Genomic DNA, 72,089 nt, shown 5'->3' on the forward strand with positions numbered 1-72,089 from the left:
TCAGGGGCAACAATACATTCCTAATTTTACAACCCTCTTGGCCAAAATATAAATGTTTAGATTTTAGATTTCATGAATACTTTATAAAGTAAATGTTTGCAGTTGAAAGTATACTTAATTTTAACCTTTTCGAATCCGTTATGCATACAAGTTTGTAACAACAATTTTACAAATTCCAATAAATACAAATACTTTAAAATATATTTTTAATAAAATATTTCAAAATATACATTAAACTGGTATTTAATGTATATATTTGAAAATATATAATTTTTGCCGTATGTTTCCATTACCATGATTTTATGCATATTTTGAAGTATCACATTAAAAACGAGTAATGGAAATGCAAATTTTCAAATAAAAATCCATTTATTCGCAAAATTTGAGGTGGTTTTTGACGTATGCAAATGAAACGCATTTTCCAAATAAATTCTGAAGTAGGGAGCATTAAACCCACGTGACTGAACGTCTAGCTTGCTGTCGTTGTCTTTACCATATATAGAGCTCGACGTCATCGCAATGCCCTTGCTGCTATTCACCTTATTCCGCCACGCCCCTTTTTAATTCTTCGCTCTTCCGCATTTTGTCAACCGACTTCCGCTGCTAATATGGCACAGTGCATTCGGTGGTTAGTTTGGTGGTTAGAAGATTGTTTGTAGTTCACTATAACTTTAACGAAATGACAAATATCACTACTGCTGTAAATGTTTTAAATTAGGAGCACGGTTAAAACTTCATATGACGCTCGGATAGTCTTTTATTGTCCCATCAATCGTCTCGTGGTTAGACGATATGAAGCGGCCGCGGCAAGTAACCTGGCATATTTAATTACCTCGTCCTGTCAGGAGTTGATGGAGCAGCATTGAAAATTATTAAAAGTATGTCCACCAATATTTACACAGTGATTTCGTCTTTTTTAAAGCAAATGTGCACCTTAGCCAGTCCAATAACTATTTCGTTTTTATGTGGAACCATGATATAATTCATTTGCAAACTTGCCAACACTTATTCCTTTAAATCAGGAGACTTAAATCCTTTTAAGTGGAATCTACAAAGCTCACATATGGTTTAAGAAATTCCTTACAGATAATATCTGATCACACTGTAAAGGTTTATATAACTGCATGGCAGGTTACATCTGATCACATAGTAAATGTTTAATATAACTGCATGACAGGTAACAGCTGATCACATAGTAAAGGTTTAATATAACTGCACAACATCTGATCACATTGTAAAGGTTTAATATAAATGCACAACATCTGATCACACTGTAAATGTTTAATATCACTGCATGACATCTGATCACATATGAAGGTTTAATGTAACTTTACAACAGGTAAAGCAAGACCACCCTGCAATAAATTAAGACACAGCTTTATCGGAGTCATCAGGAGCTGATCCCAAGTGTTTATCTGGAAGCTGTTGGTGTATGTACTGGTAAAGTGCTTGGCGACTGTGTAATGGATGCAATATCAACCCTCTGTAAAGCTGAACCAAAGATGGTTGTTTCTCAGCAGAGATATGTACATTTGTGCCAGCTCAACACATTGAAGCAGTTTCTCGGACAGGGTTTACAGGACTAGGATTTAATTATATTAGGACATTTTAGTTTTTACAAACAAACCCTACAAAAAAACAAGACTGGTGCGCATCTTGTGACAAAACAATGGCACTTATATATGTTGAGGTATGTCAAAGGTGTTTTTATATTATTGTAGCTCAAATATGCATTTTAGCCTGGGACCAGGATAAGCCCTGTCCGGGAAACCGCACCATTGTTTTCCCATATCAGATGTAGGTTGCTTCAGGTTGAGTTGTGATTTTAAAGTGTAGTTGTGGTCAGAGACGGATGGATCCTCCCATTGTGTTTCTGCATCACAGTTTAGGAACATGTTGATTGTATCATCCTCACAGTTGTCCACTGCATCACTACACATCAATGCATCTGTGAAAATAATATAACCATAAACATTTTTATGTTAGTATTTAAAATAAACTTGCATCATGAGAATTAATAAATAAATGGTACCCATACAGAACAGTGTGTAAGAGAGAGATGCATTAAAAAGAGACAGTAACATTATACACACAACCTTTAACTTCAGTGTTAAATAATACATTGTTTAATAGGTCATTATCAATATCTGAATGAGAAATGAACTGACATTCTAGCATCTGAAATCTCAGTAACTTGTAGGAATCACGTGGGCTACTGTAAGAATGCAATGTACTATAATATCTCGTTGTACTATCGTAAATATAAAAATATAGGTGGACAATTAAAACCATTCAAATAGTTGCATTTTATAAACTAACGTTACTGATCTTAATTGTATTTGTAGAACGTACTTCACAAATCTAACTTTAGGCGAACGAGCACAAAGTTAGCTAAGATAGCTTACCTGAAACTGGCCACCTTTTCAACACCCGGCGTGGTTTAAAGTTACCGGAACATCGTAGTCGAACCATTACTTGGGGTAAGGGTGTTCCTCAGTTGGCTTAAAATTGGTAAGAAAGAACCATAAAGGCGCTCGAGTGAGCTTTTTAAGCTTAACGCGTCGCCTTCAGTCACTGCTTCAGCTGCTCATCGTCTATGCGGCCGGAAGAACGTTGACAAAATGAGCGAAATGGCGCCGCCCTTGTTGTCGTGAAAAATAAGGTGAATAGTGCATTCATCAACATCAGCATTTTTTGTCTGTGCACAGCATTCAGTTTGCCAATTTCAAACTGCACTGCTTATAAATTAATAACTTGCCTCATTGTGTCTACATGCAGTCCTGTCTCCATTTTCCAAGTGTGTCTTGTTTTGTTTACTGTTGGTTACTAAGTTACCAGTACCACATCATTCGCTCAAACAACTTGATGGAAACGCAGCTAATTCGCTTTTGTTTGGTTTTCTTTTTGCGAATTTTGAAAAGATTTCCTTCACATTGGAATGGAAACACAGTTAATTTCACTCAAAACAACTGCAATACCTTATGCATTCTACTCCTGATTATATAAAAGCTATAAGCAGAAATGTTGTCTGTTCCTTTAAGAGCCAAAAGAGACACATCTGAAGGCCATGTGTATCACGCACACAAACATGCAACAAGGATTTTATGGCTTTTGGATTATTGTTGTTATGAAGACTTCTCTGGGTTCGAAGCATTGGGATGGGTGTGTGAATGTGTTGAAAAGTTTTCAAACAAACTCGTACTGTAATCATTAGTGCTGTGCCAATGATGCCTCCCCTGCCTCTAGTGTTAACTACTGGTACTGCATAAAACGCACAACCCCATAATGTTTCAACATTTGATATATTAAACATGATCATTATTTATCATAAGTCAAGGTACAAACATTTAACCTAATGATAAACTTTTCCTATTGAAATTTCTCTTTGTCACTGAATGAAGTTTGTTTTCGCAGTCTGTCCTGACTGAACTGAGACCAGCAGTACAGTCATCTAATAAGTTCATCTTTGTGGTTCTCAGAGAAACATGTAATAAAGAGAAAGAATTTATAGTTATTTTATCATAATTAAAGTGATGTGTCATGGTTATTAATATGTCATCAGCTTATACATTAACAATATGCAACACACTAGTCGTATTATACTGTAACATCCTTTTATTTGTACGTTCTACAATCTTAATTATTCTTTGTTTATTCAAGTTCAAGATTTCATATAGAAAATTTTTATTTAGTTTAGATCAAGTGTTGACGTACATAAATGACTATTTTGTATATCGTTTAAATACTCTACAGATCACTCAGTGAACTTACTGAAGACTTTATAAGTCATTCATTTGAGGTGAATCACTGTGTGTGTGTGTGTGTGTGTGTGTGTGTGTGTGTGTGTGTGTGTGTGTGTGTATGTGTGTGTGTGTGTGTGTGTGTGTGTTTTAGACGTGGAAACAGAACGAGTGCAGATGTGGATGGCTGTAGTCCAGTGCTTGAGACGCAGCCAAAAGACCAAACCATCTGAGTGGAAAAACAACACAAAGACTTTAGTAGGTCAAACACACATTAGACAACCGACACAATCACTGCACAGAAAGAGAGAGACAGAGACAAAGAGACAGACAGATGGGAAGGTGATGTGATCCTCTCTGTCCTCTGCTCTCATTTAAGGCAAGAAAATTTACAGCAATCTGTGGGGTCGGCAGTCTCTCCTTTCCTATCTCAAAATTCCCCAGGACACTCCACAGGAGGCCGGACAAACATCTGGGATTTGCATTTCGGTTTCTAATGGGGAGAGAGAGAGAGAGAGAGAGCGAGAGAGAGAGGGATAAAAAAAGGGATAGGTAGATAGAGATGATAGAGAGAGAGAAAGAGAGAGCAAAAGAGCGAGATCCATGAAGACTCAGGTGTCACAGGTTATTCACAGACATACAGTTCAAATATCAGACCACCCACAACTTCTGACCTCTTGCAGAAAAAAAATCATGTTTAAAGAAAAAAAAAAAAAAGGTTGTTAAATTATTGTGTAAACACCGTAAATAGCGGTGAAAAAAACTGTAAAGAATAATGTATAATTTATTCAAATATAAAAGCTGGTGTTATTTTTTCACCCTCAAAGAGTGATTATTGAAAAAGAGACACATACAAGAGATCTTCATCTTACTAAGTATATTTAACATGTTAGGGGTTATAGGGACGGTTGACAGGACTTAAAGGAACAGTATGTAAGAAATGTATATCAATTAATCATAAAATGGCCCTGGCATGTCACTAGACCAGTGGTTCTCAAACTGGGGGCCCTGAGATTGTGCCAGGGAGGCCCCAGTTTAATGACATTTTATATAATACATTAATTTATCACAAATTCTGTGCAATTAAACTTTAGAAAAATAAGGTTACTAACCCACAGCACTACATTGTATCATCTAATGTTTTGTTTAATTCAGATTTTAAGTTTTGGAATATTTTATGTCATAAATTTTCTTTGGGGGGCCATGAAGGGATGAACCGTATACAAGGTGGGCCGCATACCAAAAACGTTTGAGAACCACTGCACTAGACATAAGTATTTGAAATGAACATGATTCCTTAATATCACTGACAACAGTGGTCCGGCCAGGATATTGTCATTTAAAAAGTGGAGTTGCAGCCCTCAACTGATGTTTATGTTGTCATGTTGTGTATTGGCCACCAGTTGTGTGATTGCAGTACCAGTTTTAGCCACAATCCTACATACTGTTCCTTTAAAGGTGCAGTGTGTACATTTTAGAAGGATTTTTTGACAGCAATGCAATATAATAAAGATAACTATTATCAGTGGTGTATAAAGACCTTATATAATGAACTGTATTGTTTTTATTACCTTAGATTGAGTCGTTTTATCTACATACCCTGCGGGTCCCCCTACATGTAAGCCGCCATTTTGCGCCGCCATGTTTCTACAGTGGCCCTAAACCAGGAGTGGGGAACCCTGGGTCCTGCAGAGTTTAGTTCCAACCCTAATCAAACACACCAGAATTTTATTTCCAAGTAATTCTGAAGATTTTAATTAGATTTTTCAGGTGTTGTTTAATAAGGGTTGGAACTAAACTCTGCAGGGCAGTGACCTTCCAGGACCAGGGTTCCCCACCCCTGCCCTAAATGGACCAACTGCTCTACAGAGAGCATTTGTCACTATGTTGTCTCAGATGATGCCATGTCTGTCCTGTGACGGCTATCGTAGCTTCTCTATGTGCTTCGAAAGGAGAGGTGCAATTCGCAACCTCACCACTAGATGCCACTAAAATCCACACACTGAACACTTTGCACCAAGCAAAGTCCCAGACTAAAATGCATGCCCGGGCAGTCTTAACTGATAACATCTTAAAGCAACACTAAAGAGTTTTTGCTCTTTGCTCCCCCTACAGGTTAGAAGCGGAATTGTCCATTACCACTGACATAAATACTGCAGCATAGCTGGCTCTGATTGGCCGATAGAGGGCTGCAAAGCGGATGTGAAAGTGCCGTTCACCCTGTTTCCTGGTTCAAACTTTTTTGGAAACGTTATTTTAATGTAAAAAAAACTCTTTGGTGTTGCTTTAAAATATATCACTGACCTTGTTTTGTCTGAAGATGCAAACCTGTAATGATTTTTTGTAATGTATGTTTGTAAAAACTGTCCTGATTTAACCAAGGCCTAGTCCTGGCTTAATTTAAACCCTGCCTGGGAAACTGTCCCAAAGTAGAAAGTAACGCTCTTTGGCTTTATAAAATTAAAAAATATATATTTAAGTTAGATTAATCTTTATTTTATACAATCATCAACACACACATCTCTGCTACAAAGGAACACTTAAAGTTTGTTTGTGGGATCTACCGTTATTGTACAAATACACAGAAAGTGACAGGAGTGCAAATGTTACAACTTATCCCATAGGTGGGGTTCATGATAACAAACAGAGGGTTTGTTGTAACACTTGCTAAAAATTGAGTTTAAACACAACTATTTAATACAATTCTGTCTATATACTAAAGGTGGATATTATTTATATATCTGCACACATTCATCCATCCATGATCCTTCATCTAACTCAGATTGTAATTCTGTAAAGCTCCATTGTCTCGGCTTACAGTGAATGTATTACACAAACACGTCTCTCTTATAGTTCAGTCAGTGTGAGCATTATATACATATATATGAAAGTAAATTGATTATTAAGTATGGTAACCCATATTTAAACCATACCTCTATATGGCATTGCAATTCATAAACACACACACACACACGGAGCATTGGGCAGCTATTCAATGGAGCTAAGGTGCTTTGCTAAATTGGACCAGAGTTGTTTCCTAACAGTCTTGGTAATCGAACGAGTGACCTTCAGGTTACGACTCTCTAACCACTCGGCCACGACTGCCCCCCCAATATATGTGGCCCAAGCTTTCTGTCACGTGTCCAAGTAGGCTACACAAGACAAGAATGATCACATAACAATATTTCATTTCTGATGCACAGCCCTTAAAGAGAGACAGACGTGAAATATATATCCAACACATTTTAAACATAAACCATGTGTGACAACTTAACATCTATGCAACCATTAAATACGAACCCTGAGAGCTGTCATGTGTTAACGGTCACGTTCATTAAATAGTCATGCATGATACTGAACTACAAGTAGATTATTATTTAATAAACCGAACTGGTCAACTTTAGAAATAAAGTTTTCTGAGTTTTCATTCCTTACACTCAAGATGAGCAATCCTGTAAGTTTTCTGTATGAAGTCAGTCTAGTTGAGCATCCAGTAGCAGAAGGTCAGAGGGCTTCTGTTCATCTGGCTGATGAGAATCTGACACGACACAATGAAGAGGCTGAAACCCTAATGAGATTCACAGATCGATGAATCTGAACACACACACACACACGAGAAAGATTATTGATTGTGTTCTTCATGCTGGTGACAGGAATCTTAAGATCTTAGCCTTCGTGTGAGGAAAACCCCCGGAGGGTCACAAACACAAACTGTGAGACGATCAGCGTCCTGAAATCTCTCATTCATAAGAGAAAATCAGCTGGACAGAGATGAAATGCAGCTGATGCTTGAACACGTGACAAATGTGTTTCTATACAGATAAACAAAGAATGAAGACAACTACAAACACATCAAAAAGATTAATGTTGACAATGAATACTGATGACAAAAGATGTAAAGCCCTTTTCACACAGAGATTACGAAAATACATGGAAAATGCGTCCGGGAATTGTCTGGGATCGTTTGACTTTTGGTTCATTCACATTGAGGGTGGGATTTCTGTTGCCATATTAAACGTTGCATTGTCCCCTATTCACAGTAACAGTAGTGCTCAATCCTGTCTAGTTCTTCCAAAAAAGCTAATTTTATCAAACTGGTGCCATTGTTTCCAGTCAGACATATTAAAGGGGCGCAGATGCTATGTATGGCCAGTCAGACTGGAACTGGATATTTCCAACACAATCTCTTGGCAAGTCGTGTTATAGTCACAAAATATTTGATTAATTTATTCGTGTTCATGGACACGATTTTCTTTTTCGTGTCATTTTATGTATTGATTTTCCTCATTTCCTCATTTAAATCATTGTCGCTTGGGGTTAGATTTGGAGTTGGGGTTAGCATGTAATTTTATGTATTGGTTTCTACATGTTTTTCTTTCGATTTTAAAACTATTTTCACTTGGGGTTGGGGTTAGAGTTGGGATTGGGTTAGGATGTTTGAAATATAGCAAAAAGTAATTCTAACCCCAACCCCAAGCGACAATGGTAAAAAAAATGTAAAAAACAATGAGAAAACAATACATAAAATAACACGAAAGAGAAAGTCGTGCCACAAACACGAAAACTATTTATAGAAATTTGTGTTGACTGACACAAAAAAGACATTCGTGCTCAATGGCACAAAAAAAGCGGAAAATCGTGTCCATGAACGAATAAATTAATCAAATATTTAGTGACTATAACACAACTTATTTCAGTCAATATATATTTCAGTCAATATATAAGTGGGCCATCCAAGACTAAAGATGATGGGCCTAATTTTTAAAATGCTGCATAGAAAATGTCTTTAATTTAATCTTACGATCATTTCCAAAAAGTGCGCAATGTGATTCCAGCGTTATCTCATGAGAATTTGTACGAGTTGGATAATTCGTATTAATTCATACAACCACATTTGTAAGTTTTGGTACGATGTGGCTTGACCCCTGTGACGTTGGGGTTAGGGGTTCGGTTTCGTTGTTGTATTTTCTTAAGAATCGTAAGATTTTGCACGATTAACTTCGTATGAATTGATATGAATTAGCCAACTCATAAAATATATATGATTTCTTGTGAGATCAGGCTGGTGATTGATAAAACGAATGTACGTATAAAAAACGCGTGTACGCTAGGGTGGCCATTCGTGCCAGTTCCGCCGGACACCTCCCGAACATGTTTTCGGGTTCGTTCTCGAGAAGTCGCGTTGGTCGACCGCATACGTCATCAAGGTTTAATATTTCGGGTTTAATTTCAGAAAAGCAACCGTTACATTTTAAGGTAAGAATGAAACTACAATGATTGGATGTCTTAAAATAAATAAATTTTAATTTTCTAATGTATTTAACTGAAATGTGAGAACCTCGATGATGACGTATGCGGTCGAGCAACACGACTTCCGGAGAACGAACCCGAAAACATGTTCGGGAGGTGTCCGGCGGAACTGGCACGAATGGCCACCCTAGTGTACGCTTCACTTTCAGATGTGACATCTATAAATCGCAAATGACCTCATAAGATTTGCAGATTTCCGCCTTTAAACATTGCTTGATTAATGTCATTGACACATAAAATAGCACCTGTCAATGTTTACATTTTTTTCAAGCAGCAAGAATGGCCAAAAACCTGCAGCAATCGGACAAGCAAAAGTGCGTACATCTGCTCAGACCCTGACGTGGAGCTAAGCACTTTCCCACGTCAAAGACAACTTTATAAATATGAACTTTGGTGTCGACTTTTGCATTATAAATGAGGCCCTATGTGTCCTGTGAGAAAAGTATAAAATAACAAACATAATAACTCATCATTGCCTCTCTGCTTATGCAAAATATGACGCAGAGTTACACACAGAGCTGTAAGATGGTATCAGGAGGTACAGTAGGCGGCTTTGAAATGACCTGCAGTGAAAACAGCGTGACAGTTTATTCTGTCTCGAACAGAGAAACTTCAGGTCTAAAACAGATGAAAGTAAAATCGTAAACGAAAAGAGAGACTGATTTAAAAGTAGCATCCATCTATCCATCCATCCTCTTCTTTTATGAACGAGTCCACACTAGCCGTGTAATCACATCTCTCTTTGACTGATATCTGGCTCTTTGAGAGATCTTTTGAAGACACGTCGTCTTTGAGAGGGTGTTTTGTCTTCGGGGCGAGTTTAGACCAGCACACAATCGCACACCTGACAGCTTCATCACAGGTAAACAGGGCGAGGTGCGGCGGTGGGGTCCATTCAGAATAAATCACTTTCTCTCAGTGAGTTAGACACGCAGGTGCTCAAAACATCTAGAAAAGGAGATAATTTAAAGTACAAAGTCAACAAGCAATCCAAAATAAACGCATTTTTCTTATTCCATGCTGGAATAAAAAGGATATGTTGTGTTTTGGTGCTGGTATCACCAGCAAGACCATGCTGGTTGACCAACATACACATTGTCTTGCTGGCCACTAGCTATAAACCAGCATGGGAATTATGCTGGTCTATGCTGGTTTTTCCAGCAAGGTTGTGAAGTTTCTAACATTTCTTTTCAAATAGAAAGAAGTTATTGTAACAACTTACTCATGGAAAAATATGGTATACTTGAATGTACTACAATATACTTAAATACCAGCATTTGCCGACATTTTTGTGTTAAATGATAGTGTATAAGTTATACAGGTTTATACAACATTTCTTTCTGGTTCTCGAATCTGATTGGCTAAGAGCTATACGATATTGTGCTGATAACGGCACTGTAACCGCTTCACCTTTCGTATTATTTCGCCACCTAGTGAATGGAGGTCCTAAGCAGGCTCATCTCTGAATGGAAAAACACAGACGCGCTGTTTGAATCACTCTCCGTGTGTCTCATTAGTTTACTAGCGCTCTTGTATGTTACGTTAAAGTTAATGGGAGAAATGTCTTGTCACATCGTGTGGACGATTAACACTTGGAAAGAGGAATATAAACACTCGTTTTTTTCTGGAGCTATATCTTTTATCAGAACGCGAAAACACAGTGGAACTGCAGGTAAGCCCCGCAGCTTTTAAATGTGGACATTGATCATTTACTTTATCGTGACGTGACTATTAAAACATGTTATGAGATATCGCCACTGGTATATTTATAAGCAGCATGCAAAAACATATCTCTGACACTTATAAAAAACCGTTTTATATAGTACTGACAAGAACAAAGTTTAATAATAATAATCGAGTGCTCGTATCGCGTTAAGAATAAATGAGAAAGCAATAGTAACGTTACACAAGTATAGTTTTATTAACTTTTACCTCGCGCCAAAACAATAACAACACAAAAGACACTAAATATGAATAAAAAACAAGTACTAGTTTGATCATGACACCAAATACTGCTGATTTGATCTCATTTTGACGATCATAAACAAACAAGGCCAACATGAGAGCCAGGGTATCTCTTTCAGAGATGTAGCCCAGAGAGGGCGGTGGTCAGCGGGGCGAGTGAACACTGATGTCCGCTCATGCTTTGGTTCTCATTTGTACCGAATCTCACTAAGCAAACGTTCAAACAGGCGCTATCTTTACTAATCGACTGCAGATTTAAATATAATACAAATACATTCTCGACTGAACTAATCTTAAAACTACACTTTGTGACCAAGAAACGGTAATATAAAGTAACGGCTTTTCTGTCCATTGAGTTGTTATGAGCTTCAAAGCAGCCGAAAGTTTTACCTGTCATTCTGGCCGCCCTCAAATCCGTGGCGGAAGAAGTAGTTCTCAAACAAAGAGGCTTTTAAAATAACTCCGTTGTTGTTTTCTAGTTTTCGTTTTTTAAACGTGTGCCGTCGAACTGTTGTATAAAAGCAATATCGCTCTCGGATTCGTGTGATATAGCTCTATAGAGCTATATCACACTCCTACTCGAGCGATATTGCTTAAGTAGCCTTGTGGTTGGGAAGTCGAGGTTGTAATCCAAGAGTTGCTGGTTCGAGTCTTACAGCCGGCGGGTTATGACTGTGGTGACCTTGAGCAAGTCACCTTAGCTGCCCACTGGTCTGGGTGTTTGTGTGTTCACGACTTGCAGTGTGTTTGTTCACTACTCTCTGGGATGGGTTGAATGCAGAGTTCACATTTCGACTATGCATTGCATACTTGAAAGCTTGTCACTTTCACACTACAAATTAAAAGTATAGTTCTACTAAAGTAGTGTATAATACTTCAATTGGATAAAATAAATGGTCTCATAAAATAGCACTTATTTATCTTAATTTATTCCCCGCCAGCCATTTTTTGAAAAGTTGCCTGCCAGCATTTTTTTGTGATTTTCACAAAAGTTTCACAAAATGCCTTCCATGAAAATTTTCTTCAAAAAATATATAAACATACAAATATATCAAATGAAAGAACAGACCCTCTGCTTTCAAACAAACAAACTAAACGAAAAAAAAAAAACCTTTCCTCCTATCTATATTTTTTCTCTGCTTATAAACTTTTAAATATGGGTATTTTTCTTAAAAAATATTTTTTTAGCAAAAAGCTGAAATAATTGCATTTTTGTGAAGGAATCAGATTCGGAACGATTATCAAAACATACACAGAGTTTAAAATAAGTACATAACGTTTTCGCTTCACTTTTTTATAAATTGGGTAAGTGCTTTCTAGTGGACAATCTCGGTATTGCAGATTAACATAAAAAATCACAGGAACATGTTTTTTATGGAAAGTTGTCTATTAATTGACGAGATAACTCCTCAATGGCGGGGATAGAGTTAATATACAAAAACGGTCAAAAATTAGTGCATAAAAGTAGTATATTTTTAAGTATATTTATAGTTGTATTAGTATTAGTACTGGGCAAAGATAAATCGCAATTAATCGTATAAAAAATAAAAGTGCATTTTTAATATATGTGTGTGTACTGTGTATAATTATTATGTATTTTTAAACACACACACACACACACACACATACATATATACATTTCAGAAATTTTTTATTTATATATCCATTTTTATTGTTAATATAGAATATATAAAAATATAAATAAATATATATATACACATGTAAATGTTTCTTAAGTACATACACACATATATTTTGGCAAAAATGCACTTTTATTTTTTATGTGATTAATCGCGATTAATCTTTGCCCAGCACTAATTTGTATATATTAAATGTGCTTAAAGTGTATTTTAGTACTTTTTAACATTGGTTTTATATATTTATTGCAATATTCTGAACATAAAAGGGCAACAGAGTATCTATTAAATATATAAAATATGTCAACTATAATGATAAACAAATACGAAAAAAAAACATTGAAATAATTTACACAGTATTACAATTGTAGTCAAACGACAGATTTAAGGCTTTACCCTTGGTTTACTTTATGTAGCACATTTTATATTCATGTTATTTCGTAGTAATCCCCCTCATCTATCAAAGGCAACTGTGGAAAGAATTTCCATAAAAGTTAAGATGCTCATGCAGTAAAGGAAAAACAATGAGCTGGTAAAGCCTGTTTGTTCTTAACGCATACATGCATATGTTAAATATTAGGCCTAGTTGTGTGATATGCAATATAAATCTTCTGTGAAAAACTGTGAAAATATTAAATAACCATCTTAAGACAAATGCTTAGTGAAACATTCAACACTGTGCACTGTCAGAAAACATGGTTAAAATGGTCCTAACCCTTTAAAAAGGTCCTAATATGTATCATTTAGGTACAGATATATACATTTGATACCAATATGAGGTACTAATACTCTTTAGGTGCACAGGTGTACTTTTTGAAAGGGTACAAACACATTGACGGCTTATTTTTTTACCATTTTTCTAACAGTGTACATCACTGTAAATTGTATTATTGTTGCTTATTGTGACTATAAAGAAGCATCAAGAGAATAACACTGAAGACATGATTTCACAAAAAGCTGTTGATGAGCAGAACGAAGACGGTCAGTTAAATCCACACCTGCTTTCTATCATCACCTCCGCTGTACATTCATTTTCAATAATTCAACAGTCTGTCATCAAGTATTCGTAACAAAATCTTTTATTCTGGAGTAGCAAACACTGATGCTAATGTGATCGGTTTTAACACCTGCTGCTGTTTCTTCTCCCATAATGCCCTGCTGCGTGACAACAGCTGACACCGAGATCTTCCTGTGCTCTCACAGACCCATTTATATGCTAATAGACAAACATGCACGCACACCCCCGTCCTTAAATGAACCCGATCATTAGTCACAATGTGCATGCACATCTGACTAAACACAAACACATATACAATTTATTTTAGGGTTTAAATACAGCTGAAACATTTACAAATATTAACACAGTACAGATGCAGAAAACAAACACAACAGGATTCAGTCCACTTGCACAAAATAATCAGTCTTTCTCATTGATTATGCATGCACACGCAGACACACACATGTGCACATGACACGTTCATGCTGTGACCCCGCTTGACCTCTGAACCCTGTGTTTGACAGGGTGAGGGGTTGAAAAGCTTTGTTCGCTTATAAGCGTCTGCATGCTTCACTCAAGTTGATTTTGAAAAATGAAAAGATTGTATCTGTTGTTCATAGTTTTTGACATACAAATGCATCATCACTACAAGTCTGCACATGCTTCCTATGTCGGTATCACAGACTGATGATAATACCACAATAATTTGACATAAATATTACTGAATAACTGCATGTTCCCTTTAAATCCTACTACCACAGTACCATGTTTAACAAATACGACCCTGTCTGTGAAATTCAGGCTAATGTCTTGTAAACAAATGAGATGAGGAGCGTTTGATTTCATTCATTTTCATGAACTTAGTCAATAATGGGGTGGTTTCCAAGACAGTGAATAGACTAGTCCTAGACTAAAATATAAGAACTGTCCAAACTGAAAACCACTTGCACTGACATCTTAAAATACATCAGTGCATGTTTGTTTTACATCAAATGCACACCAGTAATGTATTTAGTAAGGCATGTTTGTTAAAAATAGTTATATTTTCCTAATTAAACTAGTCTTGGTTAAAGATAATCCCTGTCCGGAAAACCACCACAATATGTTACTTACGTTATGTATCATATGTATCATTTTAGGTTGAAAACAGTAAATCACCAAAAATAATATTGACCAATATATTTTTTGGCCATTTTTTATATTTTGAAAGCATTTATATTCACGTTGCATTGGAATAAAAACGTTATACATTTTATACAAACGTTTATACTTTTTTATTTACAGATTTTTTGCCGTATGGGTTGTAAAATTAGAAATGTATTTGTTGCCCCTGAAAAACATTTTGAAATATACAGTAGGTTAATATATGAAGGTTAAAAATAAATATATTTTCAAATTCAAAAATATATTTAATTAAGCTTTACTTTCCTACAAAATGTATTTTGCATATATTTAAAACATATTTTTGGTAACACTTTACAATAAGGTTTATAAGTTAACATTAATGTATTAACTTACATTGACAAACCATGAGCAATACATTTGTTACATTCTTTATTAATCTTTGTTAATGTTAGTTAATAGAAATAAAGCTGTTCATTGTTTGTTCTTGTTAGTTCACAGTGCATTAACTAACGTTAACAAGATTTTAATAAAGTATTACTAATTGTTGGAATTAACATTAACAAAGATTAATGTATTAATGTATATGTAATTTATGTAGTTAACTAATGAACCGTTTTGTAAAGTGTTACCATATTTTTTGCCAAAAAATATTTTTATATTCCATATGGGTTGCATGTGTGAACGGCACATTTTTGTATTTACTGGGAAATTCATGGTATTCCCCGAAATTACTGTGTGAAAGATGCTGAAAGTTTTTATGTTTTGTAATAGATGTTTAAAAATCCTCCAGGTCATGAATCATCTTGGCTTTTAGCATCTTCTGCATATTTTAGACCCTGTTCACCAGTGACTGTATGATGTTGAGATTTATATTTAAGGATTATTAGGAACACCCGTTCAATTTCTCATTAATGCAATTATCGCACAACTTTGAGGCTGATGGGCTACAACAGCAGAAGACCCCACCGGGTACCACTCATCTCCAATACAAATAGAAAAAAGAGGCTACAATTTGCACAAGCTCAGTAAAATTGGACAGTTGAAGACTGGAAAAACATTGCCTGGTCTGATAAGTCTCGATTTCTGTTGAGACATTCAGATGGTAGAGTGAGAATTTGGCGTAACCAGAATGAGAACATGGATCCATCACACCTTACCACTGTGCAGGCTGGTGGTGGTGGTGTAATGGTGCTGGGGATGTTTTCTTGGCACACTTAAGGCCCCTTAGTGCCAATTGAGCATCGTTTAAATGCCACAGCCTACCTGAGCATTGTTTCTGACCATGTCCATCCCTTTATGATCACCATGTACTGATCCACTGATGGCTACATGTCACAAAGCTTGAATCATTTTAAATTGGTTTCTTGAACATGACAATGAGTTCACTGTACTAAAATGGCCCCTATCAATATGGGCCAACATTTCTAAAGAATGCTTTCAGCACCTTATTGAATCAATGCCACGTAGAATTAAGGCAGTTCTGAAGGCGAAAAGGGGTAAACACAGTATTAGTATCTTACAGTTAATACTTTATCCGGTTTTTGACCTTCTCACCTAAACACAAACAAACATCTGCCCAGTTCTCACCTAACCCAACCTTTCAATGTCAGACGTTTCACAAATTGTGTGTGTGTGTGTCTTGACTACAGGATGTTCCAGCTGTCTGGAAGTTCACGCTATAATTCCATGAAAAAAGGAAAAGAGCAGAACCGTGTCCTCAGTTCACCTCTGAACACATGCACACAGCTGTTCAGATATTAGGATTTTGAAAAGGACCAAACACACACAGATATCATCACACACATTATAATCTATTCAGATATTTACTCATCTACATCTCTCTATAAAGAATTCAGTGACAGTACTAAACTCTCTCTCTCTCTCTCTCTCTCTCTCTCTCTTCATATGGAAACATCAACACAGTGTCAAAAGAAGAAGATTTGGTAGATACCGAAAGCCATTTATTATTTTTGATATGAAACCTGATATAGAAAACATTGAAACCTCTAAAATGACATATCATGTAAAGTGCTGGTATTTCTCTGCAGTCTGCTACATGGGTCAGTGTCACATAAGCAGTAAATCAGTGTGAAGAAGGAAAAATCTAGACATGACGGGCAAAAGTTTGAGGTTTGAGCAGAACCCCCCCCCCCCTTCACCCTCACCCGCTGCCACGTGCAGCACAAGACACTGGTGTGTAATTATTACCCTCACCACAGGATTGTGGAAAAGTGCAGTAATACCAGCATGACACGCTCCGGTCCTTCATCTTATCCTCTTTGCTTCTCTCGGAGCTTAAGGGAGATGAGAAAAGAGTGAGATGAGACCTTCAGAGAAAACATAGTGACACTAATATAAACATGAAATAAACACCAATCAATTATACACCACATTATTGACATGATAGAAAAAAATAAACAAACTTAAAGGAACGGTATGTAGGATTGTGGCCAAAACTGGTATTGCAATCACAAAACTTGTGGCTAAAACTGGTACTGCAATCACACAACTGGTGCCCAATACACAAAATGACAACATAAACATCAGTTGAGGGCTGCAAATCCACTTTTTAAATGACAATATCCTGGCTGGACCACTGTTGCGAGTGATATAAGTATTTGAAATGAACATGATTTCTTAATGTCTAGTGACATATCAGGGCCATTTTATGATTAATTGATATAAATTTCTTACATACTGTTCCTTTAACAATAAAGAAGTATCTTTCATCATCACTGATTCACCCTCATGTTGTTCAAAACCTTTGTGACTTTAATCTGTGGAACACAACAGGACATTTAGCAAAAAGCTCGTATATGAATTAGCATTAAACTTGTTCTTGTGTTACACGTTTAATCAAACATCTTGCATTACACAGATTCAGATCTTTGTTCACCGAAAGAAAAGTCAAGTGGTTTGGGAAAAACATGAGGATGACGAATTCGGAATGACAGACTTCTTATTTCCAGGTGAACTTGTACCTTTGAAGGCATGCACACAGTCACACAGTCAGCCTTTGTTATCGTCTTCATGTCTGTAGGTGAAGCATGACCTGTGGATGCAGACTTGAGGGGTTTTGAATGTTACTCAAATCTGTTATCAGACATTTCGTGTGTGCAAATTCTTAAAGATAACAGTGACTCTGTCCTGTGAAAGATCCAGCCAAAACATAACACAACACATTACATGTTGTATTGTATTTTCAAATACTGCATGGCATACATTGAAAGAAATAGATGATTTTAAAATACCCAGAAAAGAATGAAAGACATCGCCAAAAAGGTCCACGTTCCATCAGTTGTTCACAGAATACGCTGGCAAGTAATTTGGCATTTATACGGGCTGTTTAAAGGTACAATTTGTAAAATATTTGCAGTAAAATATCCAAAAAACCACTAGGCCAGTGTTACTGTATATATATTTATCCAGTTGATTACTAACAATCACTCTAATGTTTTCAACTACTTGTACATTATGAGAATATTGCCATTCAAAACAGTGATACGGGACAATGTAGTCGCCCGTCAATGATGTTAATATCCACATTAGCCCTTGTTAACGCCTTTACTGATGTAGTAACCACATGACAAGAGTGTCGTGGACAAATGTCGAAGTATGCGTCTGTCGGGCTTTACTCGCTTAAACCTTACATAATGAAATAAAATGATGTCATCAAACGCAGCATTTATAAAACTTGATTACCTCATTCGTTAACATGATTTCTCATTTCCGTTTGATTGATGGCCATCAGCGGTTAAAAGACAACAAATTCCATAATTCCACGCAGTTTCAGAGCATCATTAATTTACATCGTTATTGTTTTGATCCTGCGCTCTCTAGTGGCGGATTCTTGTTGAATAAAATAGTTTGTTTTGTTTTCACAAAAGTGTTCTTGTCGCGTCATATTATTATTATTATTATTATTATAACTACTGATGGCACATGGACTTTTTTGCCGAGAACGGGATTATGGGTATTCCTTACAACATGTACTGATAATTTTGAGGTTATTTAACTTCAATGTTTTAGTTTAATGAATTTTATATGCTTAAAAGTTAAATAAACTAAGATTTTTAAGTATATGAATAAAACTCAAAGTTTTAGGTGATGTTTACGTCATTGTTAAAGTAAAGACAGTAATGGGACATAAACACCAAACGCGAGTTCAACGTGAGTAGATTACATACAAAGGCAATGCAAAGACGAAATCAGACACATCGTCGCGCATTGTGATACAAATGACTCGAAATGGGCAGCACGTTTGCAGCAAAAACGTGCACTATGATCACCTAAAACGGGTCTTCGCCCAAGTTAAAAATATTCAAAAATTTGCATGATATGAAGTTAAATCACGCGAATAATGTAGAGGAAGTAACGCGATGCCCCGCGTTTAGTGTGTACGTAGCATAACAGTGTACACAGACAAGACTTAAGGCTAATCCTAGACTAAAACACATTGCAATAACAGATCTTAAAGGGGCGGTTTCCCGGACAGGGATTAGACTAGTCCTAGACTAAAATAAAAGTAAGAACTGTTCAAACTGAAAACAACTTGCACTGACATATGAAGTGTTTCGTTGCAAAACGAGATAACTCAGTTTTTAACAATTTTGTCAAAACATTTTTATTATGATGTTATCAGGTTTAAATCGAAACAAACATACTGCAGTTGAACTGATGTTAATTGGAATGCACAACCAAAAAACGAGATTTCTGAACAATTAAGTTTTGCAACGAAACTCTTCATATCTTAAAATACATCAGTGCCCTTTGTTTTGCCTCAAAATGCACACAAGTACACTGAAAAAAAATTCATTCAATTTACCCAATTTTTTAAGGTAAGTGGTCGCAATGAATTTATTCAAGCTACATTTAAACAAAAAAAATTAAAACAAAAAACTTTTGTTTAAATGTAGCTTAAATAAATTCATTGCAACCACTTACCTTAAAAAATTGAGTAAATTGAATAATTTTTTTCAGTGTAATGTTTTTAGTAATATTTCCTAATTAACCCGTTAATTGGCGCTGTCCCGTGAGCGGGACACCTATGTTTACTTCAATATTTTTTATGTAAATGTTAATCTATCACGACAAACTATATATTGTTGGAAAGGTCTAAGAATGTAGTTTTCATATTTCAAAACCTTTTAGCAGTAATAATAATGCAGTAACTGTAATTTATTCATTTGTGACAGCAAACCTCAAAGCAAACCAGCACAAACCTCAGTTTTTTTTACAATTTGATGTATTAAAAATAATACTATATTGCATTTTTATTTATTACAAATAAATTTAAACTGCTTTAAAAAAATGAATATTTTCACCTCCAGACACTTCCCTAAAAAACGTTGAAGTGTCTTCTTTAAAACATAAAATTACCAAAATTAAAACCAAAATTAGGCTTCTAGACAAAAAAAATGCCAGTTATATTCATTTAAAGGTGTATATCACCTTTTCACCAACCCCTCACTCAAAAAGGGCTGCGCCAGTTAAAGGGTTAAACTAAGGTCTAGTCCTGGTTTAAGCTAATCCCTGTCCGGGAAACCACCCCAAAATGTGCCAGTGCCATTGATTTGTCTCAAGATACATACAAGTAACATCTGGCATATTTATGCTTAAACATTTTAATTTAACTATTAAGCTAAGGCCTAGTCCTGGCTTTACTTCAGTAACCCAACTAAACAAGAAGAAATATCGCAGTGAGCAATGAAATGCTTTGGCAGAAAAGCAGATAGCTTTATTAAGCACTTTAATATGTCAGAAAATCGAGCTCAATATAATACAGGAAATTCCATTTCGAAATGCAAAAGTTTGGTCAGGTATTCGTGACCATTTTTTAAATCAACTCCAGGCTCAGACAAAAACAGCTGAAGACAAAAGAAATAAAGGCAGTCAAACAAATGGCTTGAGATTACTGAATACTGTCCAGGGTTCATCTTCATATTTTAAGTCTTTGTCTGTCTGTCCTTGCAGAGACGTCTCGGGCTTTCTAAAGTGCCTTTCTGAAAGACAACACAGAATGTGGCCTCGCTGGTCCGAGCACACAGATGTCTGAAATCCACCCGACTGACCTTCCCCCAGTCAGATCTATGGCTCGGGGACATCAGATCCAGCTTCAGTAGATGGTGGGCTTTTCTGTGTGTTCTCACTGTTTTAACTTTGGCTTGAGGAGTATACATTTCAAACTGCGTCCTGTAACTCAAATTTTACTGCGGTTCGCTGCTTGGCATGAGTAAAAAGCATTGATGAACTTTTGCTGACCTTAAAAATCCCTGACGATGTCCGCCACTTTCTCATCGTGAAAACAACTACTGTGGACCGGTGCATTTCCTTCTGTCACTGAGAACTTTGCATTTAGCACCAAACTTAATGATACACCGTTTAAATATGTAAAAAGAAAAAACAAAACGGGTCCCACAGGGACTAAATAATGAAGTAAAGGCAGAGTATCTTCTTAGTAAGGACATCGATAATTCAACAAACACAATACAGAGTTACAAATGATACAATGCATAGGCGACACGAAACATAGCACCATGATTTTAGCATACGGCACACGCAATACTTTTCCCCAAAGTAAATGTGTAAGTAAACAAAACCTTATATGTGTGTATCTTGCATGAAGACATGTAAGCCTAGATCCATCAAGATTGTTTGAATTGTGACATTTTCATAGCCAATATTTGCTGTACCGCCTTGTGCATTTCAATGAAAAATGTATTACAGTATTTTTTTCAAATAAGAATAGTGGCAATAATATGAATGTAATCAGAATCATCATTATAAAAAACAAATACAAACAACAAAAGTATCCAGACATTACAGTAGCGATAATGGTATTTTTGTGTGTTATCAGGATTTGTTAAAATTGAAAACGTCTCAATGCAAAACATCTTAATGGTCCAAATATATAAAAAATATACGAAGAGCTCAGATGCAAAACCCTCCAAGTGCATCTAACGTGTTTTTGTAAATTAGCATTTTTTATTACTCTTAATGGATTCCAACAAACCTGAGGCCGAGATTAAGTTAATTTAAAGTTGAAGTATTTGCTGCATGTATAATATGCCGAGAGCATTTGGTTAATACCATTATCTTGTTTTTAACGTCAATGGCGTTTAGCGGTTTTTGCATCTGAACTCTTCATATATTCCTGAGGGTCATTCAAGTCAACCCGGGACTCCTTTAATAAGATGTGACCATGGTCCACAAAACCAGTCATAAGTGTCAATTAGCATAGGACAATATTTGGCTGATACACAACTATTTGAAAATCTGAAATTTGAGGGTGTAAAAAATCTAAATATTAAGAAAATCGTCATTAAAGTTTTCCAAAGAAATTCCTTCGCAACACAAATTACTAATGATAAATAATTTTTAAAAATATATATTTATTGGTAGGAAATTTACAAAATATCGACTTAATATACGATTTTTGGCATATAATTTTCACCCACACAATGTATTGTTGGCTAATGCTACAAATATACCTGTGCGACTTATGACTGGTTTTGTAGTCCAGGGTCACATATTGTCTTTATACTCATGACTTGAACAACCATACATATGCATGTGTTTGTGTGCATATATATACCATGAGATTTACATACATATGACAGAAAGTTTGAAATGTTTATCAGAGGAAACAACGTACTCCAGTGGCACATTGCTGTCAGTTTGCATGTCTACAGGCCAGGACAAAACAACAAAAATGCACATGACTTTCAAACAAACAAAGCATCAATAGGCAAAAAGAAATACATTTTAAAATCTTTCAAAAAAAAGAAGAAAATATAAAAAGTAAGAAAGTGCATCCACTGCCAATTAAATATTAATGCATTAAATTAAAAGCGTCTGTGTGCATCATGGTCACCACAAGAAGGCTGGAGCATCGACAGGCACAAGTATAAATTTTCATCACCCTTGGGCAACATTTCCCCCCTTTGGTTCTCTCACGTTCCTTTCTTCTTGAGATGTTCCACAGTGAAGTTTAAGTTCTTTTGCAGATGAAAGCATTTGCTTTGGCACAGTCTCTTTCTGAACATCTGAAACAGCAACAAAACCACTTGGATCAGAATTTGGTTAAATTCAAAGTAGACAAGCAATCTTAAATGTTTCAGTGTTGGTGACAGTGCAGAGAATAAAACACTCAGAACTGCATTATTATAAATCCACATGGCAGTGTATATATAGAAACATTACATACCAGTTATAATGGTGTCTCTTTTTTGCAGTTCATCCCAGGGTCTGATCCTTCAATCTGCAGCTGTAGGGCTTGTTTCAAGGTTATTTCAGTCTCCCCTACTGGGTAATTGTCTAAAAGGTCCTGGTGTCCCCTGCCGGGAACAGTTCTGGGTACTGAAACCCTCCCAAAAAATACCTGGTTTCCCTGCAGGTGGTAATTGGGATTGGTCATAATCCCATTCCTCTTCTTCTCAGCACAACTCTGTGGCTGAATGTAAAACTGCTCCTGTGATTGGCCACAATCCAGGCCACTGGACTTGCCTACCAAAATCTTACACTGAGGATCCTTCACTGCAATGCCGGACACAAGCCTTTTATCAAACTGAGTCAACTCGTACTCCAGTACCTGACCCTGTGGATGAGAGCTGCTCTTGGACTTTTTCTTCTCATTAGACATTCCTTTGTTTGAGCAGTTGTTGCCATTTTTAGACACTTTAGTGGACTTGAGACCTGGCTTCACCTGGCTCCAGTCAAACTCACTGGTAGGTGAACCAGGCTGAGTGCTGACGGACCTGGTGGTGGAGGAAGGAGAAACAATGGATTGCCGACTGCGGCTGCGAGGCAGCGAATGCTGTTGAATCTGCTCAACGAAGGAAAGAGCATGAACGCTGTCAATGGGAACAGTCTGGGCTGTTGCAGTGGATGAAGTGGTCCTCAGTGAAGAGTTCTTGGAACTTTTGAGCGAGTTGTTGGAGAGAGAGGACTTTTGTCTGTCCACTGTTGAGTCCGGTGACTCTGACGGTGAGCTGAAAGCATGAATGGGTCCGTTGGATTGTCCACGGCCTGTAGGATGAACATCTCCAGCTCCTGTGCTTCCAGAGCTGCTGGACTTTATAGTGAGAGATTGAACTTTAGTATTAACTGACATTGGTGTTTGTTGCTCCATTGTGTGTATGGGAGATGGGTTGCAGCCATTAAGACTTGTGGCACCGTATTTCTCCAAGAGTTTAATAATGGATGAGTGACCACCTTTGGATGCAACTCTCATGGCAGTTCGGCCAAATTGATCAGCGTGATTAGGATCTGCACCGTGCTCAAGAAGTATCTGAACCACATCGATGTGTCCCTCCTGGGCAGCAATGCCGAGAGCGGTAGCCCCCTGGTTGCATGTGTGGTCTACAACAGTGCCATTGTCAATCAAAATTTGAACAACTTTAACGTTACCCTGCCAGGCCGCCGACTGGAGAGCAGATCGCTTCTCATTATCACATGAGTTTATGTCCGCATGGTAGTTAATAAGCAACCTGACCATCTCTACGTGACCCTGCCAACATGACACATGTAGTGCTGTTCTTCCTTCTGTGTCACTGGCCTCTACATTGGCTCCATTTTCAAGGAAGTACTCTGCCATGCCCAGCTGATTTTCAAGCGCCAGGATGTAAAGCGTGGGGCGACCATCTGCGTCCTTGTAGTCGATATCTGCCCCTTGACTTAGCAACAACTCCACAATATCTCTGTGCCCCTCCAGTGCTGCAACTCTAAGAGCATTTCTCCCATCGTACCCTCTCTGGTCCGTACACGACTTGTTCTCCATCAAGATGTACACACAGTCGTAATGGCCCTCCTGTGCAGCCAGAACCAAAGGGATACGTCCATCGTTGTCAACTTCTGAGCAGCGGGCACCCTGTTCAATGAGTGCATCGCATACTTGTCTGTGCCCCTCAAAAGATGCCATGTGCAATGGCGTCCAGCCTGCATCATCACGGTGGTTTTCATCCAGTCCTCTGTCCAGCAAAGTTCTGACCACCTCCACATTCCCCTGTGCAGATGCAATGCTCAGCACGGTTCTGCCTTCACTGTCGATACTGTCCACAGCTGCACCCCAGAAAAGCAGGGTATTAACAACACAGGCATGTCCCATGGAGGCTGCAGCGAGCAGAGGCGTTCTCCCGTTATTATCAGTGTGATCGACATCAGCTCCTCCTTCTAAAAGCAGATCTACCACATCCACATGACCTTCATAGGCAGCTACCAGAAGGGGGGTCATGCAATCTTTGTCACAATGGTCCACCTCCGCTCCACGGTCGATTAGTAGGCTTACGACTGCAGCATGGCCCTTGCTGGCTGGCACGCAGAGAGCAGCTACGGAGAGCGCCGTTCTGCCATCGACATCCTCGTGATTCACCTCGGCCCCGTGATCTAACAGATGCTCCACAATTTCTCTGTGGCCCATGTAGGCAGCAGCAATTAATGCAGTTCGTCCTTCATTATCTGCCTTATTGACTTCAGCTCCATGCTGAAGAAGATTAAGGACAATATCTTCATGACCTCCCCAAGCGGCAGCTCTCAGGGCAGTCCTACTGTCTGCGTCTGCGCAGTCCACCTTTGCGCCTGCGTACAGTAGGGCAGACACTACTTCCGAGTGACCTCCCCAGGCTGCCGACCTAAGGGCGGTCCAGCCGTCGTGGTCTGTGTGGTTGATATTAGCATCGCACCCAATGAGACAGTTGACCACCTTGGTGTGACCCTGTCTAGCTGCTAGGGTAAGTGCCGTTTGTCCGTGGCTGTCAACCAACTCCATGTTGGCTTTTCTGGAGATGAGAAGGTTTACAACGTCCAGATTTCCACTGTATGCGGCATTGGCTAATAGAGTTCTCCCACTGGAGTCAGCCTGATTAACAGAAGCCCCGTTATCTAACAGAGTCCGAATAGAGTCCTCACGTTCCAGGGCCTGTTGCACAATGCATGAAGACTGATCGTCTTCATTGCTGACATGGGCACCAGCTTTAACAAGTAGCTGGAGAACTTCCTGTTCCTTTGGTATGGAGGTGGACAGGGAGTCTTTAGCAGGTGTGCCATTCCACACCATCCACAGGGCAAGATTAAAGGGCTCAATCTGCAGGTTAGAGTTGATCAGGTGGTAGGCAAACTCCTGCACCTCTAATGGTTTAAGCTGCTTCGCTTTGCACGTGTAACTCATGGCCATCATCCGATGTCCTTCGGCTGCATTGCAAAGATATTTTTGTGTGCAGTGTTTAACATCCAGCAGCCATTCAGCAAAACTGTAGTGAAACAACATCTTAGTGTTCCCCAGACCATCAATAAGCAGCTTGGAGAGAATGTCCATCTTTTTCTGAAAATCTTCCATTGTCAGAGTCATGTTTTTAGTCCAGACGGCATGATAGAGCTCTCTGACCGTCAGCGGCCTGCAAGCAGATAGAATTACATTTAGGATGGGCTGGACTTTGGCAAACTGCTTTCTGACAAACAGTCTCTGGCAAAGCCAAAGGTAGAGTCCATTCAGTGTCCCAGGAATGTCTCGAATTTCCCGAAGCATGATAAAGTTTTCAACCACTCCATCGAGAACGCACTCAAGATACAGAAAGCAGCCGCTGCTTTTAATGTGAAGCTGATTCAGCATCTCCGCTGTCTCCTTGGTGAGGTGTTGCCGCAGTGCCTCCTCCTGGTCCAGCCGATGTAAAATGTACTGTTGCACATCTTTAACGATGTAGGCCTTCCTCAGGTCGTCTAGGCTGATCTTTCGAAATCCTAAGAGAAAGTACAGAGAGATAACAACAGGTTATTAGTTTGGTATCACACTTTAGAAGTTTACACATACAAAATCTTAAAATAAAGAAATACATTAAAGAAATAAGTTGTTTTCACCAAGTGAAAAGTCCCTTATAATAAAGAATATTAAGGATTAAGGCAACCAATCAGAGGGAGAAACCAAAAGAAGTCCTCTGCGGCTTGCCATATAAGCTTGCGACAACACTTTAAATATAACCCGAAGATATCAAGCAGCTATTACAATAATACATGCATCTTTATAAAAACTAGCCAAACTACACTTAAAATAAAAATTTGAGTGCAAATAATTCTTTATTCAGGAGTGAGGATTTTCCACAGCAAACTAAACCAACATGCACAACAACTGTGGTGCAGCTGCGACAGGTAAAGTAGGAAACACGAATGGAATGTGTTTAATTTTGTCTAGGAAACAAACAATACATGTAATGTTTCCTGTAGCAGAACTAGGTCACATCTGCAACTTCATGCGCTATGAGGCATATTCAGAGGTCTCATGTAAACTGTGATATTTACAGAAGACAGCGAGGCAGAACCCAGGGTTTTACAAACACACACTTTTGCCAACAGATGTCAACAGCTTTACTGTTCTGCTTCAGATAACTGCAAATTCCATAGTTTTATTTGGTACAACATTGCCTGTATAACAGCATGCCAAAGGACAAAAACAAGCATTTTATGCTCAGATTTTTTACAGTTCCCATGGACTCAAACCCCCGGAGGTCAAGGAAAAAGGAAATACCATGAACTTCTCTAATGCTGTTCACATACATCTTCAACGTTTTGCAGACCCCATTGGTGGCGGAGAAGAACAATTTTTTCCATTTAATTTAACTGGCCAATTACCTAAACAACCTCTTTCCCAAAGTCAATTTTCTATGGGAAAGAAGTTAAAAATAGCCCACGTCCTGTATTTACAATAAACGTAAATTTCCAAAGTGTGGAAAAGTGATAAAGCGGTGACACAAAACAGAACACTGATTACATCTTTCCTGTATGAAAGGTCACAAAACCCCTTTGTATGAGATTATATTGCGTCTGTCTTTCTAAGAGGGCCCAGGAGTTATTTTCTTTGTCTCTTGTGCCCCAGGCAAAAAGCTGCCATCAACAGCTGAGGTTTCCCAAATAAAACCTGTGTGAAATTTAAACCTGAGCGCGAAAGACAACAGAAGCACACCTGTGGAAAATCATCCCACCTTCTGTAATGTCTTTCTGCATTCTTCTCTTTTATGCCATTGGCCTTAATTATCCGGTTAATGGGTAACATTTTACTTTAGTTTAACTCTTACAATAACAATCTTTAAATGTTGCTGACTAGTGGATATCATCTACACTGGCCGCAGGTTACAGCCATTTCTATCTTCGGGCAGTGGTCCGGCTGAAGGTTGTTTTTGTCATCAGTAGGGTATTTTCCATGACTTGTCCCATAGGATACAATTGATTTGTGGCCAGACTGACCTGGCCCTTCACCCCAGCTATACAAAACACGCACAGTCTCAATGCATCAGTTTGTGCGTCTCCACAGAGGAAGAGGCCATAAGAGGGGACTAAAAGTGGGGCAGTGGAACAGATGACCCACATGAGTTATTTAGCCAGCGCGCCTGCGCATAACTAACTCATCTGTTTAAAACTAAGCTAAAGGGATGTTTGCTTTGAATCGCTGCCACCAGTTAAAACATACATTGGTTTAAAATACATTATAACTGTAACACTGTATCAATTATTTGTCAGGGTAGTTTGAATCTCAAAGTTATGTGCGAGTCAAACATCATCTGAAGCAAGGCTTTTTTGGCAGACGAACCCCCTTGACCTAAATAATTAACTTTTTAAGTAAATATTTCAATAATGTAATAGCTAATTTGCATGTTTAACTCCAAAAACGTCATGTTTTGAAGCTTATATCAGTAGTACAGTTAGTTTAGGGTTGCGCTGATAGACGATAGTATCGTGTATTGACGGTCGTCAAATATATCGCTTATAGAAGGCTTTCATGATGATAGCTGGCATTATTATTATTATTATTATCAGCACAGGACCTGAATGCGCATGTCATGGACTAATGTGCATGATTCTGACTCTTCCTCGCACGTGAGCTTGTAATACGCATGGCTCTGACATTTCCGTGTCATGGAGAGGTTGTTAGCGCTCCAAGGGTTCCCGCTCCCTGGCACGCAGGAAATTTTAGAGCGGCTGAGCTTTGCCATGCTCGGATTAATGGCATCAGTTTTACGAAGGTTGCGGTCATGACAGTGTTGCCCTTGCTTCTTGTTTGTCCATCAATCAAGTGACTTATCATAGTGAGTAAAAATTGAACAAATAAATAAAGATTTATTTTCGGCGATCTCACAGGCTGACAATAGGACGATCTCAAAATAGGGCATATCGCCCAACACTAATTCAGTTGGCATAGTTTTTGTTATGATAACCAGTTTTCTTTCTTTTATTGAAACATAAAACGCATCTCTCCATTTTGCATGATTTCTCTTTTTTGATATATTGTAGTGTTGTGTAATGGTCACATATCATGCAGATTAAACCAAAAAAAATATATATTTTTGTTAGCGAGTGTTTAATTTAGAATTGTATTTTATTTTATGATTTAATTGTAATTAATTAATTGTTTTTATTAACTCACAAACCCTCTGCAATTCCATTAGGGGATTGCAAATCCGTTTTTAAAAACTCTGATCTAAAGGGTTTAAGCTCATTTTAAGATCCTCCTCTTGCAAATTTATCGGGTCATAGACCTACACTTCAGTACCAATGAGTAGCCAACACATCCACAGCTTTTTCTTCTTCAATCACTGGAATGCATATCCAGGAAAATGTTAGGGCTTTTCCAGTAAAACGAGTTAGTGATGCCCAATCTGTCCCTGTTCTGCATGTTTCCACAGATGACACGTTTCTTAAACATCCTGGTCCCACACCAGGAACCACTAAAGTGGCTGAAGTCCAGGATCATGTTCTCATCTGTCAGGTTTTTAAAATAACTCAATCTGGCTGGACAGACGCTGCAATTGTAACTTAAACTGGAATCACTCCATAAGTGATGGAAGAAACTAAGCTTTTCAAAGCTTCGAATCAATTTAACGAATTGATTCAGTTTTTCGAAGCATTTGAAACACCACACACTGGTAACACCTTTACAAAAAAGTGTAAAAGCAGTTCTGTCAGTTCAAGCAATTCAAACATTTTACACTTTTTTACAACTCCCCCCCCCCCGTTTCGAAGCGTAATGAAGCCGCGTTTTTGCTAAAATCACGTGACTTGGCCAGTTTGAAAAATGCCCCGAACACTAATTCGTAACAAAAGATTTGTAAAAGTTTCGAAGCCTCATGAAGCAGTGCTTCGAAAGCGACCATCACTAGACTCAACACAGGTTTTTCTCTTTTGTCTTAATAAATGTTTTGCTAACTAATTTACATGAATTCAATTTTGTGTATATTTTGCTTTAGCCTATTACAATAAAGCCAGTTTGTGACTGCTTAGAGATGCTAAGTTACATAATTTAAATTCAGTTATGATAGGGTTGGCGGCATAAAGCCCAATTTATACTTCAACGTTGAGTTAACGTCAATTCTACAAGGAGCGCAAGTGCTGTGATTGGTCAAACAAAATTGGCAATATATATAGTGTCGGATTTTCTCATAAGCATTTCCTTGATGCGCACCGTATTGTGAAGTTGTTGGCGATACACAGCCCTAGTCTTTCTGCCGCCATCACTGCTGATGCTTCTCCAACAACATACATGACAAGCAGCTGCTGCTCCAGCTTTTGCATTGATACTGTGGGTTACACCAGTAATATGCCTGTCAACACTGCCTAATCGCGGTCTGCATGTCAACACAGAAGCTTAAATGAAAACTGATGTGTATGGTGTAGAGGATATGGCATGGGTCCGAAACAGAAGTATAAATCCGGCTTTAGTTCTCAATACTCTTCCCAAACCTCCACTGCAACCAGAAAACAGACATGCTGGTGTTATATTCACACTCAAGTTCATGAGATGATGGGGGCTGTTTGGGGGAAACAGGATCTTCAACCTTTAATGAATTTATCATATGACCAAACCACAGATGTGTGTTTTTATAAGCAGGGGTCATGTGAACAGCACTAAGTGTGCTAAATGCTAGGGATGCACCAATACAAAATTTCTGTGCTGATATCGATACTCCTTACCTTAAATTATATTAGTTTACTAGAATAACATCTACCGAAACAGATAGATAAAGATTTTTATTTTATGTACAAACTGGATTTCTGTTGTCATCGTCACCCAATTCAAAATAATCACGTGAATATGAGTTTTTCCACCCCTTTTGATTGCCAGGACATACTTTGTCCTGATCAGCGGCTGTTTTTAAACAACCAGTCGATGTCCGATAGTGGTAAAAAAGTCAGCCATCTCAAACATTTCTCATCGAATTATCTGAGCTATGCTATCGACATGAGTTTTACAGCTTTGCACTTTTTTCGCCTCTACGATCATCTGGAGTTGATTTAGCTTCTTCAGTCCAGAGATGTGACCATGAGAATCTTTGAACTCTTGACGATGGGCTATTTTAAGTCTCCGCACGTGTGGTGATGGTCTCGCATGAATGGAACGCCGCTCGTCCTCCACCAGCCTACATATTCAAACATGTTTATAATTATGAGTTGAGCTCCTACCAAAGAGAGCAAAGCTTCTGAAAATATACTTGAATCAGCCCAAGCTGCCCAATTCAAAGCTCAAGTGTGTGTGTTCAGATTACACACAAAAGCTTTAGCAGTGAGTGCATGTGTTTGAGTCAGAGGGCTGGGTCCCTCTCATAGACAGACACATACTCAAAATCATCAAATACAAAGAGAAAATCAGGTACAGACATGTATCACTGCACCAGAACAACGGCTATTCAAGTTTTTATTCATCTGATTTTTTTTTACATTTGACGCTGTAAACAAAGTCACAGTAGATTAGTACAACAAAAACACTTTCCAGATAACCACTGTGGTGTAAAATGAATGCACAATAATAGTTTCTCTTATTCTGTCCGTTTGGTGCTGCTCTATTGGTGCTTTTCCATTGCATAGTATTCCATGGTTTGGGTTACTTTAGGGGGCTTTTCCACTGGGTACAGTACGTAGTATCCAATACTTTTTTTAGTACCACCTCGGTTGGGGTTCCAAGCGAGTCGAGCTGATACCAAAACACTGTAGAACGCTGATTGGTCTCAGTGAATCGTTTCTACCAGCATCATCACTATAACGTAAAAGATTCGCTTTACCTTCGTGCTAGCTTGCGCTGTCTCGAGTAAACATGTTGTCTTCTGTGCTTTGCTATAAGTTCCTAAACTGCCTTTTAGCGTGAAAAACATCCACAGGTTGAGAATCAGCAACACCATATACGTTTTTTCCAGACTTGCAGTTTGTGGCGGCACATTTGCAACACGACTGACGCCACAGGTGTTTGTACAGAAACTGTCATGTGAGACAGAGGTGGTGATAAACGCGATGGGTAAACATCTATTTGTGATGGTCAAGCGCAAATATAAAGACACGCCTATAATCCCTCCCACTCCAAAGTGATACCAAACTCGATGGAAAAGCTAACCAAGCCAAAGTGAGGTGAGCTGACCCAACCTAAACCATGGGGTACTATGCAATGGAAAAGCGCCATATTATTACAGGGGTCCGTGTAAAGTCTGATATTAAATGTGTTTTCAGTTTGTTACACCACAGAAAAATGGCAAGTAAATAAAATAAGTTTACAAAATATTGGAAAATATGCAGGATTCTCTGCTTTCAAACGCTGGGGGCGTGTCCTCTGTCTAGGCTGAAACCCCGCCCACTCGCTGAAAATCTGCCAAAATCTCTCAAATTTCAAATACAGCTACAACATGAATGGATGCTTGCCATTGTGTTAGGGGCGGGGTCATGCTTGGTAGCTCAAGTGCATCATCGAGCCACCATTTTGGCTCGCCCAAATAATCCTGAACACTAAAATGTGGAAAAACTGTTTAACAGTCCCTCCAGAAAAACGCGATTATGCGATCGCATGATTCAACGCATAATCAGCCTAAGTCCGTATATTTATGAGGGGGACACATTTTTTCAAATACGCCATACTTTTGCAGCATAAATTGCAGATTTCCGTGGGCAAAATACTTTCCGTAGTAAAAATTACATATAACAATTCTCTAAAATGACTTTACACAAACTTTAACACATTTTTTATAAAAATGACACATAGATATAATACTTTGATACTGAGCCTCTGCATATGACAATGTGCAACTCACACAACATCGCAATCCAGACATTCTCTGCACTAATTCTGCTTCACATTTTACACGCTACACAAACGGCGACCCATGACTGAATCTAATGTTAATGATGTACATGAAGGCTCTGTTGATCTTCTGGACTGTGCACCGTGGTCACAGGTCACCGATGTTTACCGTGTGTCTCACATGCAGCAGGTTTGGTTTTTACATCAAGTGCAAGTGAAGCTTAAAGCTGCATTCAAACTATCAGCGACTTTCTTGCTGTGTGTCGCTCGTCTCTTTCAATGAGGCATTTCTAAATCTGGTTGTCATAAACAAATGAATACCGTCAACTTCAGTGATTGACAAGAGAAGGATGACGTAAACTCAATTGTTTGGCTCATTATTTGCATAAAGTTAAACTTTTCTCAGAACGTATTTATGGCAGTGGCAGGCACCTTTTTTGAATTACTTTTTTATGGGCAGTGAGCTTTATATCTTTTTAGTGCGTGTCAATCAAAGTGGCGGGGTGTACGCGTCATGATGAAGATGAATTAATTTTTTTTAAAACACTCAAATAAAACTTAATTTTGAAGAACCTATGGCAGAAAATGAACATGTATTAGATAATTAATGAATTAAATGGTTTTTAACAGAAACCTCTAACGAAAATAGCTGCGTGATGAAGTGAAACTAAAGGGTTAATAAACACAAACTGAAGAAGATTTGTAGAACGTCTGGCGAACGATGATGCAAGTCCGCGCTATTCTCCAAGATGCACTTGACGGCCTTTTGTGCAGCAATTTTGTATTTTTTTTGGACGACCTAGTTAAGGCGGTAGGGTTTTTCCCAGCTTAGGCGGGCTGCCCGTACTGCAAAGTGCTGCGGGAAACCCTGCTCATTTATTTAACTAAATTATATCGAAAAGCTGAAGTGAGAGGAGTTGCATAATTTGATATGTTTTATTGTTGTGTGTGCATCTAGGCAGCAACAGTCATGTCCATTATACCTTAATAAGATCCAGTACTTGCATACTCTGCAAACTTGATTGCATATACTAGGTAGGTATAGTATTGGTGATTTCTCAGTCCAGCACTGTAGCTAAGCAACAGAACCATAAATGAAATGAATGAACACTAACACAACGCTGAAATCAACACAAAACGCTGACACAAATATACATCAGCACATATACGCAACAACACCACCTATTACACAGGCAGTGTGTTTCAACACAGCAAGTGTGTGTGTTTCTGTGTAGTACAGAAATATTTCTATGGTTTGCAGAAAGCCCACCACCCACACAATGCAGATGAGATGATCAGACAACGAATCATTTATTAATTTATATAACAAAAGCATTCAGTTTGCTGTGCTGCAAAAAAGTGTCCACTTCAGTCCAGAAGAGAAACTGCAACAGAAGCCACTGAACTTTCACAAAGGCCTGACGTCAGGCTTATAAACACATCAACCCGAACTTGACACTAGGATTCAAGTCTACCACAGCAGAGACGTCTGAAATCTACAGTAGCATACACGGATGGTTAATTGTAATGTCCTGAAGAAGAAAACAGTAATGAAAAACTACACTGCAATGCAAATGACATTCCTGGTACAAGAAAGCCTGATGAAGAAGCTTTAGTGAAATTAAACAAAATGATAAAGAGCAAAGCAGAGCAACTCAGACTCATAAACTCTATAGAGACTCAATCTATACAGCCAAAACAAACAGCAGTGTGATTCTGTCCTCACACACTCATTAGAAAATATTCACACATCTGGATCTGATTTCCTGCTGCAGGCGTTGAGAAACTCATCCAAACACACAAGATCGGCTCTTCTGTCATTACCACTGCTAAACAAAGCTACACATTATTGTATTACTTCTAAACATCTAATTATGTTTTCATTTCTATGAAAAGTAACACATTAGTATTCCTCGTCCTCTTCAACGCCCCTCTCACAAAACTCAAAGCCCTTGCAGAATTTACGCATACATTTTGCATATGATCTGATAATAGACAGATGGTGCGAATAGTTGTCTGCAAAAGAAAATATTCAACTGCAATAAACCATCTTTCTCTGACACTTTAAAATGCTTCCATACTGCACATGTTTGCTGCATTTAAAAAGCGTCTGCGCCTCTTACTCTACGCTGGTTGATATTTGATTGCATCATCAAAAACTTTATTATTTAGTAAAATGTATTCTTTTTTCCTGCATATTTTCGGCTAAATAGTTGTATTTGTCGAACATTTGGTGCATCCCTAGTATACAAAGTAATTAGCAATGCTAATATTTAGGGATGTTCATATCAACCAATTAAAGGCAGAGTAGGCAGGTTTAAGTCTAAAAAAAGTCTAAAACACTTTTTTCCACATTTGTTTAACTGTCTTTATATACCAATACATAATTAAAATGTAAGTACTCTGAAAAAGAAAGTACAAAAATCGAGTGTCTTTAGAATTTTTTCATTCACTCCACCCCCTCCCTTCTGGGTTTCTTCTAAAGCCACGCCCCCAAAACACATGAACGCGCGACGCTGACCGGCTCTGCTGGGAGAAGCATTTAAACAAAAACGATAGCTTTAAGTACTCACTATTAAGCTAGCATATCGATACTGGTAAAGTTTAAAATATATTTTGTTTGATTCGGTAACAAACAAGCTAGTTATATTTATAAGACAAAGCTAAAAACAGGTTGCATTGATACAAGTTTTTTTATTACCATCAGTTACACTGTGATGAAGGTGAATTTCGTGGAAGATTCATAACATATACTGTGTTTTGCATGTAAGAGTTTGATGAAAGCATTGTTGACTCTGATGAGGAATACACTCCGGAGACAATACCGCTACCGCATCGTGGACTCGAGGAAAAGCCACGCGATATTTACTCTCGTTTGATTTCTTCGTTTATTCCTTTTTTTGCCTCATTTAGTCATTTTCCTTCGCTGACTGCATATGCAGGTACTGTGAGTTCTGAATGCTCTTTCTCTGCCATACTTTTGTTCTTCCTAGAGTGCCTCGTGCACGTTCAAATCAATCGGGTGTGCGCATGTGTGGGCAGATCCCGTAGCAACAGGGGTGGTGCCATGATCGTAAGAGAGTGATAGTCGCGCAAGGCCATCATTTGTTTCGTCCAGAATGGAAATAATTAGCTGTGATAAAAACAGTCGTGAAAGGTCTACAGACACTCAATGTTTATACTCTCTTTTTCAGAGTACTTATATTTTACTTATCTATTGGTATATAAGGACAGTTTAAACAAATTTGTAAAAAAGTTTTTTAGATAATTCCTGCCTATCCTGCGTTTAACCGTTAACAAAGGGAAGAATTTATGACAGACTAACTCATTCCCCGCCATTGACAAGTTATCTTGTCAATTAACTCATTCACCGCCAGCCTTTTTGAGAAAAGTTGCCCACCTGCATTTTTGTGATTTTAACAAAATTTTCACAAAATTCCTTGCAGGAAAAATTATTTTCTATAAATATATAAACATACAAATTATATCAAATTAAAGAACACACCCTTTGCTTTCAAACAAACAATAAAAAAACAAACAAACAAACAAAATGGGGAAAAAACGTTTCATTATATATTTACTTTTTCTACTTAATTTACCACTGAAATACAACATTTTGACCAAAAAGCTTAAAAAATTGCGTTTTTGTAAAGAAATTTATGTTAGAGATCAGACTCAGAATGACTATCAAACATAAACGCAGTTAAAATAAATCATTATCTCTTTTTAACTTCCGTTTTTGATAAATTCCGTTTTTGGCGCCATCTGGTGGATAAAAGCAGTATTACACTTTCACTTTGAAATTCGTCCAGAAAGGCACGTTTATTAGTTAAATATGAACTTATAAATGATGAGATAACTCGTCAATGGCGGTGAATGAGTTAAGAGAAAACATTATTTGCATGGGAAAAAAACGTGTTCCTGATGAGTTTTTATGGTAATCTGTAATACCGCAATTATCCACTAGCTGATGCTCTTACCCGATTTATAAAAATTGAAGCAAAAAAGTTATTAATACATTTTTTGATAATCGTTCTGAATTTGATCTCTAACAACATTCCTTCACAAAAATGCAATTATTTCAGCTTCTTCCTGTTTTGCTTGTTTGTTTTTTGTTTGAAAGCAGAGGGTCTGTTCTTTCATTTGATATATTTGTATGTTTATATATGTATAGAAGAAAATGTACCTGGAAGGCATTTCGTGAAACTTTTGTGAATAAACACAAAAAATGCGGACGGGCAACTTAAAAAAAAAAAAGTAATATTATAAGAAAAAAATATTTGTTAATGCACGGTGTGTCTCGACACGTGCCTACTGACATTTTGATGGTTTGGTAAAGTAATCATTTGTTTGAGAAATCATTTGCATATGTATCCGTGTTTGAATATGGTTTGTAAGCTGCATGTAGACCTTTGTTGATCGCCTCAGTCCTAGACCCTGACCATAAGCATCTCTCTTTTTGCACAAACAGAGAAAGATGACGCAAAAACAAAACTTTTTGAAATGTGTCCTGCTTTACAAATGACTATGGTAAATGAAAGAGAGACAATCCACCCTATTTGGATATTAATCCTCTGGGCTGATCACACGCTCTTTTATAATCGAATGTTGCGCGAAAATACAATTACGATTAATGGTCGGTTACCAAGCTTTTCGGTTTTGTATAACGCCTTTAAAAGTTGCTTTCTCAAGGCACTTTGCAAGAAAGCTACATAAAAGAAAAAACATTACAATATAAGAAAAAATATAATACAAATCAACAAGAAATAAATCATAAAACAATCACATGAAAGCTTTCTTAAAAAAAAAAATATTTTCAGCAAAGTTTTAAAAACAGCTAAAGAATTGGCATCCCTAATGTCAGTTGGGAGAGCATTCCACAGTTTTGGAGCATACAATGAAAAGGCCCCGTCATCCCTGGATCATAGCCTTGTTTTGCGGACAGCTAAGAGGCCGTGCTGAAAAGATCGTAAATTGCGAGTTGGTGTGTTAAAATCTGCCAAATACTGTGGAGCAAGACCATACAAAGCCTTATATGTAAGCATTAAAATGTTTAAATCAATACAGTAATTGACAGGAAGCCAGTCCAATGTCTTCAAAACAGGAGTTATATGGTCGCCAACTCTAGCCCCGGTTAAAATTTTAGCTGCTGAATTCTGCAAGTATTGCAATTTGTTAAGTGAGGATTTGGACACTCCAGCAAGGAAAGCATTGCAATAATCAATTTGGGAAAAACGAAATAATTAACACATTTTTCACCAACAGAAAAGGACAACATAGGCCGAATACGTGCAATATTTCTAAGATGAAAAAATCTTTACAATGTTCTGGACAAAAGGCTCGAATAACAGAGTGGCATCAAAGATTACACCAACATTTTTTTGTTTGTCAAGATGAACTTAAAAGAACATCCCTACTAATTTTGTTGACTTTTGACTTGTCTGCAAAAATGAATACATGTTAAAAAATAATAAACAAGATTTGTAATGGGTGCTACAGTATTTAGCCAGCTTACACACACACATATACAAATCCACCGCATAGGTAAGAAAGTTACCTGTGAAGAGTTTGGTGATGTGTTTGTTTTGTCTGCGGGCAGAACAGATGAGCAGAAGCCAGGGTGGGAAGAGCTCGTGATGGGCAGCTAGCAGCTCAGCGATGTTTCCTGACCTCTGATCTCTGTCCCCTAAAGAAGAGTCCTCGTCCACTGAGTCCACCAACACAAACAGAGCCTGAGGAGGAGCCTTACAGCTCAACAACGGCAATAACACACACCTGAGAAAGACAGACAGAGAGAACAAGTTAGATAGACAATTCAGTTTTCTGCTAAACAGCCATTAGCTTTTTTGTAACATTACAGCAAATGTGCCTTTGGTGACGCATATAAACACCCATACAGTCATATATTAATCCAGTAACTATTTAGACTGTATTAACTGATTCAAACCAAAAACTGGTAAGTTCAATGAAATTAGTCAGTTGGTCGTTCTGGTACCCAGAGAATAATTCTCATCACAGTTCTCATTTAGACTGCAAACTCTTAAAGGGGACATATCATAAAAATGACTTTTTCATGTTTAACTGCTATAATTGGGTTCCCAGTGCTCCTAGAAAATGTGAAAAAGATCAACCCAGTAACTTAGTTTCGGTAAACCATTCTCTGCAAGCATGTAAAAAACTAGGTCATTGAAATTTGTCCCCCCTTGTGATGTCAGAAGGGGATAATAGTGCAGATTAAGGGACAGTATCCAACCGCAGCACTGCCATTTAGTAAAGAGATCAGCTTATTTGCATTTAAAAGGACACATCCAAAGATTGCAAATTTTTGCTCACACCTACAAAGTGGAAATTTAAACATGCTATTATAAATTATCTATATGGTATTTTGAGCTAGAACTTTACATACGTACTTTAGGGACAACAAAAATTATCTTTAAAAAAGTCTTGTGAAATGTCCCCTTTAAAGCCCCATGTAGAGGATAATTTTATCGCTTAAAACTCATCTTTGATCCTTATAATAACTTATGTAAAAAGTTTGTCCAGTCACAGTAAATTCTTCATGCTTAAAAACATCTTGAATGGAACTCTGCACCCTTGCCTCTTTTAGTATGGATCTATGAATATGTAAATAGGTGCTACATTTGGCAGTTTCAGGCACAATCCTGCTAAGTACGATTTCACACAATGCATAAAAGCAGCAGTGCCGCGATCATTTCAGCACAGAGTCTATAGCTGGGGTTTCATTACACTGATTTTATGCGCATTTTAAAGTATTGCATAAGAAATGTGTGATGGAAGTGCCGAATTTTTAATTAAAATTAATTTTGACTCATGCAAGTTAAATGGAGTAGTGGGAGATGGAAACGCGTTTGCCAAATAAATGTTGATGGTGCAAACATTAAACCCACGTGACTGATCGTCTAGCTGTTTCCGCTGATGTTGTCTTTTCCATATATGGTGTTTGACGTCATCACAAACAACTTGATTGAAACGCATTGAGTTTTTTTGCAAATTTTTTAAAGATTCACTTCACATTTCGATGGAAACCCAGCTTATGGTGCATAATATTTATTGCTCAAACTGTTCCACTCGTTTAACTCTGTTAGAAAACTGAGGCAAGTATGAATAAGAGTATGAATGTCTTTATGGAGAAAATACTTGGCAATGTTGTTAAATGATGAAGGGCTCCATTTTGCCACCAAAATTTGAGAGTGTGCCACTGAATTTTACATCTAGTCGCACGTGTGCAACCAGTAAATTTGCCTCTTTTTTGTGATGTGACCCTGAATTTGAAACAGCACTTTTTTGCACCTAGCATTAACATATTTATTAGTAATACAGTGAAAATTAGTAGAAATGTGAATATTTGGTTAGCATGTTGATTTACGGTGTGTGCCCCTAAATTTTCTGGTTGCGCCCCTAATATTTTCAGTTGCGGGCCACTGTGCTCCTAGTGAAAAAAGTTAGTCTGGAGTCCTAAATTTGCACATGGTTTGTCTTAAAAGCATATTAAAAACACAATATAGACATATAAACAACAATAAAACCTTGATTTTCACCACAGAAGGATTTTAATTTTGTTTCGCTGCAGGATGCACAGATTCAACGCTTTAATATTCACAGATGAATCTAACAGTAATCAAGCACATAAACACAGCCAGCTGTCTCAATGTCTGTAATGTTTCAGATTCAGCAGAGAGACAGAAAATCACATCAGCTGTGAGTGTGTAGGAGTTGTTGATTCTCATCATCTGCCATTATATCACAGAGTCGAGTTAATGGACCATCACTGCTAAAGTCACTTTAAACACCCACTGAAGTGCCTTAAAATGCACAGGGTTGTTTGATGCGTTGACGTAATTTCAACTGAAACATATAGTTAGGGCATGGGCATATTTTGTCCCATGTTTTGTCAATGTTTTAGACCACAGGTGTATGCATGTGTGGCACAACATGACATACACCTGCTCCAAAACCATCAAACACACAGATTGAAACAAAATCAATTAACAAACTAAACATTTATGTTCACAAAATTGAATTAAACAAACATTACAGCAAATATCAATGATGCACAGATTCTCAATTAACTCAGGTGGGTGATTCTCACTAAATCACTAAAGGTGTCCAGCATCAGAATTTTTAAAAACCCATTGAAGCCATTTTTGCACATATAAGATAAAGGTCTGAACTTACCATAACCATTATTTTTAGAGGATTTAAAAAAATACTTCCTATATAATTACTTAAATTTTTAGATTATCATTATCAAAAATTATCATTACCGCAAATGATATTACATTAAATATATGCATTTACAAACTCATGTTTCGTTAATGAGAACTAAAAAGTTGTCTAAGTACTATGACAAACAAAATTTAAACTTTTATTTGAAGAAAAAAATAAGAACTGCTTAGCTGGTAGCCATCTTGAGTGTCACAGTCAATTATGCCCCTTCCAACAATTTTTTTTTTAAATGTTAGTTCCTTGAGGGCTTAAACAATGATTGAAAATTGTTGCGGAGAATGAGAAAATTGGTCTTGGAAACATTTATATTACTTATTATTGTCTCTACATTTACCAATGATCACCAAATATGACATGTTTCTTTACTGTAAATGTTTATAGTATAACATGCACTGAAGCTTTATTTTTTTTAGATTTTCTAATAAATGGGTGATTCTCACGAAACCATTGAAACACCACGGGACTAATGTTTTTAGCTTTAAAATGTGTAATATAGTAACATTAAAAAGCATCAGAATTAACACAATACTGTGTTCTACCTTGCACAATGTGTGATTTCAACATAAGAATTTATAATTGTACATTTTATGTCATTTTCTGCTGAAATTCTCATTACCACAATGTGTCCGGCTGTGTTTGAACATGCGTGATGTTGTAATTTAATCAAATTAACACAAAAATATTAAGAAAAAAAAATAAATGGTTGTTTTGCAAGACTACTTTAGATGACAGAAAAAATATTTACTGAATATTCATGTATAATAATAATGAAGAAAAATTAGGAAAATGATGTGTCCATGCCTGATGTTCTCATCCTCCGCAACACTTTTTGAGAACAGTTTAAGCACACATACAGAATTTTAATAAAGTTTGATTTTGAGTGACCAAGCACATGGACCAGTTACTTCAAGATGGCTACCAGGTAAGATCATTTTTTAAAAGTTAATTTGAAATATTCTCTTGTCAGAATGCTTACACAACATTTTGATTATCATTACCGCAACAGATGCTTATTAAATGTTAATTTAATTAATAGAAGCATAATACTTTGATTTTAAATGCATGTGCAGAATCTCCAAATTATGTTCTTTCAGGTTTGTCATGTCATTTTGAAAATATGTCAGTGTTGATGTTTTCTGACTGTTGCGGTAATGAGATTTTTTAGGACTAACTTTTTAAATTATGTTACAAAAAGTGTTAAATGATAAGTTTTTAAATGAATGTTCCCATTTACTCCAGACTTTGTTTTTCAATGTCTGGTGGGAAAAAAAGTAAATTTAAGCAATTTTTACATTTTCATGCTTGACATTTTTAAAACCAAGTTTTCGTGAGAATCACCCATTTACAAGAGTATTTAGAAGTCAATGACAAGACAATCAATCATGGACCTTGATCTCACATGTTTTGATTTACTAAAATAGGACGTTAGAAGTAACAATGTCCTTAGGAAAAACGGTAATAGTTTACCAAACTTTTACCATCTCTGATTAAAAACTCTCTCAATTAAACAACGACGAACGAGCGACTAACAGCGGAGGAACGCCGTCATTTAAAATAATGTGCAATGAAGAGATGTTTGTAACTGTATAACATTGCATCTAAGATGTATAAGGCGATTCCAAAACAAACCTTGATCAGATTGTTCTTCTACATTTTCATTATCGTGCTCAAGTTGATAAGGCAAACCTGATGGCATTGCAACAGTTTACACACTGGAAGCCAAAACTGTTTATGAAGTCTATTACATGCCAAAAAACCCTTTAAAGTTATTTATTTTTCATTCATGACTAAGCCCAAACAAGCATGAAACAAACATCCAAAGCAGAAATTCGGCTCTCTGCAAGGTCATGTTGGGTAACAGCCTCAATATGAGTTAACTTCTCTCTGATAGAGAGACCCATCAACCTTCATAGATAATGGAAATATTCCCACAGAGAGAGAGAGAGAGAGAGAGAGAGAGAGAGAGAGAGAGAGAGAGAGAGAGAGAGAGAGAGAGAGAGAGAGAGAGAAAATGGGTGAGGAGAGAGAGATGCTGATCGACCTGCAGGTGCCAGACCTTCACTCGAGGTCACACGACTAACAAACACAAAACTGACACACACATGCACGTCCCATCAGACCAATGATTCTTCCTACACAACCTGAAAGAGCAGAAATCAATACAAGCACTGATCAATAATTGACCACTATACACATGTGACCTGCCCACACAAACACAAATGTGTGATTTTGCCAAGCAACGCCAGATGCACATACAGCAGCATGTGTGCATGTTCAGACTGACTGACCCGAAACTCAAAAACAACCCTGAGTTTATCTATGTAACTTGACTCGGGTCAACCGGTGCAGACACCAACCAGATGTCTATATGACAAGGTGAATACTTACACTTTTCTTTAATTAGCAAAGAGTATTTAAACAAAAATCACATCAATAAAGTCATATTCTTGTCTTTAAAAATAATTTTTGTTTTGCATTCTGTTTGGCCCAAGCACACACAGACAGCCCTACTGCTCAACAACATTGACATCTTTAAAAATAAATGTGTTTTACGTTCGAGTCCTTCAGTATTTCTCACCTTTTGAAACTCTCCGCTGGGTTCCTCTCACATTCACCGGGCTGAAGAGCGTTCTGAACCGTCGGATCTCTCACCTTCTCTTTGTATTCCGGGACGAGTTCAGACCGGCATATCTGAGACACCAGCCCACGGACAAACCCGCTCACGCACAGCGTGTCAGAGTCCTCTGCCCTACAGAAGTGAAACCCCAAACACTGCTGGTGCAGTCCACGGTGGACACCGGGAACAGAAGTGGGCCAAAGCAACTCTGTGCATATAGCAGTCTTTCCACTGCCAGGCCCGCCCACCAGCAGAACCCCCCATGACCCGCCCTTCCCCACTCCAGATGGCGGCCCGCTGATGGCATTGGGTGATTCTGCTGTTCCTGGACTGGCGAGGTTGTTGGTTTTCTCTTGGAGGCAGTGCTGAATCTTATGAAAGACCCACTCTCTGCAGTAAAAGCGTTTACCCTGCAGTAGGCTGGTCTGGGCCATGTTCTGTGTCGGCAGGTCAACAGGGGGTTCAGATGTTCCCGGTCATGTTCAAATTATGTGAGAGTGTCTCCACATATGTCTGTCTATCATCTTGATGCGATTGGATGACAGCTCCTCCCACCTCCAGGACACCAGAGGGTGAATGAACACAGACCTGGTAAGGAATGCTGATGGTGCCCTACACTGTGAGATCTCGCTCAAAGCTCTCCATGCCTCTGAGGTCATAAAGCTGCGTCAACAGGCTGATGAGACACCCTAAAACAGACACACCATTACCATTGGTCAACAAGACATCAAAATTTATTGATTTTCAATTTACTTTCCAAATACACATTCATGATCTTACTGTGAATTGGTGCCCCGTTATTCCAATGAGAACATATCTTTGCATTTACAATCATTTTTCTGATTCTGATTCACTACATCATTATGATGCCCATAAATACTGCAGATTTACCAAAACACAATAGAGATTCACTATAACACTATAATGTTTATATATACTGCTAAATCACTAAAAAGCTATAATGTTCATAAATACTGATTCACTAAAATGCTAATGTCCATAAATACTGCCAATTCACTAAAATGTTTTAATGTCCATAAATACTGCTGATTCGCTAAAATGCTATAATGTTCATTGTTCATAAATACTGCTGATTTGCTAAAATGCTATAATGTTCATAAATACTGCTGATTCGCTATAATGCTATAATGTCCATAAATACTGCTGATTCGCTAAAACGCTATAATGTCCATAAATACTGATTCACTAAAAATGCTATAATGTCCATAAATACTGCCAATTCACTAAAATGTTTTAATGTCCATAAATACTGCTGATTCGCTAAAATGCTATAATGTTCATTGTTCATAAATACTGCTGATTCGTTAAAATGCTATAATGTTCATTGTTCATAAATACTGCTGATTTGCTAAAATGCTATAATGTTCATAAATACTGCTGATTTGCCATAATGCTATAATGTCCATAAATACTGCTGATTCACTATAACGCTATAATGTCCATAAATACTGCCGATTCACTATAACGCTATAATGTCCATAAATACTGCCAATTCACTAAAATGTTTTAATGTCCATAAATACTGCTGATTCGCTAAAATGCTATAATGTTCATTGTTCATAAATACTGCTGATTCGTTAAAATGCTATAATGTTCATTGTTCATAAATACTGCTGATTTGCTAAAATGCTATAATGTTAATAAATACTGCTGATTTGCTATAATGCTATAATGTCCATAAATACTGCTGATTCACTATAACGCTATAATGTCCATAAATACTGCCGATTCACTATAACGCTATAATGTCCATAAATACTGCCGATTCACTAAAATGCTAATGTCCATAAATACTGCCAATTGACTAAAACGCTATAATGTCCATAAATACTGCCGATTCACTATAACGCTATAATGTCCATAAATACTGCCGATTCACTATAACGCTATAAAGTCCATAAATACTGCCGATTCACTAAAAAGCTATAATCTCCATAAATAAATACTGCCGATTCACAATAACGCTATAATGTCCATAAATACTGCCGATTCACTAAAATGCTATAATGTCCATAAATACTGGCGATTCACTAAAATGCTATAAGGTCCATAAATACTGTTGATTCACTAAAATGCTATAATGTCCATAAATACTGCCGATTCATAACAACACTATAATAATGCCTATAAATACTGCAGATTCACCAAAAACACTATAATATCCATAAATACTGCTAATTTACTAAAATGCTATAATGCCTCACAAATACTGAAGAGTCAATATAAAACAATAGTGTCCATAAATACTGCTGATTCACTAAAACAACATAATGCCTCACAAATGCTGCTGAGTCTTCATAACACTGTAATTCCCATAAATACTGCTGATTCACTAAAACACTAATGCTTTGCAAATACTGCTGATACACTTTAAGACTGTAACATTCATAAATACTACAGATTTACAGTAACATCCATAAAAACTGCAGATCACTACAAAACTATAATGCCTCAAATACTGCAAATTAACTACAACACAGTAATGCCCAATAAATTCTGCAGATTAAACAAAGCACTGTAATGTGAATACTGCAGATTCACTACAATGTTCAATGGTGCTGGGAAATGTCCAATAGTGCTGATTCACTATAACGCCTATAAATACTGTACATTCACTACAAAACAACAATGTCCATAAACTCTCTAGATTCACCAAAACACTATAATGTCCAAAAACACTGCTGCTGACTCGTTAAAACACTATAAGGTGCTAAATTCTTCTGCCTCAGGGTGTTTTAATCATGACCAAAACTAGGTCTAACTAAAACTAGCTGTCTAGCTCTAGGTAGACAGTTCACAAGGCTGAGACCGGACCGGTGATTCCTGTAGTCCCGAATCGATTTAAGATGAATTGCTTTATTGTTTCCTCACTGGTAAGTCGCTTTATAAGCGTCTTCCAAATGCCTTAATGTAAATATCCGCCTGTTGCTAAACAAACAAAACCCATTACAAGTTACCACCATAACTTTAGTTACTAATATAAAATAATCACAAATAAATGTGGGATCTTCATCAAAAAGTGACAGCAGCTTTCACAATCTTTACTTCATGCTGACAGCGGTGCCTGAGAGCAAATTGCTGCACGTTACTCTAGTAAAGAAAGTCAATTCTATGTTGTTTTTTAAGCGGAAACTTTGATCACCTCAGAACATTACAGTGATGGACATGATCACTTTCAGCGCAGCGACCTAAAGCACCGATCAAAACAAACCCCGTGCAAACACCCACACCCCAAAAACACGAACTCCGCCCGCCCGCCGGGTGACAAAGAGCCTGAACACGCACGCACTCACGCACACACATCTGACGCTCCGCGAGTTTCCTCTCACTCTCATACATCATCTCGTGATATTTAAACCGCTAACTGTCATTTCAAACATACCCGGACTGAAACAACCTGTATGCACTCAACGCGAAACATCTAAACGATAGTTATAATCAGCGAAGCTGCCTGCACTGCAAGCGTCGCGTCGATTATAAGCATGAGCGTTCTGCTTGCGTTGCGTCGGTCGCGTTCAAAATAACTTCAGCTGATTGTTGGACGGTAAATACGCCGTAAATATCTCATAAATGTCTCACCTTCAGCGCTTCCTCTTAAATATCATCTTTCATTCACGCACGAACATCCTTGCGGCGGCTTTCTGTCGTTACACGCAAGCCCGAATCTTCCGTTTCACATTTTCCACTCGGTGAGTTCGTCGCGAGATCGGCGGAGCTCCTCAACAACCCGACACTGAACGAACACACCGACACTCCGCCCATTAAGCGTGACGCATGCGCAGAGGAGGACGGAGTCACACAGACGCGCAAAGTCTTATGGGAATCTGAGTTCTGCCTTATAAATCATTTTTAATTGAAAAACGTTAACTCTTTTCATCAACTGTTTCTACAAGTAAATAGAATATACACTATGAATGTACAGAAATAACGAGAATTATGAATTAGATAGAATAGCCTAACACATCAAAAAAGTTAGCTCACACAAAAAAGACAATTCTGTTATCATTTATTCACTCTGTTGTTACAAACCTGCAACCAAACTGTTCATAAACCCCACTGACTTTCATAATATAATTTTATCCTACTATAGAAGTAAATGGGGCTCATGATTGGTTTGGTTACAAACATTCCTCAAAAAAATCTTCCTTTGTGGTCATTAAAACAAAGAAATTTATACAGGTTGGAAAATTATGACAAAATGTTCATTTTTGGGTGAACTATTCCTTTAAATGGAAAGAAAAAACAGGAGTCACTTATTTTTGTCATTTAGGCCATTATTATTATTGGTTTTTAAAACGTATTCAATAGAAAACAAAACATACACTGATAAAAAATGCAAAGAAAATTAAATGAAATATTTCCACAGTATTGTGTATTTATGCGATATTAACATTCTTTGTGGCTTCAGCTTTGCCGAGTCACTAGGCTACATTAGATTATTTTTCCCAAGTGTGTAGCATAAATACAGATATGGGATAGGCTATGTGTCACTTTAAAAAGATCATGTACGCTGGTAGTCAAAAACAAACAAATCGGAACTGGTCATAGGGTTTGTTAATTATTAATTCTACATCTATTCTTTATCTATTTCTTACCTGCCGGAAATTTAAATAATAATTATTAGTTTTACCAAATAATATAATAAAAATAATATGGTAATATTATTTTTTCCTACTATGGAAGTGAATGGGGCTCATGATCGGTTTGGTTACAAACATTCCTTATCTTCTTATCTTAAATGTATACAGGTTTGTAATAACACAAGAGTGCATAAATGATGACAAAATTTTGGGCGAACTATCCCTTTCAGACCAAATAAACATTGATCCATATACTGACACATATTTCTTTCTGAACTGTTTGCGTTCACTTTAAGACATAACTGACTGTTTTTATGAAAATACTTGCCAAGACTGTGGTATATCAAGAACATTTTGCATGTATGTGTCCTGTCAAGCGCAGAGAGATTCTGTCTATGCGTGCTTTTTGAAACGCACGTCTCCGTCCTTTTGTCCATGTGTGTGCACCTGTGCCTGTGCGCACAGAAAACTGCTCACTTTAACATCTTATTGCGATCATATTGTTTGAAATGGCTTGAATGTTAACATTTGCAAGGCCTAGAAACACATGCAAATGATTAATTTCTGAATGATGTGTATTTGAGCAATTATTATTAAATTATCGTGTGATTTCTCTTTTGACTGGGTGGGCCAGCCGTCAGTCTGAGTGGGCCAGTGCCACCATGGCCCTTATTTACCTTCGCCACTGCCAAATACAGCCAAAAATGTTTCTGTTATGGCATCACATAGCACCTTTATTTTTAAGAATGTAGCCTAAGCTGTGTTTGTTCAGGTGTCTCATAAAAGAACAAGTATTGTCATACAGTCGTGTGTGTTTGTGTGATAGTGTGTAAGTAGTATATCTGTTTTTGTCTCAGTATTTTACAATGTTTCTCTTCTCTGCTGTTGGCTAACGGTGAGTCACACACACCTGCACGATCCAGAGGGACACACACTCAACAGGTGAAACAGAAACACCTGGTGATTACAGAGAGACGAAAGAAAGAAAAAGAGCAGCGTTGAAAGAGAAAGACAGAGAATTTGTTTTTTCTTTAGTTTTTTTAGTCACTGTTGGTAAATTGTAGGTTTGGTTCAAGGAAGCATTTATTCAGCTTCATTCCAAACCCATGTGACACCACAGAAGATGCTCAGAAGAACCTTTGCCAGTTGATCGTTTGATGATGACCAGGGGAAAAACACCAGTAGTTTACATGACTCATGCTATATTAAACACACACATCATCACCTAAACTAACAGACTGACCTGTGATCAGCATTGCTGTGTCTTACAAAACATCTCAGTATAGTGGATGTGAGTATGTGTTGAGTGTGTGGGATGGATTAGATAAAAGCTCTCTGAATAATAACCGAGTGGGCTGCTTTTAATACACATTAAGGACACACTCGCTTTGAAACCAAAGTTTAATTGTGTTTGATGACATCACCAGTTCATTTAGACAGACAGACATGACGTGACATGAGTGTGGTTATGTCTCATATAATCTTCTGGTCTTTGTACAGACAGACAGACAGACAGAGCGTCGCTGGTCTCCATTACTGCATGCTCTTATTTCATAAGCTGCTGGTTAATGTAATATCAAGACTGAAATTATTTTATGCATTCTCTGTGATGCTTAAATGTAAATCAATGTATTAACACATATGTAAAAAAACAAAATTTCTGGCCTTAAGGACCTTTTTACAACTTTACACATTTAATTGACATACTCGTTGACATCACATAGGGGTTAACAGCTCCGTGTGTGTGTGTGTGTGTGTGTGTGTGTGTGTGTGTGTGTGTGTGTGTGTGTGTGCGTGTGTAGTCATAGACCTTACTGTACATCTACACAGACACAAAGACCTTCTGGGGTTTATGTTGCTTATTCACGTCTGTCCATCCTGTTCAACCATCCATCCTAATGTTAAAAGATGTTTGAGATGAGGGTGTCAGCTCCATACTTTAACATTAGCACTCACCCAGAAGCATTAAACACAAGGATAAAGTAACAAGTGTTTAAAGACAGATCCACACACACACTGACTTTCTGACGCTGCAGAGCAGTAAGAAATGAACTCAAGCATTAAACCATCTCCACATCGATATAATCTGAGACGCCACAGTCATAACAGTCACACAACGTTCAGGGTGAGCAAACTACTGCTGATAACACTCACACACTTAAAACACACACACGGTCTGGGTCAACACACCCTCACTGAACAAAAACATATGCAAACTGATATGTTTTTAGTTGTCCAGAGGAATGCAGTTTTACAAAGTACCGTTGCTTACAAACTCTCTAGTCAACAATATAAACGTGACAGGTGCTATAAAATGAATAGTCCTGTAAATGACCTTATAAAAAAACTTATTACAGATTTTAAGACTTAAGGATAAAAATTGGATGATTGACTACTCACATTTTTTTAAGTAATGTTAAAAAGTACTGTAATACAGTTCTGTGTCCAGTAGCCAAAGCCCTCTGCCTTGTTTCTCTGATGGTAAGTCGGCACACACATCTGCATCACCTATGCATTGTATTGAATTTTTCATTTGGCATCTTTTGTTTCCACATTATCTGATGGTATTTTGTTGTCTGTGTATTTGACAGTTTATATAAGCCTATAAATTACATAAAATATAGTTTATACTTCATTCTACAGACAACAATTTTATTTACATTTGTTGTTGTTCTTACGTCTCTACTGTTTGTTTTACGATGTATTTTTCTGTAAATTTGCTTTGCGACAATGCAAAATTGTGAAGAGTGTTATAGAAATAAATTAAAATTGAAATTTAATTGAACTTGAAAAATTTAACAAAGCAACACATGAACACACACTGTAAAAAATATTCAGCATTTCTTGTCAAATCAACATAAATTTTTATGTCACTTTAAAGGCGGGGTGCACGTTTTTTTGAGAAACGCTTTGGTAAAGGGAGTCGGGCCGAGTACCAAAACACACTTGTAGATAACATTAAAAATGCCTGTCTGAAAAAGATTCTGAATCGCAAGGCTGCGATTCTGTGTTTCATGCACAGCTTTTGCGTGTACTACGGCATTTGGTCAGTAGAAAGTCTTTATCAATCTAAAATCGTTACGAGTCAGAGTCGTTTATAACATGCATTTAAAAAAGCAACACTCGTTAATAGGGGTGGGCGATAAACCGGTAGACATAATTAACCGGTAGAAAATTGTCAACCGGTAGAGATTTTGGACTATCGTTTCTATCGAGGTTACGTGCCCACGACACGCTCCTGTGCGCGTGGTCGCGAAAACGTAACGTTTGTACACTTATTTAAGCACTGCAGTTTTAAAACAAGTTATTTTAAGCCATTGAAACACAGACAACAGATCTGTATGCGTGCGTTCTTTCTGTGTGTCAGGAGCGGACAAGTCGCGCAGCCGCTGCTTTTTCTGTCTGTGAGGAACGCGCAAGTCGCGCGACTGCTGCTCATTAAGCTCGCGAGCATTTTTCCCGCTTTATTGGCCTTAAATACATATATGCGTCAAAATTCCCGTCTTTGCAAGCATCCTCATAAACACGACCAGTCAGGTCTTAAGAGAAAGTAAACAGCTAAAACAGAAAGCGCATGTGTGACAGTGTATTGGATCTGGACGTTGGTCTTAAAGGGGAAGTTACCTAATTTTGCTCCCGTCTGTCACTCGTGTTAATCAAACAGCATTGAGAGAAAATCTCTCACTGCTCCTGATTAAATCACTTTTCTACCTTAAATAAAAATATGTATAGGCTTATACATACATGCATAATTAGGGCCCGAGCACACAAGTGTGAGGACCCTATTGTTTTTGCTCCGTTTATTATTATTATTATTATTAGGGCCCGAGCACACAAGTGTGAGGACCCTATTGTTTTTGCTCCGTTTATTATTATTATTATTAGGGCCCGAGCACACAAGTGTGAGGACCCTATTGTTTTTGCTCCGTTTATTATTATTATTATTATTTATTCTTCTTCTTCTCCAAAGTGAATCGCATTTTTGAGGGGCACAACATTCTCGAAAACTCATGAAATTTTGCACACATGTCAGGAGTGGCGAAAATTTACATGTGGCATAGGCGCCAGAAGTGGGCGTGTAGAAATGGCTCGATAGCGCCACCTGCAAAATTTCAAGAGAACAGCCCCCCCACTACGAAAAATGTACAGATACGAAATTTGGTAGGATCATCTATCACCCCAAGACCTACAAAAAAGTCTCTTGGAGCAAAGCTCTAAACCCAACAGGAAGTCCGCCATTTTGAATTTTTGCCTTGATTTTTGTGCAAATTTGGTCATTTCCAGCCTTCATACTTTAACGAACTCCTCCTACAGATTTAATCCGATCATCGTCATATTTGGTCAATCTCATCTAAAGGCCTTTGCGATGTTAAATTGCGGAGATCTTGACTTTTCGTCAGAGGGTGTGTCCGTGGCGGCCTGACAAATTTCGGCATTTTCGCCTTGAAACAGGAAGTGGCTCTAACTCAGGCAAACAATGTCCAATCTGGCCCACGCTTCATACGTTTGATAAGGGTCTTGGCCTGAACACATTTCAATGCCAATATTCAACTTCACTCATAGCGCCACCTAGAGGTAGGAGGAAATACCATGTTTTATGCTCTGATTTACTGCTCTTAGAGATTTAATCAAATCATCATCATATTTGGTCTGACTGATGTTAAGCCCTTTTCCTTGATAAATTGCGAAGATCTTGACTTTTCGTTGAAGGGCGTGTCCGTGGCGGCCTGGCAAAGTGTGATGTTTCGCCATGAAACAGGAAGTTGTTATAACTCAGGCATACAATGTCCGATCTGCCCCTGACTTCACACGTTTGATAAGGGTCCAGGCCTGAACACATCAACATGGCATAATTCAGTAACACTCATAGCGCCACCTAGAGGCAGCAGGAAATACCATGTTTTACGCTGTGATTTACTGCTCTTAGATATTTAACCATATCAACATCATATTTCACCAGTGTAATCTCAAGACCTTGTGTGATGATAAAAAACAACGACCTTGACTTTTCATTAAAGGGCGTGTCCATGGCGGCCTCGCCAAGTATCGCTAAATGAATCGCATTTTTGACAGGCTAAACAAGCCCAAAAAGTCATAAAACGTTGCACACACATCAGAAGTGGCGAAAATGTACATGTGGCATAGGCGCCAGAAGTGGGCGTGTAGAAATGGCTCGATAGCGCCACCTGCAAAATTTCAAAAGAACAGCCCCCCCTCTACGGAAAACATACAGATATGAAATTTGGTAGGATCATCTATCACCCCAAGACTTACAAAAAAGTCTCTTGAAGCTAAGCTCTAAACCCCACAGGAAGTCGGCCATTTTGAATTTTCGCTGTGATTTCTGTGCAAATTTGGTCATTTCCAGGCTTCATACTTTAACGAACTCCTCCTACAGATTTAATCCAATCATCGTAATATTTGGTCAATGTCATCTAAAGGCCTTTGCAATGTTAAATTGCGGAGATCTTGACTTTTCGTTTGAGGGTGTGTCCGTGGCAGCCTGACAAATTTCTGCATTTTCGCCATGAAACAGGAAGTGGCTCTAACTCAGGCATACAATGTCCAATCTGCCCCATGCTTCACAAGTTTGATAAGGGTCTTGGCCTGAACACATTTCAATGCCAATATTCAGCTTTAATCATAGCGCCACCTAGAGGTTGCAGGAAATTACATGTTTTACGCTGTGATTTACTGCTCTTAGATATTTAATCAAATCATCATCATTTTTGGTAATACTGATCTTAAGGACTTTAATATGATATATTCAGAAGATCTTGACTTTTCGTTGAAGGGCGTGTCCGTGGCGGCCTGGCAAAGTGTGATGTTTCGCCATGAAACAGAAAGCTGTTGTAATTCAGACATACATTGTTCGATCTGCTCGAGACTTCACACGTGTGTTAAGGGTCCCGGCCTGAACACGTCAATATAACAATAATCATGTACAGTCATAGCGCCACCTGCTGCACATTTTCCTTTGAATATCTACCTATATTTACCCACTTTAATTCATATCCCCCTGGTTCACTGCTTTACTAATGCCATAGGGTAGCGGTGCACATGCGTGCGAGGGCCCTTCCATCGCTGCTTGCAGCTTTAATTAGGGCCCGAGCACACCAGGGTGTGAGGACCCTATTGTTTTTGCTCCGTTTATTATTATTATTATTTATTCTTCTTCTTCTCCAAAGTGAATCACATTTTTGAGGGGCGAAACATGCTCGAAAACTCATGAAATTTTGCACACATGTCAGGAGTGGCGAAAATTTACATGTGGCATAGGCGCCAGAAGTGGGCCTGTAGAAATGGCTCGATAGCGCCACCTGCAAAATTTCAAGAGAACAGCCCCCCCACTACGAAAAACGTACAGATAAGAAATTTGGTAGGATCATCTATCACCCCAAGACCTACAAAAAAGTCTCTTGGAGCGAAGCTCTAAACCCAACAGGAAGTCGGCCATTTTGAATTTTTGCCTTGATTTTTGTGCAAATTTGGTCATTTCCAGCCTTCATACTTTAACGAACTCCTCCTACAGATTTAATCCGATCATCGACATATTTGGTCAATCTCATCTAAAGGCCTTTGAGATGTTAAATTGCGGAGATCTTGACTTTTCGTTAGAGGGTGTGTCCGTGGCGGCCTGACAAATTTCAGCATTTTCGCCATGAAACAGGAAGTGGCTCTAATTCAGGCATACAATGTCCAATCTGGCCCACGCTTCACACGTTTGATAAGGGTCTTGGCCTAAACACATTTCAATGCCAATATTCAACTTCACTCATAGCGCCACCTAGAGGTAGGAGGAAATACCATGTTTTATGCTCTGATTTACTGCTCTTAGAGATTTAATCAAATCATCATCATATTTGGTCTGACTGATGTTAAGCCCTTTTCCTTGATAAATTGCGAAGATCTTGACTTTTCGTTGAAGGGCGTGTCCGTGGCGGCCTGGCAAAGTGTGATGTTTCGCCATGAAACAGGAAGTTGTTATAACTCAGGCATACAATGTCCGATCTGCCCCTGACTTCACACGTTTGATAAGGGTCCAGGCCTGAACACATCAACATGGCATAATTCAGTAACACTCATAGCGCCACCTAGAGGCAGCAGGAAATACCATGTTTTACGCTGTGATTTACTGCTCTTAGATATTTAACCATATCAACATCATATTTCACCAGTGTAATCTCAAGACCTTGTGTGATGATAAAAAACAACGACCTTGACTTTTCATTAAAGGGCGTGTCCATGGCGGCCTCGCCAAGTATCGCTAAATGAATCGCATTTTTGACAGGCTAAACAAGCCCAAAAAGTCATAAAACGTTGCACACACGTCAGAAGTGGCGAAAATTTACATGTGGCATAGGCGCCAGAAGTGGGCGTGTAGAAATGGCTCGATAGCGCCACCTGCAAAATTTCAAAGAACAGCCCCCCCACTACGAAAAACATACAGATATGAAATTTGGTAGGATCATCTATCACCCCAAGACTTACAAAAAAGTCTCTTGAAGCTAAGCTCTAAACCCCACAGGAAGTCGGCCATTTTGAATTTTTGCTGTGATTTCTGTGCAAATTTGGTCATTTCCAGGCTTCATACTTTAACGAACTCCTCCTACAGATTTAATCCAATCATCGTAATATTTGGTCAATGTCATCTAAAGGCCTTTGCGATGTTAAATTGCGGAGATCTTGACTTTTCGTTAGAGGGTGTGTCCGTGGCAGCCTGACAAATTTCGGCATTTTTGCCATGAAACAGGAAGTGGCTCTAACTCAGGCATACAATTTCCAATCTGCCCCATGCTTCACAAGTTTGATAAGGGTCTTGGCCTGAACACATTTCAATGCCAATATTCAGCTTTAATAATAGCGCCACCTAGAGGTTGCAGGAAATTACATGTTTTACGCTGTGATTTACTGCTCTTAGATATTTAATCAAATCATCATCATTTTTGGTAATACTGATCTTAAGGACTTTAATATGATATATTCAGAAGATCTTGACTTTTCGTCGAAGGGCGTTTCCGTGGCGGCCTGGCAAAGTGTGATGTTTCGCCATGAAACAGAAACCTGTTGTAATTCAGACATACATTGTTCGATCTGCTCCAGACTTCACACGTGTGTTAAGGGTCCCGGCCTGAACACGTCAATATAATAATAATCATGTACAGTCATAGCGCCACCTGCTGCACATTTTCCTTTGAATATCTACCTATATTTACCCACTTTAATTCATATCCCCCTGGTTCACTGCTTTACTAATGCCATAGGGTAGCGGTGCACATGCGTGCGAGGGCCCTTCCATCGCTGCTTGCAGCTTTAATTAGGGCCCGAGCACACAAGTGTGAGGACCCTATTGTTTCTGCTCCGTTTATTATTATTATTATTATTTATTCTTCTTCTTCTCCAAAGTGAATCGCATTTTTGAGGGGCGAAACATGCTCGAAAACTCATGAAATTTTGCACACATGTCAGGAGTGGCGAAAATTTACATGTGGCATACGCGCCAGAAGTGGGCGTGTAGAAATGGCTCGATAGCGCCACCTGCAAAATTTCAAGAGAACAGCCCCCCCACTACGAAAAACGTACAGATACGAAATTTGGTAGGATCATCTATCACCCCAAGACCTACAAAAAAGTCTCTTGGAGCGAAGCTCTAAACCCAACAGGAAGTCGGCCATTTTGAATTTTTGCCTTGATTTTTGTGCAAATTTGGTCATTTCCAGCCTTCATACTTTAACGAACTCCTCCTACAGATTTAATCCGATCATCATCATATTTGGTCAATCTCATCTAAAGGCCTTTGCGATGTTAAATTGCGGAGATCTTGACTTTTCGTCAGAGGGTGTGTCCGTGGCGGCCTGACAAATTTCGGCATTTTCGCCATGAAACAGGAAGTGGCTCTAACTCAGGCATACAATGTCCAATCTGGCCCACGCTTCATACGTTTGATAAGGGTCTTGGCCTGAACACATTTCAATGCCAATATTCAACTTCACTCATAGCGCCACCTAGAGGTAGGAGGAAATACCATGTTTTATGCTCTGATTTACTGCTCTTAGAGATTTAATCAAATCATCATCATATTTGGTCTGACTGATGTTAAGCCCTTTTCCTTGATAAATTGCGAAGATCTTGACTTTTCGTTGAAGGGCGTGTCCGTGGCGGCCTGGCAAAGTGTGATGTTTCACCATGAAACAGGAAGTTGTTATAACTCAGGCATACAATGTCCAATCTGCCCCTGACTTCACACGTTTGATAAGGGTCCAGGCCTGAACACATCAACATGGCATAATTCAGTAACACTCATAGCGCCACCTAGAGGCAGCAGGAAATACCATGTTTTACGCTGTGATTTACTGCTCTTAGATATTTAACCATATCAACATCATATTTCACCAGTGTAATCTCAAGACCTTGTGTGATGATAAAAAACAACGACCTTGACTTTTCATTAAAGGGCGTGTCCATGGCGGCCTCGCCAAGTATCGCTAAATGAATCGCATTTTTGACAGGCTAAACAAGCCCAAAAAGTCATAAAACGTTGCACAAACGTCAGAAGTGGCGAAAATTTACATGTGGCATAGGCGCCAGAAGTGGGCGTGTAGAAATGGCTCGATAGCGCCACCTGCAAAATTTCAAAAGAACAGCCCCCCACTACGAAAAACATACAGATATGAAATTTAGTAGGATCATCTATCACTCCAAGACTTACAAAAAAGTCTCTTGAAGCTAAGCTCTAAACCCCACAGGAAGTCGGCCATTTTGAATTTTTGCTGTGATTTCTGTGCAAATTTGGTCATTTCCAGGCTTCGTACTTTAACGAACTCCTCCTACAGACTTAATCCTATCATCGTAATATTTGGTCAATGTCATCTAAAGGCCTTTGCGATGTTAAATTGCGGAGATCTTGACTTTTCGTTAGAGGGTGTGTCCGTGGCAGCCTGACAAATTTCGGCATTTTCGCCATGAAACAGGAAGTGGCTCTAACTCAGGCATACAATGTTCAATCTGCCCCACACTTCACAAGTTTGATAAGGGTCTTGGCCTGAACACATTTCAATGCCAATATTCAGCTTTAATCATAGCGCCACCTAGAGGTTGCAGGAAATTACATGTTTTACGCTGTGATTTACTGCTCTTAGATATTTAATTAAATCATCATCATTTTTGGTAATACTGATCTTAAGGACTTTAATATGATATATTCAGAAGATCTTGACTTTTCGTTGAAGGGCGTGTCCGTGGCGGCTTGGCAAAGTGTGATGTTTTGCCCTGAAACAGAAAGCTGTTGTAATTCAGACAAACATTGTTCGATCTGCTCGAGACTTCACACGTGTGTTAAGGGTCCCGGCCTGAACACGTCAATATAATAATAATCATGTACAGTCATAGCGCCACCTGCTGCACATTTTCCTTTGAATATCTACCTATATTTACCCACTTTAAAGGGGACATTCCATGAATATCAGACTTTTTCCATGTTTAAGTGCTATAATCGGGTCCCCAGTGCTTCTACCAACCCAGAAAACATGAAAAATAGCAACCCTGTAACTTTGTTTTGGTAAGGCTCTCTCTGCAAGCATGTGAATAAATAGGTCATGCGGATTTCGCTCCCCCCATGACGTAGGTAAGGGCTCCAATTATAATGATACCGCCCCTTCAACTGCGCTATCCAACCATGATGCTACCTCTAGTGCGATAGACAGAGAGAGAAAGAATGACTGACAGCACGACGCGTTTGTATTCCATCAAACACAAACAGGAGCCTACAATCTTATAACTTGTAGTTTTAATAATCTTTCTAAAGATTGAATTAACGTTCTAAAGGATTAACGTTACCTTAGTGCAAGAGAGAGAAAGCGAGTGAGCGAACGAACGAGAGAGAGAGCAACGCGACGGTTCGCTTTCAAGCAAGTTATGTTGTTTAATATGTTTCTCTGAAGTTTATATAAATGAACACGAGGATTAATGCACTGCACGAGACAGAGTGAGTGAACAACGCGTATTCACTATCATACACAATAAGTAAATATGTTGTTTAATGTTTCTCTGAAGTTTCAAATGAATGAGGAGTTACAAAATAGATGAGAGACTGACAGAAACGCGAATGTGTTCAATATGTGTGCACAATAAACTTAAACATGTCATTTGATCTGTTTCTCTAAAGTTTAAGCATTAAACGTGTTGTTTTATTACAGATCATTTAAATGTGCTCGTGTGGTTTGGTCAAAAAGCAAACTTCTGAGTGTTTGTGGACGTGTATTTTATTGTAACATGCTGAAACTCATTATGCCTGTTTAAAACAAGGGCAACATGAGACCTTAAGTCTTTATTTTTATTCCACAATGTTCCCCATCTACTGATAAACATGTATTTAGTATGCATAAAACAGATAATTGACTTTTTAAACTTGTTCATATTTATAATGCTTAACATCGCTCACAAACTTCTTTCGTGAGAGAATCTCCCTCGATGTTCTGTCAGCTCTGCAGCGGGAGCGCTTGAGACTCCGCCCACCTGAGCAGCTCGTTTGGATTTAAAGGGATACACACAAAAACGGTGCATTTTTGCTCAGCCCCATAAATTGCCTATTTTAACATGCCACAATAAATTACCTATATGGTATTTTGAGCTAAAACTTCACATATGTACTCTGGGGACATCAAAGATTTATTTAATATCTTAAAAACGTCTTCTGGAATGTCCCCTTTAATTCATATCCCCCTGGTTCACTGCTTTACTAATGCCATAGGGTAGCGGTGCACATGCGTGCGAGGGCCCTTCCATCGCTGCTTGCAGCTTTAATTATTATTTATTCTTCTTCTTCTCCAAAGTGAATCGCATTTTTGAGGGGCGAAACATGCTCGAAAACTCATGAAATTTTGCACACATGTCAGGAGTGGCGAAAATTTACATGTGGCATAGGCGCCAGAAGTGGGCGTGTAGAAATGGCTCGATAGCGCCACCTGCAAAATTTCAAGAGAACAGCCCCCCCACTGCGAAAAACGTACAGATACGAAATTTGGTAGGATCATCTATCACCCCAAGACCTACAAAAAAGTCTCTTGGAGCGAAGCTCTAAACCCAACAGGAAGTCCGCCATTTTGAAATTTTGCCTTGATTTTTGTGCAAATTTGGTAATTTCCAGCCTTCATACTTTAACGAACTCCTCCTACAGATTTAATCCGATCATCGTCATATTTGGTCAATCTCATCTAAAGGCCTTTGCGATGTTAAATTGCGGAGATCTTGACTTTTCGTCAGAGGGTGTGTCCGTGGCGGCCTGACAAATTTCGGCATTTTCGCCATGAAACAGGAAGTGGCTCTAACTCAGGCATACAATGTCCAATCTGCCCCACGCTTCACATGTTTGATAAGGGTCTTGACCTGAACACATTTCAATGCCAATATTCAACTTCACTCATAGCGCCACCTAGAGGTAGGAGGAAATACCATGTTTTATGCTCTGATTTACTGCTGTTAGAGATTTAATCAAATCATCATCATATTTGGTCTGACTGATGTTAAGCCCTTTTCCTTGATAAATTGCGAAGATCTTGACTTTTCGTTGAAGGGCGTGTCCATGGCGGCCTGGCAAAGTGTGATGTTTCGCCATGAAACAGGAAGTTGTTATAACTCAGGCATACAATGTCCGATCTGCCCCTGACTTCACACGTTTGATAAGGGTCCAGGCCTGAACACATCAACATGGCATAATTCAGTAACACTCATAGCGCCACCTAGAGGCAGCAGGAAATACCATTTTTTACGCTGTGATTTACTGCTCTTAGATATTTAACCATATCAACATCATATTTCACCAGTGTAATCTCAAGACCTTGTGTGATGATAAAAAGCAACGACCTTAACTTTTCATTAAAGGGCGTGTCCGTGGCGGCCTCGCAAAGTATCGGTAAATGAATCGCATTTTTGACAGGCTAAACAAGCCCAAAAAGTCATAAAACGTTGCACACATGTCAGAAGTGGCGAAAATTTACATGTGGCATAGGCGCCAGAAGTGGGCGTGTAGAAATGGCTCGATAGCGCCACCTGCAAAATTTCAAGCGAACAGCCCCCCCGCTACGAAAAATGTACAGATATGAAATTTGCTAGGATCATCTATTACCCCAAGACCTACAAAAAAGTATCTTGGAGCGAAGCTCTAAACCCCACAGGAAGTCGGCCATTTTGAATTTTTGCCTTGATTTTTGTGCAAATTTGGTCATTTCCAGGCTTCATACTGCAACAAACTCCTCCTACAGATTTAATCCTATCATCGTCATATTTGGTCGGTCTTATCTAAAGGCCTTTGCGATGCTAAATTGCAGAGATCTTGACTTTTCGTTGGAGGGTGTGTCCGTGGCGGGCTGCCAAATTTCTGCGTTTTCGCCATGAAACAGGAAGTGGCTCTAACTCAGGTATACAATGTCCAATCTGCCCCACGCTTCACATGTTTGATTAGGGTCTTGGCCTGAACACATTTCAATGCCAATATTCAGCTTCAGTCATAGCGCCACCTAGATGTAGCAGGAAATACCATGTTGTACGCTATGATTTACTGCTCTTAGATATTTAATCAAATCATCATCATATTTGGTTAGATTGATGTTAAGCCCTCTGCGGTGATAAATTGTGAATATCTTGACTTTTCGTTGAAGGGCGTGTCCGTGGCGGCCTGGCAAAGTGTGATGTTTTGCCATGAAACAGGAAGCTGTTGTAATTCAGACATACATTGTTCGATCTGCCCCAGACTTCACATGTTTGATAAGGTTCTTGGCCTGAACACATTTCAATGCCAATATTCAGCTTCAGTCATAGCACCACCTGCTGCACACAGGCGGTGTGGCACATCATTCCCTTTGAATATCCACCTGTATTTACCCACTTTAATTCATATCCCCCTGGTTCACTGCTTTACTAATGCCATAGGGTAGCGGTGCACATGCGTGCGAGGGCCCTTCCATCGCTGCTTGCAGCTTTAATTAGGGCCCGAGCACACCAGGGTGTGAGGACCCTATTGTTTTTGCTCCGTTTATTATTATTATTATTATTATTATTATTATTATTATTATATTCCGAAATGAATCGCATTTTTGAAGGCCTAAACATACCCGAAAACTCATGAAAATTTGCACACGCGTCAGAAGTGGCGAAAATTTACATGTAGTATAGGCGTCAGAAGTGGGCGTGTAGAAATGGCTCGATAGCGCCACCTGCAAAATTTCAAGAGAACAGCCCCCCCACTACGAAAAACGTACAGATACGAAATTTGGTAGGATCATCTAGCACCCCAAGACCTACAAAAAAGTCTCTTGGAGCGAAGCTCTAAACCCCACAGGAAGTCGGCCATTTTGAATTTTTTCTGTCATTTTTTGACATTTCCAAGCGTCGTACTTTAACGAACTCCTCCTAGAGATTTAATCCGATCATTATCATATTTGGTCAGTCTCATCTAAAGGCCTTTGCGACGCTAAATTGCGGAGATCTTGACTTTTCGCTGGAGGGTGTGTCCGTGGCGGCCTGCCAAATTTCGGCATTTTCGCCATGAAACAGGAAGTTGTTATAACTCAGGCATACAATGTCCAATCTGCCACACACTTCACATGTTTGATAAGAGTCTTGGCCTGAACACATTTTAATGCCAATTTTCAACTTCAGTCATAGCGCCACCTAGAGGTAGCAGGAAATGCCATGTTTTACTCTGTGATTTACTGCTCTTAGAGATTTAATCAAATCATCATCATATTTGGTCAGACTGATGTTAAGCCCTTTGCGGTGATAAATTGCGAAGATCTTGACTTTTCGTTGACTTTGGCAGCCTGGCAAAGTGTGATATTTCGCCATGAAACAGGAAGCTGTTGTAATTCAGGCATACATTATCCAATCTGCCCGCGACTTCACAAGTTTGATAAGGGTCCCGGCCTGAACACGTCAATATAACAATAATCAGGTACCGTCATAGCGCCGCCTGCTGCACACATGCGGTGTGGCACATCAATTTTTCTTTGAATATCCACCTATATTTACCCACTTTAATTCATATCCCCCTGGTTCACTGCTTTACTAATGCCATAGGGTGGCGGTGCACATGCGTGCGAGGGCCCTTCCATCGCTGCTTGCAGCTTTAATTATTATTTATTCTTCTTCTTCTCCAAAGTGAATCGCATTTTTAAGGGGCGAAACATGCTCGAAAACTCATGAAATTTTGCACACACGTCAGGAGTGGCGAAAATTTACATGTGGCATAGGCGCCAGAAGTGGGCGTGTAGAAATGGTTCGATAGCGCCACCTGCAAAATTTCAAGAGAACAGCCCCCCCACTACGAAAAACGTACAGATACGAAATTTGGTAGGATCATCTATCACCCCAAGACCTACAAAAAAGTCTCTTGGAGCGAAGCTCTTAACCCAACAGGAAGTCCGCCATTTTGAATTTTTGCCTTGATTTTTGTGCAAATTTGGTAATTTCCAGCCTTCATACTTTAACGAACTCCTCCTACAGATTTAATCCGATCATCGTCATATTTGGTCAATCTCATCTAAAGGCCTTTGCGATGTTAAATTGCGGAGATCTTGACTTTTCGTCAGAGGGTGTGTCCGTGGCGGCCTGACAAATTTCGGCATTTTCGCCATGAAACAGGAAGTGGCTCTAACTCAGGCATACAATGTCCAATCTGCCCCACGCTTCATACGTTTGATAAGGGTCTTGGCCTGAACACATTTCAATGGCAATATTCAACTTCACTCATAGCGCCACCTAGAGGTAGGAGGAAATACCATGTTTTATGCTCTGATTTACTGCTCTTAGAGATTTAATCAAATCATCATCATATTTGGTCTGACTGATATTAAGCCCTTTTCCTTGATAAATTGCGAAAATCTTGACTTTTCGTTGAAGGGCGTGTCCGTGGCGGCCTGGCAAAGTGTGATGTTTCGCCATGAAACAGGAAGTTGTTATAACTCAGGCATACAATGTCCGATCTGCCCCTGACTTCACACGTTTGATAAGGGTCCAGGCCTGAATACATCAACATGGCATAATTCAGTAACACTCATAGCGCCACCTAGAGGCAGCAGGAAATACCATGTTTTACGCTGTGATTTACTGCTCTTAGATATTTAACCATATCAACATCATATTTCACCAGTGTAATCTCAAGACCTTGTGTGATGATAAAAAGCAACGACCTTGACTTTTCATTAAAGGGCGTGTCCGTGGCGGCCTCGCAAAGTATCGGTAAATGAATCGCATTTTTGACAGGCTAAACAAGCCCAAAAAGTCATAAAACGTTGCACACATGTCAGAAGTGGCGAAAATTTACATGTGGCATAGGCGCCAGAAGTGGCCGTGTAGAAATGGCTCGATAGCGCCACCTGCAAAATTTCAAGCGAACAGCCCCCCCGCTACGAAAAATGTACAGATACGAAATTTGGTAGGATCATCTATCACCCCAAGACCTACAAAAAAGTCTCTTGGAGCGAAGCTCTAAACCCCACAGGAAGTCGGCCATTTTGAATTTTTGCCTTGATTTTTGTGCAAATTTGGTCATTTCCAGGCTTCATACTGCAACAAACTCCTCCTACAGATTTAATACGATCATCGTCATATTTTGTCGGACTTATCTAAAGGCCTTAGAGATGATAAATTTCAGAGATCTTGACTTTTCGTTGGAGGGTGTGTCCGTGGCGGTCTGCCAAATTTCGGCGTTTTCTCCATGAAACAGAAAGTGGCTCTAACTCATTTTTACAATGTCCAATCTGAACAACGCTTCACATGTTTGATTAGGGTCTTGGCCTGAACACATTTCAATGCCAATATTCAGCTTCAGTCATAGCGCCACCTAGAGGTAGCAGGAAATACCATGTTTTACGCTGTGATTTACTGCTCTTAGAGATTTAATCAAATCATCATCATATTTGGTTAGATTGATGTAAAGCCCTCTGCGGTGATAAATTGTGAATATCTTGACTTTTCGTTGAAGGGCGTGTCCGTGGCGGCCTGGCAAAGTGTGATGTTTCGCCATGAAACAGGAAGCTGTTGTAATTCAGACATACATTGTTCGATCTGCCCCAGACTTCACATGTTTGATAAGGTTCTTGGCCTGAACACATTTCAATGCCAATATTCAGCTTCAGTCATAGCACCACCTGCTGCACACAGGCGGTGTGGCACATCAGTTTCCCTTTGAATATCCACCTGTATTTACCCACTTTAATTCACATTCCCCTGGTTCACTGCTATACTAATGCCATAGGGTAGCAGTGCACATGCGTGCGAGGGCCCTTCCATCGCTGCTTGCAGCTTTAATTATTATTAGGGCCCGAGCACCGAGGAGCAGGCCAGAATGGCCTGCACCGTAGGTGCAAAGCCCTATTGTTTTTGCTCAGATTCTTCTGCTTTTTCTTCTCCAAAATGAATCGCATTTTTGAGGGCCTAAACATGCTCGAAAACTCATGAAACTTTACACACGCGTCAGAATTGACGAAAATTTACATGTGGTATAGGCGTCAGAAGTGGGCGTGTAGAAATGGCTCGATAGCGCCACCTGCAAAATTTCAAAAGAACAACCCTCCCGCTACGAAAAACGTACAGATACGAAATTTGGTAGGATCGTCTATCACCCCAAGACCTACAAAAAAGTCCCTTGGAACCAGGCTCTAAAACCCACAGGAAGTTGGCCATTTTGAATTTTCGCTGTGATTTCTGTGCAAATTTTGGCATTTCCAGGCTTCGTACTTTAACGAACTCCTCCTAGAGATTTAATCTGATCATCATCATATTTGGTCAGTATCATCTAAAGGCCTTTGCGATGTTAAATTGCGGAGCTTTTGACTTTTCGTTGGAGGGCGTGTCCGTGGCGGCCTGACAAAGTTCAGTGTTTTCGCCATGAAACAGGAAGTTGTTATAACTAAGGCATACAATGTTCAATCTTCCCCACACTTCACACGTTTGATAAGGGTCTTGACCTGAACACATTTCCATGCCAAAATTCAGCTTCAGTCATAGCGCCACCTAGAGGTAGCAGGAAATGCCATGCTTTACGCCGTGATTTACTGCTCTTAGAGATTTAATCAAATCATCATCATATCTGGTCAGACTGATCTTAAGCCCTTTGCGATGATAAATTGTGAAGATCTTGACTTTTTGTTGGAGGGCGTGTCCGTGGCGGCCTGGCAAAGTGTGATGTTTCGCTATGAAACATGAAGTTGTTGTAATTCCGGCATACATTGTCCGATCTGCCCCCGACTTCACACGTTTGATAAGGGTCCTGGCCTGAACACATAAACATGGCATAATTCCGTAATAGTCATAGCGCCACCTAGAGGCAGCAGGAAATACCATGTTTTAAGCTGTGACTTACTGCTCTTAGATATTTAAACATATCAACATCATATTTCACCAGTGTAATCTCAAGACCTTGTGTGATGATAAAAACCAACGACCTTGACTTTTCATCAAAGGGCGTGTCCGTGGCGGCCTCGCAAAGTATCGCTAAATGAAACGCATTTTGACAGGCTAAACAAGCTCAAAAAGTCATAAAACATTGCACACACGTCAGAAGTGGCAAAAATTTACATGTGGCATAGCCGCCAGAAGTGGGCGTGTAGAAATGGCTCAATAGCGCCACCTGCAAAATTTCAAGAGAACAGCCCCGCCGCTATGAAAAACCTACAGATACGAGATTTGGTAGGGTCATCTATCCCCCCAAGACCTACAAAAAAGTCTCTTGGAGCGAAGCTCTAAACCCCACAGGAAGTCAGCCATTTTGATTTTTCGCTGTGATTTCTGTGCAAATTTTGTCATTTCCAGCCTTCGTACTTTAACGAACTTCTCCTAGAGATTTTATCAGATCATCATCATATTTGGTCAGTATCATCTAAAGGCCTTTGCGATGTAAAATTGCGGAGCTTTTGACTTTCCGTTGGAGGGTGTGTCCGTGGCGTCCTGACATATTTCTGCGTTTTTGCCAAGAAACAGGAAGTTGTTATAACTAAGGCATACAATGTTCAATCTGCCCCACACTTCACACGTTTGATAAGAGTCTTTGCCTGAACACATTTCAATGCCAATATTCAACATCAGTCATAGCGCCACCTAGAGGTAGCAGGAAATACCATGTTTTACGCTGTGATTTACTGCTCTTAGAGATTTAATCAAATCATCATCATATTTGGTCAGATTGATGTTAAGCCCTTTGTGGTGATAAATTGTGAAGATCTTGACTTTTTGTTTAAGGGCGTGTCCGTGGCGGCCTGGCAAAGTGTGGTGTTTCACCATGAAACAGGAAGCTGTTGTAATTCAGACATACATTGTTCGACCTGCCCCAGACTTCACACGTTTGTTAAGGGTCCCGTCCTGAACACGTCAATATAATAATAATCAGGTACAGTCATAGCGCCACCTGCTGCACACAGGCGGTGTGGCACATCAATTTTCCTTTGAATATCCACCTATATTTACCCACTTTAATTCGTATGCCCCTGGTTCACTGCTTTACTAATGCCATAGGGTAGCGGTGCACGTGCATGCGAGGGCCCTTCCATCGCTGCTTGCAGCTTTAATTAGGGCCCGAGCACCGAGGAGCAGGCCAGAATGGCCTGCACCGTGGGTGCAAAGCCCTATTGTTTTTGCTTCGTTTATTATTATTATTATTATTATTATTATTATTATTTTCCGAAATTAATCGCATTTTTGAAGGCCTAAACATGCTCTAAAACTCATGAAATTTTGCACACGCGTCAGAAGTGGTGAAAATTTACATGTGGTATAGGCGTCAGAAGTGGGCGTGTAGAAATGGCTCGATAGCGCCACCTGCAAAATTTCAAGAGAACAGCCCCCCCGCTACGAAAAACGTACAGATACGAATTTTGGTAGGATCATCTATCACCCCAAGACCTACAAAAAAGTATCTTGGAACTAAGCTCTAAACCCCACAGGAAGTCAGCCATTTTGAATTTTCTCTGTCATTTTTTTACATTTCCAAGCGTCGTACTTTAACGAACTCTTTAACGAACTCCTCCTAGAGATTTGGTCAATCTCATCTAAAGGCCTTTGCGATGTTAAATTGCGGAGATCTTGACTTTTCGTTGGAGGGTGTGTCCGTGGCGGCCTGACAAAGTTAGGCATTTTCGCGATGAAACAGGAAGTTGTTCTAACTCAGGCATACAATGTCCAGTCTGCCCCACGCTTCACATGTTTGATAAGAGTCTTGGCCTGAACAAATTTCAATGCCAATATTCAGTTACAGTCATAGCGCCACCTAGAGGCAGCAGGAAATGCCATGTTTTATGCTGTGGTCTACTGCTGATATAGATTTGATCAAATCATCATCATATTTGGTCAGACTGATGTTAAGCCCTTTGCAGTGATAAATTGCGAAGATCTTGACTTTTCGTTTAAGGGCATGTCCGTGGCGGCCTGGCAAAGTGTGATATTTCGCCATGACACAGGAAGCTGTTGTAATTCAGGCATACATTATCCGATCTGCCCCCTACTTCACACGTTTGATAAGGGTCCCGGCCTGAACACGTCAATATAACAATAATCAGGTAGTCATAGCGCCACCTGCTGCACACAGGCGGTGTGGCACATCAATTTTCCTTTGAATATCCACCTATATTTACCCACTTTAATTCATATCCCCCTGGTTCACTGCTTTACTAATGCCATAGGGTGGCGGTGCACATGCGTGCGAGGGCCCTACCATCGCTGCTTGCAGCTTTAATTAGGGCCCGAGCACCGAGGAGCAGGCCAGAATGGCCTGCACCGTGGGTGCAAAGCCCTATTGTTTTTGCTTCGTTTATTATTATTATTATTAGGGCCCGAGCACCGAGGAGCAGGCCAGAATGGCCTGCACCGTGGGTGCAAAGCCCTATTGTTTTTGCTTTGTTTATTATTATTATTATTATTATTTTCCGAAATGAATCGCATTTTTGAAGGCCTAAACATGCTCAAAAACTCATGAAATTTTGCACACGCGTCAGAAGTGGTGAAAATTTACATGTGGTATAGGCGTCAGAAGTGGGCGTGTAGAAATGGCTCGATAGCGCCACCTGCAAAATTTCAAAAGAACAGCCCCCCCACTACGAAAAACGTACAGATACGAAATTTTGTAGGATCATATATCACCCCAAGAGCTACAAAAAAGTCTCTTGGAAATAAGCTCTAAAACCCACAGGAAGTCGTCCATTTTGAATTTTCTCTGTCATTTTTTGACATTTCCAAGCGTCATACTTTAACGAACTCCTCCCAGAGATTTAATCCGATCATCATCATATTTGGTCAGTATCATCTAAAGGCCTTTGCGATGCTAAATTGCGGAGCTTTTGACTTTTCATTGGAGGGCGTGTCCGTGGCGGCCTGACAAATTTCAGCGTTTTCGTCATGAAACAGGAAGTTGTTATAACTAAGGCATACAATGTCCAGTCTGCCACACACTTCACACGTTTGATAAGAGTCTTGGCCTGAACACATTTCAATGCCAATATTCAGCTTCACTCATAGCGCCACCTAGAGGTAGCAGGAAATTCCATGTTTTACGCTGTGATTTACTGCTCTTAGAGATTTAATCAAATCATCATCATAATCGGTCAGACTGATCTAAAGCCCTTTGCGATTTTAAATTGCGAAGATCTTGACTTTTCGTTGAAGGGCGTGTCCGTGGCAGCCTGGCAAAGTGTAATGTTTCACCATGAAACAGGAAGCTGTTGTAATTCAGGCATACATTGTTTGATCTGCTCCAGACTTCACACGTTTGATAAGGGTCCCGGCCTGAACACGTCAATATAACAATAATCAGGTACCGTCATAGCGCCACCTGCTGCACACAGGTGGTGTGGCACATCAATTTTTCTTTGAATAGCCACCTATATGTACCCACTTTAATTCATATCCCCCTGGTTCACTGCTTTACTAATGCCATAGGGTGGCGGTGCACATGTGTGCGAGGGCCCTTCCATCGCTGCTTGCAGCTTTAATTATTATTATTATTATTATTATTATTTTCCGAAATTAATCGCATTTTTGAAGGCCTAAACATGCTCTAAAACTCATGACATTTTGCACACGCGTCAGAAGTGGTGAAAATTTACATGTGGTATAGGCGTCAGAAGTGGGCGTGTAGAAATGGCTCGATAGCGCCACCTGCAAAATTTCAAGAGAACAGCCCCCCCGCTACGAAAAACGTACAGATACGAATTTTGGTAGGATCATCTATCACCCCAAGACCTACAAAAAAGTCTCTTGGAACTAAGCTCTAAACCCCACAGGAAGTCAGCCATTTTGAATTTTCTCTGTCATTTTTTTACATTTCCAAGCGTCGTACTTTAACGAACTCCTCCTAGAGATTTAATCCGATCATCATCATATTTGGTCAATCTCATCTAAAGGCCTTTGCGATGTTAAATTGCGGAGATCTTGACTTTTCGTTGGAGGGTGTGTCCGTGGCGGCCTGACAAAGTTAGGCATTTTCGCGATGAAACAGGAAGTTGTTATAACTCAGGCATACAATGTCCAGTCTGCCCCACGCTTCACTTGTTTGATAAGAGTCTTGGCCTGAACACATTTCAATGCCAATATTCAGCTTCAGTCATAGCGCCACCTAGAGGTAGCAGGAAATGCCATGTTTTACGCTGTGATTTACTGCTCATATAGATTTGATCAAATCATCATCATATTTGGTCAGACTGATGTTAAGCCCTTTGCAGTGATAAATTGCGAAGATCTTGACTTTTCGTTTAAGGGCATGTCCGTGGCGGCCTGGCAAAGTGTGATATTTCGCCATGATACAGGAAGCTGTTGTAATTCAGGCATACATTATCCGATCTGCCCCCTACTTCACACGTTTGATAAGGGTCCCGGCCTGAACACGTCAATATAACAATAATCAGGTAGTCATAGCGCCACCTGCTGCACACAGGCGGTGTGGCACATCAATTTTCCTTTGAATATCCACCTATATTTACCCACTTTAATTCATATCCCCCTGGTTCACTGCTTTACTAATGCCATAGGGTGGCGGTGCACATGCGTGCGAGGGCCCTACCATCGCTGCTTGCAGCTTTAATTAGGGCCCGAGCACCGAGGAGCAGGCCAGAATGGCCTGCACCGTGGGTGCAAAGCCCTATTGTTTTTGCTTCGTTTATTATTATTATTATTATTATTATTATTATTATTATTATTATATTCCGAAATGAATCGCATTTTTGAAGGCCTAAACATACCCGAAAACTCATGAAAATTTGCACACGCGTCAGAAGTGGCGAAAATTTACATGTAGTATAGGCGTCAGAAGTGGGCGTGTAGAAATGGCTCGATAGCGCCACCTGCAAAATTTCAAGAGAACAGCCCCCCCACTACGAAAAACATACAGATACGAAATTTGGTAGGATCATCAAGCACCCCAAGACCTACAAAAAAGTCTCTTGGAGCTAAGATCTAAATGCCACAGGAAGTCGGCCATTTTGAATTTTCTTTGTCATTTTTTGACATTTCTAAGCGTCGTACTTTAACGAACTCCTCCTAGCGATTTAATCCGATCATTATCATATTTGGTCAGTCTCATCTAAAGGCCTTTGCGATGCTAAATTGCAGAGATCTTGACTTTTCGTTGGAGGGTGTGTCCGTGACGGCCTGACAAAGTTCAGCATTTTCGCCATGAAACAGGAAGTTGTTCTATCTCAGGCATACAATGTCCAATCTGCCCCACGCTTCACATGTTTGATAAGTGTCTTGACCTGAACACATTTTGATGCCAATATTCAGCTTCAGTCATAGCGCCACCTACAGGTAGGAGGAAATACCATGTTTTACGC

General features: G+C 39.0%; 1 protein-coding gene and 2 long non-coding RNA genes across 3 annotated transcripts; 1 reads left to right on the plus strand and 2 right to left on the minus strand.

Annotated features, from left to right (window-relative positions):
* Positions 1–535: 535 nt before the first annotated feature.
* Positions 536–1,660, plus strand: LOC141350075 (uncharacterized). The gene is made up of 2 exons (XR_012358023.1): positions 536–1,155; positions 1,202–1,660. It is a non-coding gene; the product is annotated as an uncharacterized lncRNA (long non-coding RNA).
* On the minus strand, positions 1,228–2,664 carry LOC141350074 (uncharacterized). The gene is made up of 2 exons (XR_012358022.1): positions 2,406–2,664; positions 1,228–1,948 (listed from the first exon to the last, which is right to left on the minus strand). It is a non-coding gene; the product is annotated as an uncharacterized lncRNA (long non-coding RNA).
* A 17,822-nt stretch (positions 2,665–20,486) lies between these two features.
* ankrd50 (ankyrin repeat domain 50) lies at positions 20,487–47,464 on the minus strand. Its single transcript, XM_055177947.2, has 5 exons — positions 47,279–47,464; positions 43,640–44,367; positions 38,372–38,589; positions 22,981–26,507; positions 20,487–22,819 (listed from the first exon to the last, which is right to left on the minus strand). The coding sequence occupies exons 2-4, from the start codon at positions 44,110–44,112 to the stop codon at positions 22,984–22,986; spliced, it is 4,215 nt and encodes a 1,404-aa protein (XP_055033922.2). The 5' UTR covers positions 44,113–44,367; positions 47,279–47,464; the 3' UTR covers positions 20,487–22,819; positions 22,981–22,983.
* Between the last annotated feature and the right edge of the window lie 24,625 nt (positions 47,465–72,089).

Source organism: Misgurnus anguillicaudatus, chromosome 16 (assembly GCF_027580225.2).
Source record: "Misgurnus anguillicaudatus chromosome 16, ASM2758022v2, whole genome shotgun sequence".
NCBI lineage: Eukaryota > Metazoa > Chordata > Actinopteri > Cypriniformes > Cobitidae > Misgurnus > Misgurnus anguillicaudatus.

Coding starts and splice junctions, on each gene's coding strand:
- ankrd50 (XM_055177947.2), bottom strand. CDS start 44,112: ATGGCCCAGACCAGCCTACTGCAGGGTAAACGCTTTTACTGCAGAGAG. Junction 38,590..43,639: donor CCAGCGGAGAGTTTCAAAAG/GTGAGAAATACT, acceptor TGTCTTTCTCAG/GTGTGTGTTATTGCCGTTGT. Junction 26,508..38,371: donor CATCACCAAACTCTTCACAG/GTAACTTTCTTA, acceptor ACTTTCTCTTAG/GATTTCGAAAGATCAGCCTA.